Source organism: Chenopodium album, chromosome 7, assembly GCF_948465745.1.
Source record: "Chenopodium album chromosome 7, dcCheAlbu1.1, whole genome shotgun sequence".
Taxonomy (NCBI): domain Eukaryota; kingdom Viridiplantae; phylum Streptophyta; class Magnoliopsida; order Caryophyllales; family Amaranthaceae; genus Chenopodium; species Chenopodium album.
In genome coordinates this window covers 9,591,085-9,663,173 of record NC_137840.1, presented here as the reverse complement: position 1 = coordinate 9,663,173, position 72,089 = coordinate 9,591,085, and the positions used below count along the sequence as shown (strand labels likewise).

The 72,089-nt window shown below is 35.8% G+C and overlaps 2 protein-coding genes and 1 non-coding gene across 3 annotated transcripts in view; all 3 read right to left on the bottom strand.

Moving 5' to 3' along the window:
* Window positions 1–19,484, bottom strand: part of LOC145638896 (THO complex subunit 5A-like) — a 19,765-nt gene extending 281 nt beyond the window's left edge. The window contains exons 1-8 of the mRNA XM_081689955.1: window positions 19,033–19,484; window positions 13,686–13,976; window positions 6,377–6,713; window positions 5,073–5,410; window positions 4,667–4,923; window positions 3,792–4,374; window positions 3,578–3,712; window positions 1–127 (exon numbers count right to left, since the gene is read on the bottom strand). The exon at window positions 1–127 is cut by the window's left edge and continues 281 nt beyond it. Of these exons, the coding sequence (XP_081546081.1) occupies window positions 1–127; window positions 3,578–3,712; window positions 3,792–4,374; window positions 4,667–4,923; window positions 5,073–5,410; window positions 6,377–6,713; window positions 13,686–13,976; window positions 19,033–19,254 (2,290 nt within the window). The 5' untranslated portion in view covers window positions 19,255–19,484. The remainder of the gene's footprint in view (window positions 128–3,577; window positions 3,713–3,791; window positions 4,375–4,666; window positions 4,924–5,072; window positions 5,411–6,376; window positions 6,714–13,685; window positions 13,977–19,032) is intronic.
* Window positions 19,485–43,659: 24,175 nt separating this feature from the next.
* LOC145640891 (WD repeat-containing protein VIP3-like) lies at window positions 43,660–52,161 on the bottom strand. Its single transcript, XM_081692121.1, has 2 exons — window positions 51,695–52,161; window positions 43,660–44,491 (listed from the first exon to the last, which is right to left on the bottom strand). The coding sequence occupies exons 1-2, from the start codon at window positions 52,034–52,036 to the stop codon at window positions 43,865–43,867; spliced, it is 969 nt and encodes a 322-aa protein (XP_081548247.1). The 5' UTR covers window positions 52,037–52,161; the 3' UTR covers window positions 43,660–43,864.
* An 8,169-nt stretch (window positions 52,162–60,330) lies between these two features.
* On the bottom strand, window positions 60,331–60,436 carry LOC145641287 (small nucleolar RNA R71). Its single transcript, XR_014115336.1, has one exon. It is a non-coding gene; the product is annotated as a small nucleolar RNA R71 (small nucleolar RNA).
* Window positions 60,437–72,089: the final 11,653 nt, after the last annotated feature.

Sequence of the window (72,089 nt, the reverse complement as noted above, 5' to 3'; positions counted from 1 at the left end):
TTTCTTTCGAGGGTTGAGAGGCCTCATTTAAGTAGAGATCAAAGAGCATTGCAAGACAATGCACTTGATGTGACAAGATATAGTCTTCTTGATCATGAGGTAACATCTTCAGTATGTGAAGATTAACCTACAAGAAAAGAATCAACAGTTAATGACAATGTCACAAGAAACCAATTCCAGTGGCAATAAGTAACAGCCAGAGATCAATGTAAATGCTCCTTGACTGCTCCTACTAAACCTAAAAGAAATAGCTCATTTATCTTACAGCCTAACCATTAAAGGTTGGCGAGGTAGTATCTCAATCAATGCACAAGACTAGATCAGAAGACCTTAATTGACCACGACACAGCTTACCAAGTCATCAAAGTACAGATACAAAGGATGGGCCATTCTGTATTCTTTCTGACCAAAATAAAAGGCAAAGAATATAGGAGCCAATCCCCCCACCCCCCAGAAAATAAATCAATTGACAAACAGAGATTAGCATAAACATTAAAAATCCTCCCTTATTAGTATATTTTTAGGTCAGTTTCAGTACTTTATAGGTTTTTTTTTTTTTTTTCTTGGAAAAATTGCTCCCATTAATCTGAACTTTGCCTCGTCCGTCCAAATTAATCCATACTTTCGATTATTATTTATCACACCCAACAGGGGGTATTAATCTCTATTGCACCCACAGGTCATTCAACGGTCCAACCTAATGTAGCAGGTTACCTAGACATGTGTCAGCGTATGATTGGCTTAAATTTTTTATTAAAAAAAAAAAAAAAAAAAAACACAAACCACCCATGCCCAACGGCTGCCACCACACCACCCCCACCCCGTCGGAAAATCAGCCCCATCCCCGAAAACTCCTCCCCTGCTGCCGGAAACCGCCGCCCAGCACTCCCCCTCCCTCGAAACCCACCCCTTCCCATCCCCCACCCCCCAAAAACCCCTCCCTCGCTCCCGGAAACCGCTGCCAGCCCTTCCCTCGAAACTCAACCCTTCCCTTTCCCCACCCCCGAAAACCCCTTCCCCACCCCTATTTCCTCCGTCGCTCCCCTCTCCCCCGCCGTTTAAAGTCCCCTTCCCCTTCGCCTTCGTTTTCGCCATTTCCCCCTCCCCGCCATTTCTGCCCCCTTCCCCTTCGTTTTCGACCCAAATCTAGCCTCCCCTCCTTTATCCTCCCCGAATCTGGCTGCCATTAAGGGGTGGTTGCCGTTTTGGTTGGCTAGGTTTTTTTTTAAAAAAATTTTTTTTTTTATTTGACCATTCATGTAGTGACACGTGTGCAAAAAAATCTAACACACAAATGTTGACCGGATTAACCAATTGCAGGTAAGTTGGGTGCAATAGAAATTAATACCTCCTAAAGTTGGGAGTGATAAATAATAATCGAAAGTATGGATTAATTTGGACAGACGAGGCAAAGTTCAGATAAATGAGAGCAATTTTTCCTTTTTTTTTTCAATAGTAGCATTTTTAAGCACATGTTGACAAGGGACAAGGACTGAATTTTTTAAACACTTCGTCCTTTTTACATAAATTCTGGTTCTTAGGTATGAAGCTTCTAAATTTTCTATACTATAAGCTGCTAAGCTAAGAGTTGATCAGTCATATCATAGGCGCGACCGTGCGATCTAGCCATCTTTCCACCATATAAGCTGCTAAGCTAAGAGTTGGTCGGTCATATCATAGGCATGAGCTAGCCACCTTTCCACAAGCTTCCAAAGGTTAGCTGAGTTTTATAACAAGGCAAGTCACAAATTCACAATCCTCATTCTTTTCCTTGATTAACCAATTCCAATTCTTTACTCAGCCTCTTTCATTAGGAAGACGTCTACCAAATTCAATTCCCGTATATAATTTACCCAACACACTTTCTCATCTACCCTATTTGCAAGAATGGCACTATGTAAGATATAATGTTCTACTTACTACTTTTTAACGACGTAGTGACTTACTGTTATGATGTCATGCCATTGGATCAAAGTTCTCAGAGAGCAGTTTCTATGAAATGATAGGGATAAAAGCTAAATACTCTTTGTAAATGTGCTCAAGGAAGCATAACAAGAGCTTAGGTTGCACAAGGACAAGTACCAAATTGGATACAGACACGAAACGGGTATGTTATACGCTGGTTTAAAAAATAGAGGATACGGGTAAAACTAATTAAATATTACGGAATAAATAATATGCTCTTAAAAAGAGAATTTCATAAAAATTTCAATAATATTTGATTATTTTACTTTACATATTCAAGAATTATGCAAAAAAAATCATTAAATTTCATCAAAATGAATAAATTGAAAACAAAGTTTGTAAAATAAAAGTAACAAGTACATAAATTCAAATGACAAAGTGCCCGATACCCAAAAGGGTGCGGGTGCGTATTGTGTGTTTGGTAAAGGTACGATGATCAATTGAAGTACCATGCATTATAGACAAGAACAAACTTGAATTCAGTAATGATAACATTATCTTTTCACACAGATGATAGGATTTTGTATTAATTCATTATCAATAATTTTTAAATTACCACCCAAAAATGTAACTATTTTCAAACTAACCACCCGTTTAATTTTTTATTTTATATTACCACCCCTTAAATCAAATTAATGCTCAGATTACCACTCATTTAAAAAATCTGGTGGATTTTTCGTCTGTAGGCCCTACCTAACACTTTCTTTGACCCTTTTGACTGATTTTTTCCCCGATTTTTCTCTTTAAAAACGCTCTCTAAACTTTAATTCACATTTCCTTCACCAAATTCTACAAATTTCAAAGAGAAAAATGTGAATTGAAGTTAGGAGAGTGATTTTAAAGAGAAAAATGGGGGGAAAAAAATCAGTCAAAAGGGTCAAAGGTGGGGCCCACAGACGGAAAATCCACCGGATTTTTGAAATGGGTGGTAATCTGAGCATTATTTAATTTAGGGGGTGGTAATTTAAAATAAAAAATTAAACGGGTGGTTAGTTCAAAAATGGTTACCTTTTTGGGTGGTAATTTAAAAATTTTCCAATTACTATTCCATTTTTTAAAATTAGGACCCTGATGATTGGTTAATTTCAAAACATTTTATAAATAAGTAGATGACTTTGTAGGACATCTCGTAGTGAACACTATTTCCCTAAAAAAAATTAAATGGAGCAAGACCATTTAACACAATATATATAGAAATGATTCCACAGACAAGGGATACAAGGTCAAGCTTAGGGAACTACATATATGCCTATTAGGCTATATTGCCAAATAAGGAAAACTCATTTTAAGCAAAGGAGTCGAGACCTATGCTTTTGAGATTGATAAAAACAATTTATGCATAATTCAGTTTTAATCAGGGAAAATCAGTTATAAATAGTGCAAATCAATTTAAAACAATAATTGTGAAAAGTTAAATTAATATCAAACTTATCTAAAGTATTTAAAAATTGTCTATAAGAAATAATTGGGTTCATACAGCAAAATTAAAGAACTGAACATGACAAAAATACTAGTGAATCAGCATGATCAATTTTATATAGAACAAATACAAAAACTTAAATGAGTTTAGCTCAACTGAAGAAATCAAGGCTTTAGAAACTTTAATGCCTACCTCAGCTTCCATGGCACGAAGCTCGTTGTACCATATGGAGTGGTCGAAGGATGAACTGTTTCCATCAGAAGACTGAGCACGTAAACTCAATCTGAAAAGAGGAGGCCTGAGTGGATACTCCATGCTTATACAAATCTGACATTGCATACAATCAATCAACAAAGTGGCTGAAAAACAGCAGAATAAATAAGAACATCTGAAACTAAGTAATTACCTTGGCCTCTAGATCAACATCCCCCTCCACATCTCTTTTCCGGGTTAAAACAAGTTCAAACTCTTTAACTGCATAATCCACCCAAAAATTTCCCTCGTCAATAGTACTTTCATCTTCCCGGTCAGTTTGGGAAGTGTCATCTACTTCACTTTCACTATCCATCATAAGATCCATATCATCCTCATTTCGCCCAAAACTCTGGTTTCTGGCAGTTTTGACTGGGACTGTTTTATTTTTTGTTATCAATGTCATCCGTTTAGAATGTTTGGCAACTGATCCTTGATTTAGATTAGCAGTAGATTCCTCATCAGTCACAACAACTGCTGGAACCAAAGATGGAAGTTCTCCATCTTCTGTCACAATCCCCTCTTCTTTAGAGGACCCAGCTCTTCCTGCCATGTTTGTATCCAAAAAAATATGGCCTTGCTCCACATCAACTCTAGGTAAAGGAATACCTTGGTCAAGAGAAGATCCTAGGGGTGACCACCTATGCAGAAAACACAGGTGTTGATGTGCAGCCCACGGAACACTTTGACAGATCAGATGGGGCCATGTATGTTTTGTAAGTGAATCAAGCTGTTCCCTGTAATCCAAAGATAACACTCAACAAAACAGAATCAACATAGATAAGCATAAGTAAAGATAGTCTTAATTATATTCAATCCCAGCAATCAAAAAAAGCAGGCTTAAGATGTATTTGACTGATGGCATCCAGACACAAGAGAAAAAGTTAGCAACTGCAAGGGACTGCAACTAAACCAAAAATAAAAAAATAAAAGGATCGAAATCCAAAATTTGACATTCTGGTTTTCATATACAAGTTTTATATTCTATCCTATCACTTCAAAACCCAGACAAATACAGCAGTGACTCACACAAGTGCAAGCTGAGCCTTCTTCCTCAACCTAACTCTCTGCACCACCGTCTGCACTCGATTTTGCTGCCGATAGAGTGAAAGTCCTGAAATAACAGAGTCCTTCCCAGCTTCAAACTTAGCAGCTTCATTACTAGTGGATGAGGGTGATAACTCAGGCAGAAAATCAATTCCTGCCAAATGCTGGGCCCATTTATATGGGCGCATAGTACGTTTTTCATCAAATTCTGCTCCATCACCCAAGAGGAGCTTAGCAGACTGCGCCAATAACACATCAAGGTAAAATTTCATTGCAGGATTTCAGAAGAACCAAAATAATCAGTATTGAAATTTTTTTGCATATCCCCAAATTTTCAGGGCAATATTATATCAATCATCAAGAAGTCAACAAAGTGAGATGTTCATACTTGGTGAGGTAGCTCAAGGCCTGTGTCATCAGGGAATAGATTGCACAGAATATTATTTTCAGGCCCTTGATCAGACCCCTCAACACCCACACAAACAACATTCAGCTTAAACAGGTACTCAAACTTCAAAGTAACAAGTCTGGCAGGCTTTGGATCAGAAACTTCATCGTCATGGACATGGACAATAATTCTAAGTGGATGAGCTTGATATAATCCAGCTGCATCAGCATTTTCCTTGCCAGCCATTTTTTTGGGTCGCTTTCTCCTTCTTTGACCATCATCTTCCTCATCCACTACATCATCATCTATCCGTGAACTTTCCTGCATGGATGATGTGCCTAGATAAAAGACATTTGTCAGTCCATTCACCCAATGATAGATGAAAAATATTATATCTGCAAGGAAAATCGGCATCATGCTATAGCTACTGCCTATGTTACATTGACACGGGTACGGGTATCCGATATTGGTACGGATCCGAGTGTCCGATACGTCATTTTCAAAAATTTAGGACACGGGGACACCGTCTTTACTTTGGACTCGGGTACGGATACGACAATAAAAGAAAAAAAAAATAGGATAATCATAGCAAGTCCCCATAAAAAAATTTGCAATTTTTATTTTAAATTAGACTGTATAATATACTCTGTATAGTAATACTATTTTTTTTTTAACGAAAAGTAGTACTACTACTAGTCTACTACCTAAGTACCTAATATAATAGTCTAATACTGCCAAAACTCTTATTGATACTGCCAAATTTTAAAAGCATATGTTGAAATTTCTGTAAAAAGAGAGTGGAGTGTGGGTCCAATAAAAGACTCAACCATTCATTTTTTATTTCTCTCTCCTCTCTCCTCTCTCCTCTCTCCTCTGTTGAGTGTTACTGTTCGCCATTTTTGAAGCTCTTCCCTGCTATTTTTGAAGCTCTTCCCTGCTATTTTTGAAGCTCCAAGACAACTATGCCATACCCGAGAGCCAAACGGAGTGTCCGGAACGGATTTCATACCCGGGTCCGTGTCGGGTCGTACTGACCCGGGTATGAGGCCAAAAATGGCGTGTCCGAGTAACATAGGCTACTGCATGCACATTGCCTTTTGTTTCTTAACACTGAAGGAACAAGATTAACATGTAGAACATAAAAAATAAATTAATGAACAATGAAAAAGGGAAAAAAAAAAAAAAAAAAAAAAAAAAAAAAAAAAAAAACACATGAAGATATAGACTACAGAAAAAAGATTAGACAACATAATATGATCATCCATATTGAATAATTCTTATTTAAGAACAGGAATAGCAGATACCAGTATCTTTCTGTGTTTGCCGCCTAACAAAGGCTTGAGCATCCTTCAAGCTTCCATTTATTTCCAATTCAATGTTTTCCCCAAAAGCTTCCTTTTGGGCCATGAACTGAGAGTAAATTATATACAATGGCTGAGGAAGCAACTCTGCTGCATGCAGCTGTTTTTGTTTCTTCGTATGTAAAAGTCCTAGTTGGTTTTGTGCAGGCAATGACGCCTTCTTCAAAGCCTTGAGATGTGAGGGAAGACTTGACAAGAACTTCTTTCTGTTGGCGATAGTCTCCAAATAACTTTTCTTTTTCTGCTCCAGCGTCTCACGAAGCTTGCATAGCTCTTTTCTCTGTGAAAGCCATGTCAGTAGTTCTCAACCATCATACAAAGTTCATAATATTCAAGTCAAAGTGGAAACTAACTCCAACCATCTCATTTAGCAAACAAAAATAAACATAAAAAAAATAGTAGTGAATTATATTCAAGTCAAAGTGGAAACTAACTCCAACCATCTCATTTAGCAAACAAAAATAAACATAAAAAAAATAGTAGTGAACTATATGAATCAAAAGCACTAAGCTTGCAAGCCCCTTGTATCACTTTGTGAACCCCCTAAAGAAAGAAAGGAAAAACAGCAAAAATTAGGGTGTACAGGCTTAGTAATACATACATACTATCCCTGTCCCCTTAACAGTTTCAAACTTTCCTTCATTGAGCAAGACTCCCCTCTTAGATATAGGCTTTATGACTAATGAGTCCAGTTTCTCTCCTGAGAGTCCTACTTGGATTCTGTACCCACAACTGGGACGTGTCGTGTCGACACTAGTACAGAGGGATGGTGGACCAAGTCAGAGCATCACAGACATTAATAGCACTCAATTATCAAGACAATCATACTGATTCAACTCTTCTATTTAGTGAGGATCGCCTTTACAAAAAAGAATTTTGTAAAAGTGCATACATCTAAAAAGTGAGTACCTTTGGTTCTTTCATTTAGAAGATTTCAACAACAAATATATGTAGAAATGGAAGTATCTAAAAGTAGAAACTTAAGTTCTTTCACCAAGGAAGTTTCATGGACATGAACTACTCAGCCCTAGTGGCTTCATTGCACTATCATGTCTATCTAGCAGCTTGCTAGAAGAAATTCTGAAGAGATAGTGTTCAATAGCTTATGTAAACAGGCAGATCATGCTGTTGTTGGCTGAAACATTGTATTGTGGAATGGAACTGGTAAATGGTTGAGGCTTCTGTGTGCTATTACTGTTTCCTACTATTTTACAATCTCAGGTGGAAGAAAATAACATGTTAGAAGTCCTAACTGGGATATTTTCTCAACAACAGAGGTAATAATTTTTGTAATCAAAAACATCATGACATCATTGGATGACACTGGTGGCTTGATGGGAACAGAAGAAAGCAGACAGATGCAACCATCATTGTCTATCAGTGGAACAGCATTATAACAATTGAGATAAAATTAAACCCATCCAGCCCCACCATCTCACATAGCCTCATACCATTAATTCTACGAATCTAGGTAAGGAGGGTCACACATAAAGAAGTATCTGCAGCCAAAAATCAACAGGCCCCTACAAAGGCAACCATAACATGTATGCCTCATCAGGATAAGAAAGCTAAAAGGCATATCAACCCAAACAAATATCCCAACATTTCGCCAACCTCAACAATTCCACCCGAAAGAACTAAACAATCGTTATAATATAAATGGTTCACTTTATTGCAAGGCTCTTAATATGTATCCATCATGGTTCAGAAATACAGTTTTTGCCGCAATCGTGGAAACTATCAGGTTGTGGGAATGGAAATGACTTGTTGGTCGTGGACCATGTTGTGATTGTTGCAATATGAAATTGACTTCGAAGTCTTTTAGGATTCTATATCAATTGTACTTTGTTAGAGTAGTTAGAATAGACTATGGAGACATGGGGATTCTTTCAACATATCTTTGAATAGCAAGTAAATTTGGAGCACAGCACGACATGTAACGTTCAATTCGGAGCGATTCGGGGTTGGACCTTAGAGCGTCTAATTCGAAAAAGATCACAGGTTTTGAAACAACTCTTACTCAACCAGACAATCTCAGTTTGGTCAACTGAAAACCCCTTGCAATATGGCCCAATCTAAGCAATGCAGCTGTATTTTTGTACCATGGAATCAATACTCACATTTTTTTTTTTAGGATGAACAAATAAATATAATAAGAGCTAACATATCAATAACTATATACTAAAGGCGAAACCTGGAATGACACTTGTCATTTCCTGGTTAAAAATTTTCCCGTCTTTTTTTCTTTCCTTTTTTTTTTTTGGCCATATTTAAATAACATTCATTTTATAACCTATAATAATAGTAGTTATTTCCATTTTGACAACATATTCAATCCAATTATACTTACTTCCTCCATTTCTATTTAGTTGACGCATTTGATTTAGGCAAATATATTAAGGAGAGGAGAGAGAGTGAAAGAGAATGAAAAAGCAAGTGGGATAGCTTATAAATGCAAGGTAAAAAAGTTACCCTAAAAGGAAACGTGTAAACTAAGAAAAAACTTCCTAAAAAGGAATGCGTGTCAACAAAAAAGAAACAGAACATATATTTTACATACTAGAAAAATTTTAGTTACAAAAATACTTTTTTTTTTCCTAACATTTTTTTTTTTTTTTTTTTTTTGAAACCAAAATACTAACATAGATTAAAAATAAGGTATTGTAATATAATAATTTCCAAGATTATTATAATATTATCAATATCATTTTTTTTCTCCAACTTTTATCATTTGACAATAAAATTTATTTTAATTAAAAAAAGAAAATTCATTATGGTAGCATACTTTGTATAAATCTTAAAATTACATAACGTTTATAAGAACAAAATCATTTTGCTATAGTATATGTACATAGCATATGTAGGAAAATTAATCTAATTACTCCAAATTTTCTAAATTTAACCTTATAGCTTCTAAATTTAACCTTATAGCTTCCAAATTTCTATTATTATATTATTTTTTATACAATCTAATTCAATACTTTTTACGTATTTGGTATTGGTATAAACTAAAATTCAAGGTATTTTGTTACCAACAATTTTTTGAGATAAATTATTGTCGAATTAACACCATTATTTATAACTTATTTGTTATAAATTTTAATTATGACCGTGCATGGCACGGGACTTAACCTAGTACTTTGTATATAGTAAAATGTAAGAGGGCAAGTTCTTCTCCAATGGATAAAACTATTAAAATTCACCCAGAGTTCCTGAATCTCCAGAATTGAGCAACTCCTATGGGCCCTAGTAGTTGCTGGAATCCACAACGGATCACAAAGTGACACCTGAAAAGGTATGCAAAGTATGTCCTAACTGCACACACCATAACACTGCCATCAAAGCATTATGGTGACTATGTCAGCCACATCCACTTCTTCCCCTCAGCCTTTGCTAACTCCACAAATAGAATCTTCCAGAAATCCATAACAGAATGGGGTTATTGAGCCACATGGTATAATTTATAGCATGTGGGCAGGATTTACATTTTCTTTACCAGCCATATAGTAGGCATACCAAGATGTTGTTACAAATCCCAAGATTTTAATATTGCGAGGGATGAACAAAACTGCAGAGCTCTAATTCTGAATTCTCTTGATTTATCCCTCTGAGGAATTACCTAAACATTAAACTCTTAACACATATACATTTAAAGGATTAGTCAATCAATTAATAGATACCACTAATAACTCCGCAAATTATACAAATATCAAGTGAGACAACATAAATAGCATAGATCATGTCCAATGCTAGTATCCAAAACAAAAGGCATTCATCTAAAGCAGATCCTTGGCTTTCCAAAGGAATAACTGGAAAATTGGGTAGGTGGGTAGCACATAGGCAAATATTGACAGTACATGAAAGATTTGCAAACAAAGTTACATAACAAATCTCCCATCCACACACTGAAATCTTGCCCCTCGGATAACTAAATGAGAAACCAAATTGCACCCTGAAATTGCACCTCGGATAACAAGTTTTGTGATTTGGTTCCTCATTCAGTTATCAAGTCCAATTTGGGTGCAAGTTTTTGGTTTAGATTAGTAAATGAAGTCATAACAAGTCTCCCTACTCTCACCAATACAACACATTGAGCATCCCACCAATTTTGACAGAGCTTTGTTTAAGGATTGAAGAGAGTTGTTAAGAACATACAAGTGGTCTTACTCTTAAATAAATTAGTCTTATACCAAGTAAATGAACACCTCTTCTCTTTTTTTTTCTTTTTTTTTTTTTAACCGCACGGCAAATTAATACTTCCTCCATTCTTTTTTTATTGCACCATAGGGGTTTGACACAAATTTTTTGGTAGTGGAAAAAAGGATGAGAGAGAGAGGTTAAAATACAAGATTGACCATGTGATGGTATACATAAACTAGAAAATCAAGGGTTGAAAAGTAAGGGTATATTTGGAATTTGTAATGTGAACACAAATATTTCTTTCCCTAAAACAGAAATGGTGCAATATTTGTGATACTTCCTTAAAAGGCAAGTTGTGCAATATTAAAAAAACGGAGGAAGTATACAAGTTTGACAAAGTTTGAAATGTTGCTTTAAGTTTGTATGGATGATTGAAGAGGGGGGAGAATCATTGTTAGATATGATAATGATGATGATACTAGGGACAATACCTTAATTCTCAATAGCTCAAGAATTGAGAAAGTAGTTGGAGAGAACTATAAATGACACTGCAATACCCTTATGGTGTGTTTGATGAAAGAATTTCATTTAAAACTTTGTAATTGGGTGGAATGAGGTGTTTAGAACCCAATAATTTGAATTATGGAATTGGCCCATATCCTTAAATGGTGTTAAAGGCCCATGTATAAGTGTACTTCAAAGTTCAAACACTGTTTATTGTCATTTCAAATTCAGTCAGCCCATTTTTCCTATGATCTCCTTTCTTTTTCATACAATTTATTAGATCTTTAATCACAATTCTACTTCTCTTTCACTCCTAAATTTTCCTCTCTCTCTTAAACTTACACCAAGGCACCAATGTCCCAACCAACACCACCATTACCCTCTCCCCTCTTGAAAATAGCTATCTTTTATGCCACTGCCACCTTCTTGACACCACTTTTTCGCTGACCCTTAAAATGGCTTAGGTTAATTCATACTTGTAATTGTTCAAGACTCCTTTGTTCCCGGGATCGGTACTTGTAAATTTGTTCTCAGTATTTTTTTTTTAGAGGTATTTGTCTCACCGTTGGATTTAATTCTTCTTTGCTTTGGAAATCAAATATAAGAATATCCAATGTTCTAAAATAAAAAATAAATAAATAAAAATAATCATTTTTTATTATTGAATTTTTCTTTGATGATTGTATTCAAATTATGTTGTAATTTTTATTTTGGGAATACTAATAAATTCTAGTCCATCAATCCAGATTTCGAATTCAATTCTTCTGCTTACTACTTCAGCGTAAATTAAGTTGAAATATTGAATCCTACCTTCTCCGTAAGTTATTTCTTCAGCTGAATATTGACTATTCTAAACTGAAATTCTACTCAATTCCAAACTCAAAGTGGAATTGAAATTCTAGATTTCATATTGTCGTTATTAACAAAACACTAAATTTGCAACTGAATTTCAACATGTCAATTCCAACATTTAAAATGAACAAATTCATATTCCAATTTTACAAACACGACTGCCATTTAAAATGGAAAAATTCAAATGAAATCCAGTTAATCCAATTTTCCAAACACTACTACATGTCAATTGTGCTTGAACTACATGTCAATTGTGCTTGAGGAGACAATGCTCAATGTGAAAACTACAGAGTATCATAGATTAGAGCTGGTGATATGGGATTAGATCCATTAGGGAAGGCTGGATCGTGAATGAAACCCCCCTATCAGTTTTGACAATTATCACGGGACATAGTTTTAGGTGATTAATAATTATTTGATCATCAATTTTTATTTTATGATATAGCTGATATTTTGGACAATATGTAAATATGATCCAGTGGGGGTATCATTTTTATTGAAAAGTTGGATGTGAAAAAATATAATGGGGTACTTTTATTACATGTGTGATGGTGTAGGGCCCTTATACAGGGAAGAGAAATGCAAAAACCATTTTCCCATCAACAGTATTGTTAGACATCAATCTCTTAAATCCCAAATATCCTTCCACTTATTTAAGCACACCATATTCCACTTCATAAGATGGTCGTTCCTATTACCACTAACTCCAAACACCACCAAAACTTCATCAACCTCTCAGCTTTATGTTGTTGCAGCGACTGCAATCTTAAGAAAAGAAAGATCAAACACTATTTAAACTACCTTTGCTACCAAAAGAAAGTACACATTCTTCCAGCCATCCAATTTCCTTGAAATTTTCATAATCACAGGATTCCAAAAAACCCTATGAAGAGGGAATAAGGGATCCCTCCAAGAACCCCAATAAAACTGAGAGGATAAGCCTGAACTGGACAACCTGCTAGTTCAACAAATTCTGCTGATAAACATGTTCTTTTTTACCACCTGAAATATGTTTTTCTTTTAGTATCTTTAAGTATTACCTATCAACTCAAAAAATATCAGATATCCTTCACTCAAGTAATCATAAGAATAGGAGACTGAAGATTCCTAATTCACGGCAATTACCTGAATCCTTAGCGAATGACCTCTATTTGCGGAAAATGAAATGTATGTGCCCATTTGTCCCCCTCCCAAAAAAAAAAAAAAAAAAAAAAGTGAAATAAAATAAAATAAAACCATCAAGTTGGCATTACCCTAAATTAGAGTTACAAACTTTAACTTTTGTAAGAGTTGTATTGAGTGAGTAGTCGCTTTGTCCTTATGCGTACAGGGTAGGATAGGCCCTGTTGACATATAATGAAATAAGGCAATCTTTTAGAGGAACAACCTAACTGAAAAGGAAAATGAGCAATTTTTGGGTTGGAGATTCAATAACACTGCCTTAAGAAGACAATGTCCAGGTAATAATTTGATATATAACTGGATGACAGCCTTGGTTACAGAGACTGCAACTAAATCCCTAGATAACTAGCATCCAATTAGGTAAATCATAGCAAGATTACCAATGAATGAATGATGAGCTCCATATAAACTTACACAACATTGTAAAATATAAAATGTGAATCTGTCACTCAGGTCACATTATTAAGTTTCTTATACACATGTAGAAGAGATCAGGAGATGAAAAGCCAAATAAATGACTACCACAATATGCATACCACTCTGCAACAGCATAGAGATACAAATAAGTAGTTACCTGGAAAAGCTCATAATTAAGCCTTTTAAGCATCAAGTTGTGAGCAGTTTCATTTGATACAGCAGTTCCTTTAAACTCTTCAGGAGCTTGACTAAAAAACTCAGCCTCAGTAACAAGTTGAATGTCAGGATACTTGGATTTGAAGTCTTTGCATGCCTTAATAGCTTTCAGGTAGTGGCTCTTCTCATACATCAAATTATGAAGTTGCAAACTCGTGGAGTCCACAGGTGCTTTTGCATGTTCAGTCTCAGCTTTCACGCGATCTTCTTCAAGCAAGATCTTACGGTTTGCCTGCATCAAACATCCTCTATTATGACAATGCAAAGGAATTCTTACTACTAGGTTATAGATCATATCCATTAAACATATTAAAGAGTTAAAAAAAAAAAACTATAGATTAGCAAGATTATATTCAAGTGACATACAGACAACTTTCTCTATTTAATCTATACATAGCCATAGCATCCTTTTAGAAGATGAAAATACATATTGGAAGTCCAAGAAGGAAGGGAAGGTAAAATAATAAATCGAACAATTTCATTAAATTATACTATTTGATGACCATGGATACATAAATTCAATCATAAACTTATGATATCTAGATATAATAGACCTAAGCTGTTCAATAGGATGACTAACACCTTTAGGATATTATGTGCCAAAAAAAAAAATTAAAATTTTTTTTAAAAAATAAAATAAAGGAAATTTTAGAAAATAACACCACAAAAAAACACAAATTTTGATAATAACACCTAAAAAAAAAAAACTTTTATTATAACACCACAAAAAAAACCAAAAAATTGATTTCACCACCACTTAACGGACTTTTGGATGGAATCCGTTAGTGGGCCCATAACAGACACGTGTCACTATCCTATTGGTTTTAAAAAAATTAATATAAAAAAAAAAAAAGAAAAAACCCTCAACAACCAAACCCAGCCCAACCCCACCACTGGCACCACCTGTCCACCACCACCGACAGGCTAACCCAAGCCGTCGGTACCCCTGCCCCACCAAAACCGGCGAAACCACGAACCCCTGCCCCAGCTCGGCCTTGCCCCACCATCAACCACGTTATTCGCATCGAAAAACCCTCGCAACCACCACCTCCGCCACCATACACAACAAATTCCCATCCCTTACACCACTTCCGACACCCCTCCAGCCACCGAAAACCCCATGCGACACCCCTTGAACCACTTCCGACACCCCTCCAGCAACCAAAACCACGAAATTCGCACTGAACAACCCCCGCAACCACCTCCTTTTCCCACTGAAAACCGACAACCACCACCATTTTTCTTCCATTTCACAACAAAATTAGCAACTAGTGGTCAAGATCGGCCAATTTAGGGTCGAATTTGACCACTCAGGCCCTAACTTGGCCGATTTCAACCACTAGTCGCCATTTTTGTGGTGGCTAGGGTTTATGGAGTTGCGAGCTAGGGTCTCAATCGCTGCGTCTGGTGGTCTATAGGGATTTTCGGGGTTGGTTAAGGAGGGTGGGGGTGGCTGGGTGGACACTGGTGTGGCTTGGCGGCAGTGGGGGGTAGTGCCGGTGGTGGGATGTAGGGCTGCCGGTGGTGAGCTTCGTGGCTGGGCTAAGGGTTTAGGTTTTTTTTTTTTAAAAAAAAAAATTAACCAATATATAACTGACACGTGTATTTAGTGGGTCCACAAACGGTTTTTTTGACGGCATCCTCTATGCGGTGGTGAAATCAAATTTTTGAGATTTTTGGAGGTGTTATAATCAAAACTTTTTTTTATATGGTGTTATTATCAAAATCGTGGCTTTTTTGTGGTGTTATTTTCTAATTTAAATTAAAATAAAATAAAATAAAAATAAAAAAAAAAACCTAAACTAAGAGAGAGAAAGACATGACTATCCACACTAATAGATATCAAATCTTAGGCGTAGTTTATTGGAGCATAGATACATACCTAACCTTTTTTTTCACTATATCTCAGAAGGATGTATCAAGTTCTACCTATACAAACAAGAACGTGGAAATCTTAGATGATAACATTATATTCTAAAATTAACAACTCTTGACATACCTTATTATAATGATACATTACTCCCTTTAGAGGAAAAAAATAAATAAATAAAAAATAAACTATACTCTTAACCTTATTCATTTTTTTTCACCAAATCTTAGAAGGATGATTCAGATTCTACCAATAGAAACAAGAATGTACAAATATTAGATGATAGTTATATACTCTAAAAGTTACCTCATTAAAATTTTACAACCTTTAACAATCCTTATTATGAAAGATTAATTAACCCTCTAAATAAAATTAAAATGAAAATAATCCTCCCTCTGTTCACAAATAAATGTCTCATTTGACCCCAAAAATCATGTCTCTAAATAAAAAAACTCATTTCACCACTATCTATTTTACTATTCACCTTTAATCAATCAAACCCTGCTATTTTGTTTTCTTTATTCACTTGACAAACCCCCACAATCTCTTTCTATATTCACCTTTAAACTACAAACCCCAAATTCTTCTTTTTCTATTCACATGTAATCAATCAAAACCCCACACTTCCTTAATTCACTTTTAGAAAATAATTTTGCAAAAGGGCAAAGGGATTTTCATTTGGAGACGGGGTATAAACAAGTTTAAGTCACAATTTCTTAAAGTTTTCTTTCGGCAACTATTACTCCCTAAACTCCTTAAAGGTTGAATTCAACATTGAAGACAAAAGTTTGAATAATAAAATCAACATCAAATCAAATGATGAAATGAATTTCCAAGACTTCCTTCAAAAATTTCATTTGTATACATTTGTTATTAATTCGTCAATAGCACATAAATAAACCACATGAAGATGGATCAATCTAAAGTAATTGTATACATTTGTTATTAATTCGTCAATAGCAAATCTAAAGTAAGTATGGTCGATTTGGTCACCAATAAATCCAAAATGCTCACATCAAAGATTAAACAACATAAGATAACTCTAATAAACCTCATCACAATAAATTGCCATAAGCAGGCAAAAAATTATTCATCTTTTAATACTAGAATCTTTGGGTTTGAAGTTAGAACTCACAAAAGATCAATAGAGTTCAACCTATTATCGAAACCTACCTGTAAATCTTATTTTGATAAATCAAGAGCCATATAAGGAAAATAATAGAATTAAAGACTTAATCATAATTGATTTTAATGTAGAAGGATGAATCTCAAATATCTCAATCAAAACAATATTTGGTACACTTGGCTTAAAAACTGAACATTTGATTTATTTGTGTGAGGGGGATGAAAAGTAAGAGCTCCTCTTTTCATTTTTCATCCAACAAGCTGTTATCAATAGATCTATGAAGTCCTTAAAGATGATTATTTTAACATGTGGCCTTTATGCCTACAACAACAATCTATATAGATTCATAAAATAATTGATATATTGCTTTGAAAGAATAACTAGATAAACTGCTATTGCTAAATCAAGAAAGAATTTGTTGAAAAAGCCTGATCCATGCTCAAACTTCATTTGTCTTCCTAAATAATTTGATAAATATCAAAGATAAGATCTAGATGTACTTTTAATAATACAGATAAGTCAATAATAAGCGGACAAACTTTTAATGTACTTCATTCTCTGCTAGAACTTAGGGGCCAATCCGTCAAGTGGTTAACATAAGAGAAAGGTGAAGGGTAAAAAATATCTAAAAAATCCAATATTATTGGTTGGTATGGTGTAGGAACTGAATATTCTATAATGAAGTTTATTGACCTATGAATATACAGAGAGAGAGATGATATTTTAATTATCATTTCAACCACAATAGCTCTTTTTCTTCAAGGAACTTCCATTCTACCCCTTGCCCTCTTCCTTTTCGCAGCCTGCAACCTCCACTTCTTTCTTGTATTCAATCTTTAACCATCACCAACAACATAGTCTCTGACAATAGTGTTGACAGGCCCGATTCAGATTCTAGACTGGAAAATCCAAGGCCCCAAATTACATCTATGAAGCCAAATGTGCCCAAGCTTAGTCATGGAAATCAAAATTATGGCTTGTCTGGCATAATCGATTAACTCTGATCAAATCTCTCTCTTTCTTCCTCAATTGAACAATTTGAATCTTGGGATATCAGTGGTTGATAAGATATGTATAGCTGGATAATTGCTTTTGTAGACGCTGTGACTTACCAGCCAGCATCACCTTGAAAATTTGTCAGCAGGTTGCAACTTAAAAGTAGGTAATTAGAGCTGAATAGTTATCGTGAGGTGATGGGATGCTGGGGGAAGAGTTTGACATGGCTAGTTGACAAAAGGTGATTGGGAGAAGAGGGCATGTATGATTGACTTTATTTAGCAGAGTTGAATATGTAATTGACCATGAAATTATCTACTTTAATACAGTCTAGCTGTTTTGCAGTACAAAATGTTACACTGACCTCTTCCGTAGTTCATTGACCTAAAGTTTCCAAAGCTACACTATTACTTCAGATCTACATTTCGGTAAAGGCCCTTAATTCCAGTTGCCTGATTGCAGCACTAATCCGTAATCACAAACTATTCTAAATCACAATGTCAGCATAAAGGGTGTCCATTGCAAACAGCCTGACCCCTAGCATTACCTCAATAAATCAATAATAACATAGAAGCCATTTCCAATAATACAGTGAAAAAACACATCTTGAGAGTCAAATCAGATAAAGTCTAATTCAAGGTAGAAACATAGCAAGGTGCTAAATCGGATTGAATTTAGCTCAATCAACAATACCAAACACATACCCACCCTCAATTGTCATTTTAGCTCCAATTCAATACACTGCCGGAAAAATTAGTAGATACAAATTCAGGATGGCCTTCAAAACAGTTTCAGTTCACCCATTAATTAAACAACTCCTCCCACTCCTTCATACTCCGGGATTTACACATTCACAATATCACAATAACTAAGATTGCACCAAAATGAATGCTAGAACCATGGAATTAGCAAGTACAAAATCAGGAAACCCTTAGAACGATTTCAGAATCACCCATTAGTTCAACAAATCCTCTCACTGCTTCATATTCCCGAATTTACACATTCACTATAACGCGATAATTATATTGCACCAATATGAATGCTAAAACAACAAATTATTATAATAAACATCCATTATTATATTACCAATTAACAACAAATTATTCTAATCTTCAAACATCCATTACTATAATTCTAATAACATAGAATTCTAATTTCAAAACATCCATTATAATAAGAAAAACACAACACGAATAATACAATTAACAACAAATCACTCAAGCAACCAAAAAAAATTTATCCAGCATAAAAATTCAATGCAACAAACCCTAGAAAGTGAGAGAGTTAGAAAGTAACCTGACGAAGAGAGACGAAATTGAGGAACATCTGAGTGACAAGCTCGCGAAGCTCAGGTTTAGGTTTATCATCCTTTTTGAGAGAGAGCATCTTAGCAACTATTTCTTCCACAGAAAGCTTGCTTTCTTTAAGCAAATCATAGGGAGATTTCTCTACCGCCATTGGAGGAACAACATTAGCTTCCGACGTTGACGCCGCCGCATCTTCCATCTTAACATCCATGGCTGCTGAGCTCTGTCACCTCGATGTGGTTATTGCTTGTCAATTCAACTGTGGACTACTAATCTAGCGGTGTCAAAACTCTAAAAGCAGGCAGGAGTGCAGGAACCGGACCACACCAACCTGGACTAGACTGTAGATCGGTAAGTTAAAATTCAAGATCCGGATTACCGAAGCCCAGACCGAACCGAACCGGTTTAGACTTTTTTTTTTGAAAGCATGGTTTAGATTGATTTTAGAATTTTTTTTATAAAAGATTTTTAAAAATTTAATGATATTAGCCATGTTTGGTAAATGATTTTGGCTGGCTTTTTTAGTAATGATTTCCCTCAAAATTGTTTAAATCAAAATTACTTCCTACTCTACTCTACGTCGATTTAAAAACTTATTCCCTAAATAGTGTACACGTAGGATCAGGTATTAGCTTTGTAATTTTTTTTTTAAGTGTAATACCGCAACTGGTGATAGCGGTTATATATATACTTCGTAGCACTTTACCACCTCTTCCCAGTCTTCCACTCTTCCCAATTCTATCTCCTCGGGTTTCAATGTTGTTTTTTTTACAATTTCAAACCTCTTTTTTCTTCTTAGATCTTCTCTCTTCTTTCTCTCTGTAAAACACCAGTTTTTAATTGTAACTTTATTTTAATTTTCTAGGTAATTTCTTACAATTATGATTTTTGGGTAATTTTTTATATATATATAATCTCACTATTTGGGTAATTTTGTTTTGATATAATCATACTATTTGAAATACAAGTTTATTAAAGTATAAAAACATTGAAACCTAATGGCCTGTTTGTAAACCAAAATTTCATTTGAAATTCTGGGCATTCTGAATTTGAAATTCTGGGCATTCTGAATTTGGCCCAATTACATTGTTTGGATTTACTCTAAATTTGGGAATTGTAATTGGCCCAATTCCAAGGTTTTAAAACAGAAGTTAACTTTGATTGAATTAAAATTCCAACTTAAAAAGTGTCATTCGAAATTCCAACAGTTAAAAAAAAGCCCAATTCTCTCTCCTAATTTCTTAATTTCTCTCTCCTATGGATGGGTTTCCTATTTTCACTCTCCTCCATTGAAGAAGATCGTGAGTTCTCTACTATAAAACAGCATGTACTTCTCCATTAAAGGAACTACTGAGCTTTCTCGATCTCCTCTGTCGATGTGTTTGTCGATTAATCCTCCATTGAAGTGGCTTTTATGCTCTCTTTGCCATTGAAGCTTGCCTTGAATCCTCCATTAAAACGCACCTTAATCCTCCCTTGAATTAGCTTTTGAATTTATGTACTCTTCAAACCTCCTCTCTTTTTAATTTGTTAGATAAGCTTTCGTTTTTCCCCTAATTTTTGGTTGTTTAATTTTGTCAATTTGATGAAATTAGGGTTTCTCGAGCGATTTCCGTAAATAATGCTAAAATAAAAAATAATTTCGTGTGTGCGTTGCTTTAAAAAATATTTCCCACCATACCGTCCACGTAGGGTCGGATTTTTGGTTCGTTTTTTGGCTATTAATAAACAGCTAATAAAGATTGTGGTTCTATTAGAGGTTCTTCAAATAGAACCTCTAATACCATTAGCGGCTCTATTTGAAGAACCTGTAATGTTTAGAGGTTCTTTAAATAGAACCTCTTATGGTATTAGCAGTTCTATTTGAAGAACCTCTAATACCATTAGTGGTTCTATTTGAAGAACCTGTAATGGTTAGAGGATCTTTAAATAGAACCTCTAATGGTATTAGCGGTTCTATTTGAAGAACCTCTAATACCATTAGCGGTTCTATTTGAAGAACCTAAACATTAAGCCTAGTAAGTTATTGAGTATTTTAAGTATAAACCGCTAATGACATTAGCGGTTTTAATAAATAAACCGCTAATGACATTAGTCGTTCTTTTTTAAAATCCGCTAATGTTATTAGCGGTTTATAGCCTTAGATTTTACAACCCTACACTAATCCTACGTGTATGGTATCACGGGAAATAGTTTTAAAACTAACATATATATGGAATTATTTTTTATTTTAGCATTATTTACGAAAATCGCTCGTGTTTCTCTATTGTTAAGTTTTCCCCAAATTCATGCTTCAATTTTGTTGTAGTTTCAATTTGTTTGATTTGTGCGGCAGATTTCTTGTTCTTCTTTATTTCTTAGTTTTTTTCTTTAATTTTTTTAATTCTCTGAGTTGATTAAATTCATGTGCAAAAGTTTATATTTTGTGAAAAAAGCGAAAATCAAAAACAAATTCTGAAATTTGGTGGCAAAAGAAATTAATTTTGTTGCTGATGAAGTGTATTATCGTTTTAGCATGAATCTAGGATTTGAAATTTTTTGTTTTCCCAAAAAGTTTTTGGAATTTGAATTTCCAAATTTGAAATTCTTAATTTGCCAAACATGAAACTTTGAATTGAATTCTAGAAATTGAAATTCTGGAATTGAAATCAATGATTTCAAATGAAATGTGAGTATCCAAACGCAACCTAAGCTGATTTATGATGAAATCAAAGATGAAGATGAAGATGATGTCGAACTTAAGTAGAGTAGAAGACAACGGAATCCATGGATGAAGTTGAGAGCTTGGATGCCTTTGAAATTGCTGCAAATTAATCACTATGTTCTAGGCAACATGCAATTATGAATTCCCATGTTTTTTATTTTAGGGGAATATCTCAACATCAACCTCAAAAACTTTGAACAATTATGCTGAAAAACTGGTTCTGTAAATGTAAAATCGCTGCCAACAATTGCGGTTTTGTAAATGTAAAACTGTTATCACCATTTGCGGCTTTACATTGAACCAAAAAAAAAATACAAAGTTAATACCCGATCCTACGTGGACACTATTTAGGGAATAAGTTTTTAAAATGACACAAAGTAGGAATTAATTTTGATTTAAACAATTTCTAGGGAAATCGTTCCCTTATTATTGGCTTTTGGCTTTATCTTTTGGTCAAACAGTAAAAAAAAAAAGGATGATTTACAAAAATATAGCTTTTAAAAAACTTATTTACGGTTTTGCATTGGAATGAAACTTATTTACGAAAATACAGTTCACGTAGCTCGGTAATACATTTGGGGCAATTTTTTCTTTAGCGACAAACCGCTACTTAGGTCTAAAACCGGTACTTAAGGTAGCGGTTTGTCTTTAGTACTCCAAGTAAAGATATGGAGAAGCAATTTGTAAAGGGTAAAATATAAACCACTAAAACGCTACTTGAGGTAGCGATTTTCCTCTGAAAAATAAATAATAAAAATAAAACTTATCCCAACCCTTTGTTTTTCACGAGAAGAAAAAAGGATTTCATTAATGAAAAATAGTCAAACGTCACTTACAAATAATTCCTAGGAAATCTAATATTCCAACACAAGTACAAATCACGTTAGAACTAGTTACATCGCAGATTTGATCAACAATTGCCTTAATAAAAAACTTCATCCGAAGCAATACAATCTATGAGTTAGCACTAATTAAGCTTGAGATCCATGGATGAGTAGTTGGTTGGGTGAAAAATCTCATATGGCCTTCTAGATACTTTCGGAAACGATGAAAACCTAAATCTTCAAACTTTAGCACACGAACAAACAAAGAAAATAACCCTAATTAAATAGACACCATCATAAATATGGGATCTATTTATTAAAAGCAATTAAAAAGTTTTTTGGGGCTTACCACCGGTAAAAACACCGGTGGAAGCCCCTACAAAAATTTACAATTGAGATCAGAAAAAAAGAGATGAAAGAGAAAGAAAGAAAAGGAATAGAGTGAAGGAAAAACTTCAAAAAAGCAGAAAAAATCTAGCAGTGGAGGCTAGAAAAACCCTCCCAAGAGAAAACCCAAGAGGGAACCAAAAAAATTAAAAACCCTCCCAAGAAGAAAACCTAGAAGGAACTTATCCGAGCCTATTTGGACAGTAGTTTCGTAATTAAGTTTCATTCCAACACAAAAATGTAAATAAGTTTTAAAGTAACCATACTTTTGTATATCATCTCATAAACACATGTTTGGTAAAGCTGAAAAGACAGCTTTTCTGCCAAAAATAAAATTCTAGTTTTACTACCTTTTTAGTTTTGGCTTTTGGCTTTTCATTAAATAAATTACTTCTTTATCCATAATTAATAATTAATACAGTATTTAATAATTAATCATTGATGATGAATAATAAATAATTATTATAGTAATTAGTGATTATTACTTAATAATAATTTATTAATTCTTAATAAATAATAGTTAGCAATTAAAAATTTGTAATTAGTAATATATAATTAATAATCAATAATTAGTAGTAACTATTACTTAATAACTAACGACTGAATAATTAATAGTTAGTAATTTATAATAGTAATTAAAAATTAAAAATTGCTAGTAACTAATAATTAGTATTTCATAATATTGATAATAAATGAATAAGAACACATAATCATGTCATTTAAGGTCATTGTGCTTCATTACAACAAAAAGCTAATATATGATTTTACCAAACATACTTACATACAATAAATGGTCAAACAGCCAATATTAATAGCCAGTCAATTAAGCCAAGTTAAACAATCAGCAGCCGACATCCAAAAGCCAATTGTCAAACAAGACCATGTGAGAATACGATTAAAAAAAGAAAGGAAAACAACTTTTGTATGTTTTTTTTTGTAAGTTTAAAACAAAAAACTCATAAAATTAAAGTTTTTCTAACTTATTAAGAATAATTTTAATTATTTTATGGATTTTATGCATAATTTAAGCATTAATTGATTTGGTTCAAGATCAGGTTTTAAAGGGTTTTGGACTAGACTAGATCGAAGACCGAAATATTATTTTCACGACCTGGAGATCGGACTGATTAATTCTGTCAAGTCCATTTTTCTGGTTCGGTTAGTTTTTGAATTGTATGTACACAATAATTTTACAGGATTCAACTTTAAAATAGACTCGTCCGATTGGACCTCATTAAACTCGAACCGAGTATCCGAATTAACACCTCCAACATATTTAAAGATTCATGCAGGGGCAAAATACAATTTTGAGGAATTTTATCTCTTTTATTTATTTAAAAAGTTAGGCACACATATTATTATAAATCAAGATACAACAAAGACATAGTGCGACCTTTTTTTTTTTAACAAGAAAGACATAGGCTTTGGGGGAAAGAATTCATACAAATTAACTTTGAATTACCACATGTGTCACATCTCGCTGTGAGATGTGCAACCATATTGCATACCCTCTTGGTATGAGAAAAAGAGATAACATTAAACAATTTAGCTATTTTAGAATTAAGGTTGCCATACATTGTTGGAGGTCGCTTTTCCCACCTGAACAACCAACTTAGGACATGTTCTCTTCAGTTCAGTTCAGTTCAGTTAATTCCTAATTTCCTTCTCTCATAAACAATTCAGTTCAGTTCAGTTCAGTAAATAAGAACAAACCCTTACCCTCCATCGTTTTGATAGTAAATTATAATAAAGAGTCTTTTTTATTATGAGCCACCACAACTAAACTAGCGTATGAAGTAGTAATGTGTGCATCGACGTTTATCTCTGTTACCCCAACATGGGAGAGAGAGAAAGGAGGAGAGAGATAGGTATATGGGACCACTTTTAAATATACCATTGAAAATTTATATAATACCATTAGTTATTTAGTGATACTATATATGCACTTAGTTAGTACCACTGAATGCATACATAGTACCACTGAAATATTCAACGATACTATTTGATCACCCAATGATACTATTGATCACTCAATGGTACTACTCTAAAATCAAAATATACATTACGTGCAATTACACTCTTACCCCTGGTTATGCATTTGTTCTTGCATAATGGGACTCCCTTTAAACAAGCTCCAAACCATAGCAACTTCTCCATGATGAAGTGGCAGAGGCTTCACTAATCAGAGACTTAAAGTAGTTGCTCGCCCAAACCTAATGCCTTCACATAATATAAAAAAAGTACATGATTAATATATAGACTCCACATTCACGCCGCAACACCCATGTTCAGGGTCAAAATTAGAGCCTTGAGACGAGGCAACATTATTGGCGTGTAAATCAAAGTTGATATCGAATATCAACGTCCTTTGTTAATATCAGGGTACCGTTGTCATTTCACATGGTTTAGTTAGGGGCAAAAATGTAAAGAAAATAAAACAAGCCGTTTTGTAAGCTATTCTCGTTTTTGTATTCCCGTTTTGAAATGGAAGCCAGGTTATCTGGTATCCGCTCTAACCACTTTGTCACTTTGATGTCTGCCTTTTGTCCTTTTCCTTATTCTGAAACCCCAATACAAGTTCAATGGTTGAATCGAATCTGATGACTGTTGCTGAAAGTTAGATAACTCCTAATTATTGGTTGGCCAGAAAAGTCGATCTTGATTTCCGGCAATGCATTTGCTGGCTAGTCGAGGAGTTGTTGAATAGCCGCGGGCTAATCGCAGTTGATGACCATTTGTTCGAAGTTGGTGGAGGAGTTGTTCAATATTCAAGTTACCAACAAATTTGTTACAAAATTAACCACTAAATCAAACACCATACCTCGAAATTTCGGCTAACAGGATCTAATTTAGGGCTTCAAAATCAAAAAGTTGCAATACATTTACCCCGAATTAACCAATCGTAGTGCCGTACATAATTCACGACGGAATAACCAAGACGGAGTTAGAAGTTATGTGTGGATTGTTTATGTGATGGTTGTGGTGGTAGTGGATTATCCACCGTCGACCATCATCGTTTCCTCTACTTAAAATTTTTGTTTCTCTCTCCTAGTTTTTTATTCTTTTTCCTCCTCACCAAGTTGTTGGGTTTCGATGAGTCCGAATCACCGTGGAAATAAAACCCGAGCCCAAGGAATTTTCACAATAAATACAACTAAAAGACATAAATAACAATATTAAGGAAAAGACTAAATTACCCTTGATGTGTACTTCGCTCGACCAACAGAGCTCTTACTTGAGAAAGCCAAGTCTCACAAAGGGCGACGACACGACCGGTATCCACCCAGAACTCGACCCGACCGGTCTCTTACTTGGAGGTTAGCCAAGTCGGACCAAAATAACTACCCGAGTAATTAGTGAGCTTAAAGGTTCTCTCAAGTAGAGCTGCCTTTATGAGCTCTTACTCAAGTGAACAAGCACAAGGTATGCCTTGGCTATTTATAAGGAGTGCTTACTTGTGAATTCCTCTAATCTTTCAATGTGGGACTTTTTCATAAAAGGATCCCACATGGAAAGAATGTTGAATTCAATTCCTAGTTAAATAAACCAAGGAATAACTAAATAACAAAGGTCACATGGTTAGGTGAGGACCACTTCCTCACTTGCTCCCCAAGGCAACTCACATCCATTGTGAGCTAACCATGTGGCACCCAACCTTGAGCCCCAAGATAAGTTTGGTTGGGCCGCCACCTTTTGGCCCGTGTCCATGACCCGTCACCTGGGTTCGCGACCCTTGCCACATGGCGCTGCCAACGTGGCCCACTGCCACGTGGCACGCGGCCACCGTGGCACGATGCTACTTGGCGCGCTGCCAACGTGGCACGCTGCCACTTGGTGGCTTCCAACGTGGCTGCCACATGGCGCTGCCATGTGGCACACTTCTATTTAGCGCGATTCCCTAACCTTTTGCGTGGCTAGGGTTTTTACTTATTACTTGAAGTATTTTCCCGTCTCACCAATTCCTAAATTTTTGATCGACTTTTAAAATTCGGTTCCGACGCTCTGAGCTCGGAATCCGACGTCTTTGTTCACAGTACTCGAGTGACTCATTAATTCCTTTTGGATTAATTCGTTGTGTCGGATCGTTAGTTGCTTGGGTGTGACCTGAAGGGTTCAGTCAAGATTAAGCTGTAATATTAATTATACATTAATATTACTGATCGGAAGCGGCCTCCACCTAGGCATTCCGATCACTTGAACTTACTGAATAATTAGCTTTCAAATAACTCTGAACCCTCTATCGGAATAATACACTTGTTTGAAGGACACCATTCCTTTCAATCTCCCACTTGTCCTTCCAGACAAGTGTGCTTTTAATGTACTGCCTTTATCCTATGTCACTTAATGTGTCTTCATGAACTATAAGGTAAGATTGTTCGTCATCCTTATTACGTCCAGAAGTGTTTCTCGATATCCGAGTTTGACTCTTAATAAATAGATGATTTCTAAAAATCCATCCGAGCACGGCTGTAGACACCCATTTGTGTCTCCCCAAAACCAAACCTAGTGATGAGTACCTTTCATGTCGAATCATAATCGAATGAAGCAAAAGTGTGGAAAGTCTAGTGTTGCGGATAGTTTTTAATTCTTTTCTCTTCTCTCTGTTTTTGAAAACTTATTTTAAGAAAACAGCCAATCCAGTTTGGTTGGTCTATGATATGGGTCCAATAATAGTGTAGTTGGATGGGTTTTGAAAAGACCTTTCCAGTGATATATTATAAGCCCAATTCCGATGAATATCGAGGAAGTTATGACCAAAATACTAAACTGGGCCCGATTTGGTTTTTATATGCGGCCCAATGATCTAGAGGAGGGCCTATTATTAATTATCATTCCTAAATCTATTAGGATTGATTATAGTCTTTTAGAATACTCTAGAAGGTTCTTTTAAATCCTAATGGAGTTAGGATTGATAATTATGTTTTAAAGAGTTTGAAATTGAATAAAACTACTCCTTTTAAGAATCCTTGTTTTGTACGAAGTGGAATATATTCAGATTTTATTTTCGTGCCTCATAATATTTATCCAAATTTTATATGTTTGGATAGATTTTGAAATTATCTTTCCAATGATATATTATAATATTAAATCCGAGTTATAACGAAAAAGATATGAATGAGACATGAAACTTTATCCAAAACTGACACCCTTCCACTATTTTGGCCATATCTTTTTATATACAAAATATTTTAATCTGATTCTAATTGGGTTGGAAAGTAGACTTTAATAGCTTTCTAACGACATATTATATGCCCTATTTGGACTTTTGGATCAAAAGATATAATAAAAACAAAAGCGCGTGAATTTCTGAAATCAGCGCCTGTCGCCAGCCATTGGCGCCTGGTGCTAGCCATTGGCGCCTGACGCCAATAAGCTGGTGTTGGCGCCAGCTCTGTTTTGCGTGCGCCAATCTTGTTTTGCGTGTGCCAAGTGCTCTGTTTTGATATTTTATCTTTTTGGTTGATTTCTCTATAAATAACGTATTAAAAACTCCGTTTTCATTGACCAATTCTCACGAATTAACCAACTCTCATCAAGATTTTCTTGATTATTCTCTCTCTCTCTCTTTTTCTAAACTAGCCTTTTCTCTAATACAAAATTCCGCATTCGCAAGATCTAGAAACACCTAGCCATATTCGAAGTTGCCTTCGCCCTAGACGTGAAAGGTTTTAATTTCTGAGGGTTTGGTCCCAAATCTCTATTTAAATTATTTAATTTAATTGTTGTTTTATTATTTTCCTTGAAGTTACTAACGTGTGTATTTTGTTATTAAAAAGAGGTACGAGGCATCATAGTAAGTGCTTTAATGGTTTTAATTGATGTTATGATGTAGAAATCATGTTTAAATTGTTGTTATGATATTCCTAGTATCATGTTTAGGGAAAAGGTTATAATATCAAATATATTAAATATGATTGTTGCGATGCTTCCTATGTTATTCCTAATACTTATGATTGTTAGTATCATGTTAGGGGTAAAGATTTGATTTTTATTGCTTAGTGACATGCTAGGGTTTGTTATTAATCTTGTTAGTATCATGTCTAGGATCTTGCTATTATTATTATGCTTTAACATGATCATGATTATGATTATCATTGTTATAATTTTATGATTATTATTATGTTGCTTGATATTTATTGTTATTGCTTGATCACACCTTTTATGCATGTTTAAAGGGAATTTGGTACTTGTAATCACGCTTAATAAGATATTTAATAATCTTGTTAGGGTTAATTTGATTATAATTTCAAGTGATCGCCAATAATAGTTTATTTGTGCATTAAAATTCAACCAACATAGTTTAAGCATGTTTAGGGTTAATCCTATTGATTGCATGTTAATCAGAAAGCGCACATGAATACGATCAGAATAAAGTAGAGGCCTATTATTAGGGCAGGTTCAATCTCTTTTAGGTTGAATTTGTACCTTCATCCCCAAACCCTTATTTGGTTCTAGACCTTATGGAGTTGACGATCTCTTGGATCGTTAAGGGGTGTAACCTTCATCCTATGAACGGTTTACAAGTTCCTTAAAAATTTGTTGGCGACTCTTTTGCTCTATCTTCTTCCCTTTTGGATGCCACCGTACTTTAGTGTATGATCACAGTGGGGTTCAAGCTAGTGGGATTTAAGGCTTGAAATTATTCCCTACAACGACCATGCATTTTTACAGTCTCGCTCTTCGAGAGGCCTTGTAAACAACAATGACATGTTCCCTATTGTTAGTAGGGGGATATTCTCAGTCTTGTAATGTCAGCTTCTCTTATTAAGAAGACCTAGCCGCCCGATTGTTATTGTTATAATCCCCATGTATTGCAGATGTTTGACCAACATCAAAATGAACTAGTGCTAAAAAAAGAGAACTCACAATACTCATGGTTGAGGAAATAGGTTCCGATAGTTATAATGAGAAATATACTTATGACGATTTTTAAATCTCTTAAAGTATTCTCATAGGTCAATTGGGTATGGTTCTAAACAAATACCTGTGCAAATTATTTATGACAATCATGTCCTTGTAACACAAGAAACAGTGCTATAAATCATACTACACACTAATCTCAAGTGGTCATTAATCGTCCACCATTTAAATGACCTTGATTTAGGGATAATTTTCGATTAAAATATTCAATGTTCACTTAATAGATGTTTCTTTATCCAAGACATTGTCTTGATACCCTATTTATTTTGAATATTCTCACAATTGAATATACTCAATATTTAATTCTAAACCACAATTAAATAGTTTTTTGGAATATTTAGAAAAAATTTATTCCTCTATGAAACTTTACAACATTTCATCTTATGATAAGTGGTTTTCCCAAATGTTTTAAGAGTAGTACTCTTCATAAAACATTAATAGAAATCACACCCATATTTGATATGCTTGATTTCTTTTACGCAATTTGTGAATGTTGTCGTTCACTTATTGCATAGGTTTAGTCATGATTACTTTGCTAATCTTAGCATCTTCATTATTTCATAATAAGATGATAAATTTTTTAGAGTATTCATGGATTATATGTGATTTAGGATTTATTGTCCAAGTGACGGCTCCCACTCATTTTCATGATTTGATATTTTCAACTTGACAACCTACAATCATCAACGTTCAATAACGAAGTTTCCATTTAACATCTTGCTTATTATTGCCTTTAAGGAAACACTATTCTCAACATATATTTTAGTATACTCCCTGATGATGCCTTGTTTGGGTTTCACTCCAAACGGCTCACAACGATTTGGGATACCCTAATCACTTGTGATAATGGAAATTTACCTTAAATTCCCACACATTACACACGGATGCACATCCATGTTACCATTGTCAAGCCACGACGCTTCCACCTCGCGCGTTCTTACAAATGGCTTCCTTGTTAAGGATTTCATCCTTGTTAAGGTTTGTACTTGCAACATCAATTCACAAATTACATTTGTTTCCATGCGTCAAGAACTCATCCTCTTACTTATCCAAGTACTTTGGATGTCTTTGATCATAATCTAACGATCTATTACTTAGATTCATGTTGATTGGTATTATATACATACTTCACATGTTCTACGCAAGTAAGCCATGTGGCGATTTCATATCGTAGCGTACATGATGGATTTAATTGTAGAATAATTCTCAATCTTATTCCATCCATGTGACATTTTAGCTCATCCAGTTTCACTGAGTCTTGCTAAACTATTTGCTATATGATACGGTTGAAAGTCTCTACTAGAGTCTTTCATGTTTGACTTAATATTTAGCCTAGATTAAGCTTAGTTCAAACATTTACTTAGTTTTATACATATAGGTCGAAATCCTTAGCTTTCAAAGTCCTTTATGTTAAACATGGTAAATTTCTTTACTCATTTAAACATTTAATTAAGTCTATATTATACCATAGATCTTAATTTCCAATATGTACTAAGTATCTCCTTTAGCTTGGTCCATTGTCGAAAATACTTTCAAATCTAAGCATTTAGCATTTGAGAGTTATTTCACAATAGAGTTCGTAATCTTCTTGTTGGACCTTACAAGATTAATTCTTGCTCCCAATAAACTTCTTATCCATAAGTATTTCTATGTTTCTCCATAAGCCAATTCTTAACTTTATGAGAAAACATGTTCCAATTCCTATATGCAATGTTTCCTTCAATCCCATAAAGGATTTCCTGAGCTTGCTTCCAAATCAAGCTTTGTTTAGTTTTTCAAAAAACCCTTAGACTATTTTCATAGTCACTTTCAAAAACCTATTTTTAGGAAGGCGGTTTTGGTATCTATTTTTCCATATTTCATATACTTAATTTTGCTAGAATAATCACGAAATGACATAAGCATTCCGATTGGTGATTAGGTTTTTATTAAAATCAACTCTGGAATTTAGTTATATCCTTTTCAACCAATCTAGTTATGTATGCATATACATTTTCACATGTATTAGTTTTCTCCTTGAAAACTTATTTGCGATTGATGGGTCTTTCACCCTTCATGCAAATCAATCAAGTTTCAAACATGATTTTCAAACATGGAGTCTATTTCGGATTTTTTATGGCCTCTAACCATTATTCGGAATTTGGATTTGTCGTAGCTATCTTACAAGACATTATTCCCTTACTATCTAATAGTAAATAGTATGCTTGTAAGTATTAGGTTTATTTCTAACTAAATAGAAATTTATAGGATTCAATCCAAGCCTTTGGTGAATTCTATACCTATATGGGGTAATTACATCAAACACTAAGTTTCAAGGCGCTTTCAAAGTCCTTTGATTATTTTGATCTTACTACAACATTTTTGATGTACTGTGAGTAATGAATTCTCTTTAAGGCACTTGTAAAGTCCTTTTGAGTATTCTTGATCAAGCATTCTCATGAAGCCCTTTTAAGGTCTTCCGAGATTCTCAATTCTAGTTTGTTGCTAATCTCGATGGTCATCGAGTTCATTTTCCTCCCACTTGTCGTTTTAGAAATGTGTTACTTTCCAGAAAGACACCACTTAGAGAAACAAACATTATGTTCTCAATTAGGTTGTGGAGGTAATGCCCGTAGTCTCACTTGTATGCTTACAAAGAGATATGTATATTGTCTTTGGGTAAAAGTTCGCTGTGAAACAAAAAGTTAGCTCCCACTTGAGCTATATTAGCCTTTAATGAGCCATTAATCTCCCACTGAGCCACCTAGCTTTCACTGAGCCGATGAACTCCCACTGAGCCACTTAGCTCCCACTGAGCCAGTGAGCTCCCACTAAGGGTAAGAGCCTTAGACATATACTTGAAAAGACGTTTAGAAGTTATCTATCCATAACTGAATATGGCGTCCTTTTTTAGCTTTGACATTTTGTTTAGTGTAACATTAGTCATTTGTGCAAATCTTTTAAGAACTTTATAGGAAGGGATATGATCCATCATTGTTCGAGTCATTTTCAAATGGCTTTGAGGTCTCCGTGAAAACATACTATGTTCTTTGTGGAGTTTGTTTATGAAAATTTCCATTTCATAACTTTGAGATGGTCATACTTGGCTCAAGCAAACATCGCTCAATCTAATCAAGACGTTTTGATATCATGTCAAGTCGATTTTATACTTCACTGAACTCTTGAGCTACTCAAAGTCAAGTTTTTTCACATTTGATGAATATAGCCATATTCTTTCAAATTATTTGTGAAACATTGAAGTAATTGAATCCTATTTAGCTTTCGGAGTCATTTGTCTATACCAAGAACAATAGCTCTTTCTTTTATCGGTTTCAACAAGTAAGACTTGCTTGCCTTAGAACGATTCTGAATCGATTAACTATAAAGAGCCTATCTAATAGAACCTTGAGTACGTTCTTGTCAATATGACATTGCTAAAGATGTTCGAAACACAAATCATGTCCATGACTTGGACTTTGTGATTTAATCATGTTAGGGAAATGTTTGTTTATAATCAAGTATTCTTGACTCGTGGCTTAGATAACCATGCCATCCAAATAAATTCGCAACTATTGCTATTTACTTTGAATGTGAGTTTTTCTGTGTGTAAAAGAATCATTTGATGATTATGGAACATAATAATAACCATTATTCGTTCCAGCCTTAGCTTAAAAGGTCTTTAAACAAAGTATGTGACCTTACAACGGATGTAGCTTTCCTCGCTTCATTTTAAGCTTGTAAGTCAATAACTTAGCTTATCTTCAATGGTTTGAAGTCACTTTCAAAGTGGAACCCTCAAGCAGTATTCGATACTTGTGAAGATAACGAGTTGCTTAGTTCACCATAACAAAATGAACTCTTTAGTAGAAATGGAATCTTATTCCTTTTCTTTGTTCCTCGTTTCCTATATTTCTTATCATACTTCATCTCATAATCTTTAAGAACAATTTCTTTAAGAATTTTGACTTTTATACTTTGTTAGGCATAATTAAGCATCTAGTGCGCCGTAAAACAAAGTTCCATATTTTCCTTTAGTTCATGCTTGAATTACTACATCAATGAGCCTTACTCATCTATGTATGTAGCGGAAAGATATGTTGGTTGTCAAAATTGACAATTTGAGTTTTCAACTTAATACTTCATGTTTATCAAAACTACCTAGCTAGTATTTTGAATACATGATTTCCAACCGTCCTTTCGGTCTTAGTTATAAAAGTCATTTATGAGAATTTTATTTTAGAAATGCTTTTCCTTTCTTTGAGAACCACCCTTAAAGATTTCCTTTACCAATCATGAAAACAATATAATTTGATTTAGAATACTACAAATATAAGTGCAAAGTATAATCATTTATCAAGATATTAAAACAATAAGTTCGAAATTAAAGCATTCATGCAAATTTCAAGCTTATTTAACGTCTTATTCACGCATTAAATTTGTTCCCATTTGGGGAGAATAAGGCGATTCCAAGATCCAAAGAATCAATAAGTAGTTAGGCAAGCTTTGTCTTGTCCGAACACTTATTACTCTAAGGTAAGCAACTCTTTGCTAATGGCTCCAAGCCATTCTTGGTTAGATAATCGTCGGATCTAATGCTCTCGTGATGATTTATCTCTTTTGCCACGACATGTTAGGACTCCATCACTCATATCATTGAGTTCAACCAAAACCAATATGTATATGATGTTTTGCTTTTGGAAAACCCATCAACATACCTTACGTTCCTTGGAGTAGTAATTATGCCTCGCTTTGGCGTAGCCCATCACCACTCTCGTTCGATTGGTAAGTGTTGTTTTGGAATGGCGTGTTTTACTCAATATTTTAGGGACCTAGGGTTTCTATGTTGGTTGATTTAAGTGAACTTAATTAATCATCGCAACATTTGAAATCCCTAAACATGAATCCAACATATCATTCACATATATAAGCACAAGCATAAATATATATGGAAAGCATAAGTAAATGATGCATTTGACAACTAGTATGAACCCTTGAGTCTTCAAGGGTCTTCTCTTGCAACTTCATGGCTTCGTCTTTATGACTTAACCAAAATTATACAACTATTAGTATCTACGATTAGGACTAATCTAAATATTAAGGTACAAAAATACTCAACGGTTCGTAAACCGTATTTAGATTTACAAAAATACATAACGGAGCGTAGTCCGTATTTTCTATCCTAATCGGGCCCCACTAGTTGCATTTCATAAAACCTGTGAGAGAATAAACATTTCATTCATTCATTCACTATTTTTTAATGGCCTATGCATTTTACAACGATAAACAAGTAACAATGCACAAACACACGTAAACTAGTAACTTAGGTGGTTAATCCTATTGACGTGCCTAATTAAAACTAGTCAAAGTTGTTTAACCGATTATGTAATTAAGCGCAATTAAATAGCTCAAATAATGAAGCTCCCACTAAATTCCGCATCCAACTTAATTAATCCAATTAATTAAGCTGGTAAACCCTAAATTTTTCCAAAATAAAAATTTGCAAGTGCCTCTAAAAAACCGAGGCCTGGCCTAAAAAATAATTAAATTAAGTAAAATAATTAAAATGGAAAAAACACAAAACATAGCCCATCACTTTCGTGTGCCTAGCACCAAGCAACAAGGCTTGGTTTGCTAGGCACCAAGCCATGGCAGGGGGTGCGAGGATGCTGCTTGCACTAGCCTTACTGTTGTGCTAGGCTCGTGCTGCCTAGCAACCACGCCCGTATAGCCTTCGCACATCCCTGCCTATACGCATACAAGCATCGCACCACTCTCGCACACACAGCACACTGGTTGCAGCATCAAGCTGCACCCCCCCAGTGCTCACCTCGCACGCACACATCACGAGCCTCGGCAACCTCATGTGGGCTGCACTAGCAGCCCGGCTGGCCGAGAGCTTGCTTGGGGCTCTTAGGCCTCGAGTTATGTGCTCGGGCCTCGGGAAAAACTACCGATTTTTCGTGTGACATTTTTAATCAATTCTAAATTAATTTTAGAATCAATTTATTGAGCAAAATAAATGAAAATAACAAGTCTAACTTAATAAATTCATTCAAGTGCACAAAACCAAAATTAATTTCAAGAACTATTCTTTAATAAAATTGGTTCAACTTGATGCAACAAAAAAATGAAGGGCTACTATCACTATTAATTTAACCAACATAAATTAATCATGAGATTTGACATTTAAAAGGGGGAGTTGGAATTATGAACATAAACATTCAACTAAAGATTCCAACTTTAACTTGTGAATCGTTGAAAAATTACATCTTCCAATATGAAGATTAATGAAATTTCTATCACAAGTTTGAAACTTTATGACTTTAATCAACTTGAAATGATTCAATCAAGAAAGTTCAACAAAAATCATGGAATTTAATAACTCAAAGTTCCAACCACTTAAAATAATTAAATTGGATCTTTAGTACTTAAGAGCCTCAAAACATAAACTTTTCACACTTAAAGCAATGGATTTGCAATTATGTGAAAATTGAGTCAATCTTTCAAGAACTAATTACTACAAAGTAACCATGCTTAAAGAGTTCCAAAAATGCAGAAACTTTAAGGAAAGAACCAAATACATAATCACCGTAAATATGCCATTAAGATTCAAGGTTAAAAGACTTAATTTTTTCTGTCAAAAACGAAAAACCTTCAAAAAAAGGCATTTCTGGTCGGATTTTGGCTTTTTTACAATTCTTAAAGGTTCCAGAATACTGTTTCCACCCAAAATTCACAATTTTTGGGCGAAAATCTGGGTTCGGGGTCAAAATCTCATAAAAACGGGATGAAAATTAATAAAATCGGGCTACTAATCTAATTAGCAACACAAAACCAGAAAAATAAAGCCGTAAAAACACCTTGAAAATTGTTGGTTATAAAAATAAATAAGCAAGGCTCCGATACCGTTGTTGGGTTTCGATAAGTCTGACTCACCGCGGAAATAAAACCCGAGCCCAAGGAATACTCACAATAAATATAACTAAAAGACATAAATAACAAGATTAAAGAAAAGACTAAATTACCTTTGATGCGTGCTTCACTCGACTAACGAAGCTCTTACTTGAGGAAGCCAAGACTCACAAAGGGAAATGACCTCCGACGATATCAACCCAGAACTCGACCTAACCGGTCTCTTATTGTAGACACCTAAAAATGTCTCCCCAAAACCAAACCCGATGATGAACAACCTTTCACCGCCATTATTGGTCGGGTTGAGTATTTAATCTTGGAGTGCTTAAATCCATAATTCCATTTCATAAAACCAACCCAATACTAGCCCATTTTCCCAAACCATAACTTAATTTCCACTTTTCGTGCCTTTAAACCCAAAATAATTCATTTTGTGTCCTTTAAAATCATTCATTTCGTGTCCTTTTTATAAAAACGTTTATTCCAGTTTATTTTGGTCCATAATCTGGATTAAATGATTGAATAGTTGGATGGGTTTTGAAAAGAGCTTTCCAACGATATATTATAAGCCCAAATCCGAGTTATAACGAATAAGTTATGGCCAAAATATTAAACTGAGCCCAAACCGAACCTAAGCCCACCTTACCTACGACCCAATGATCATGTGGAGGGTCCAAATGATTTAGTCCCATCCCTAAACCAATTAGGATTAATTAGAAGCTTCTATAAGTTTCTAAAAGATCCTGATTATCCTTTTTGAAAAGATAAGATTAAAGAGTTTGAAATTGAATAAAACTCCCTTTTTTAAAACTCCTAATTTTATTCGAATTGAAAGACGTTCAAAGATAGACAGATATTATTTTTTTGCCTCATATTTTTTATCCAAATTTTATATGGTTGGATAACCTTGAAATTATCTTTCCAATGATATATTATAATATCAATTTCGAGTTATAACGAAAAAGATATGAATAAAATGTCAAACTCTATCCAAAACTGACACCGTCTCACTATTTCAGTCATATCTTTTATTATATAAAATATTTTAATATTATTTTAATTGGATTAGAAATTAGACTTCAAGATCTTTCCAACGATATCTTATTCGTCTTATTCCAATTTCTGGATCAAAAGATATGATAAAAACAAAAACTGCAAAAACTGCTGTCTATCGCAAGAGTTTTATCCGATTCGAATTCTTATCTTTTCTTGATTCTTCGACCCTCTTTTTTCCTTATAAATAGAGGTCATATCTCCCCTTTTTCAATCATCAACAAGATTGATCATCAAATAATTCTCTTCTCCCTCTTTAGCCTAAACACTAGCCACCCTATTCTCTCAAAATACTTCCCCTAAGCACTCCAAGGAGTTCATACTTTACCTGAAGTTCTATACTTAAAACCAAGGCGTGAAAAGGTAGAATTAACTGAGGGTTTGGACCAAATCAACTCTACTTCTTAATTTAATTATTTCAATTTGATTTATACTTGAAGTTACTAACAGTTTAGGAATGTGAGTAATTAATTAATTTAATTACTCTTATTTTATTTTTATGTTGCTAGTATCATGATTAGGTTTATTATTTGATTTGACTAACGCTATTATTGTTGAATTGCTTCCAATATTAATGTTGATTCTATTATTATTTATGATCACTATATTGCATGTTAAAGGGAATATGTAATTGAAAATCACGCCTAATAAGATAATTTGGACAACCGGTTTAGGTTCCTTTTTAATCTTGTTGTTTAATTCAAGTGATCACAATATATTAGAATTATATGTTGAATTAATATTAAACCAATTTAGCTTAATAATAGTTTGGAGCAAATTGAATCTATGTTTGTATGCCTTTGAGATCGGAGGAATTATTTTTCACTAAAAGAATCGAGTAGAGGCCAATACGGGCGAATGTGTCTCCATGACTCACTTAGTACCATCATCCCCGATCCTCCTTTCGTGGTTCCGAACCATATGGAGTTAGTAATCTCATGGATTATGAATGGGGTGTAACCTTCGCGGGTCAATCGTTGTTGCCTATCGTTGTCCCTTTATCGTGGTTGCCTTTTATGATCCGTGAACGGTTTACAAGTTCCTTAAAAACTTGTTGGCGGCTCCCTACTTTCCTAGTCCCTAATCGTATACGTCAATTCCCACTTTCTAAGAGTGCCAAGCATATTCACACATGCTTTTAATGTAGGCGCACTTCGAGCGACGCCTACACTTACTTGGAGGTTAGCCAAGTCGGACCAAAATAACTACCCGGGTAATTAATGAGCTTAAAGGTTTTCTTTTAAGTGGAGATGTCTTTTTGAGCTCTTACTCAAGTTAACATCCCAAGGTATGCCTTAGCTATTTATAAGGAGTGCTTCCTTGTGAATTCCTCTCATCTTATGTTGGACTTTTCACAAAAAGATCTCACATGGAAAAAACGTTGAATTCAATTCCTAGTTAAATAAACAAAGGAATAACTAAGTAACAAGTGTCACATGGTTAGGTGAGGACCACTTCCTCACTTGCTCCCCAAGGCAACTCACATCCATTGTGAGCTAGCCATGTGGCACCCAACCTTGAGCCCCAAGATGGGTTTGGTTGGGCCACCACCTTTCGGCCCACGTCCATGACCCGTCACCCGGGTCCGAGGCCCTTGCCACGTGGCGCGCTGCCACTTGGTGGCTACCAACGTGGCTGCCACGTGTGCTGCTACATGGCGCTGTTGTAAGGAGGGTGATCCCATCGTAAGGGGTACTCTCCTTAAATGCCCATGGCCGCTTAAAAGCCTAGGACTTTACACTTGTTAGGGTGTAGTAGGATTTGAATTCCTGACTGTTTGGGGGACCTTGAATTAGAATTGGTTCTATCTTTACGCTTTTTTTATGAAACAAGTAGGGAGTCGCCAATGAGTTTTAGGAAAAACTCATAAACCTCGTTCATGCCTTTCTTCCATGTAGAGTTCATGGAATAATTAGCACGAATCATAAGTTTACCCATGCCCAAATTGGTCTATAAACCAGAAATGAGTTCTGGAGCGAGGGTACTAAAATAACGTTCCTTTTAGAGGGGAGTCGTTTTCCTATCCCTAGTGCGGCCTCTACTAGCTCTTCCTTTTTTACAATTTCATCACCAAACAATATATGCAACGCGATACCTAAAACTATGTTAGTTGATTTTATTTACAAGCATTAATTCACGTAGGAATTACATCGTGATGTTGTTATTCTTATTTAATCAAATTCGTGAAAAGGACAAGAAAATAAACAATATTCGCCTTGGCTTAAGTGATCAACCAACAATTATTTATTTCAATTCTAATATTTATTTAACGCAAGATACTATGTGGAATTGATTAATTAATTATTTTAAAGGTGATCAAACAACACTAATTAATTAATTAATTAATTAAGGTCCTTTTAAATAAGAGAAATAAATGTGATTTAACTAAGTGCTCGGAAATTTACCACTTCACTTTGCTAGATCTCCGTTTAGAACACTTATGGACTCCTTCTTGTTGGGGAACCTCCACCGTAGTAACAAAATATAAAAAGAGTGAGTGTTTAGGACAAGAGGGGCTAGGTTGCACAAGTTCACAAGTATTTCACCAGAGTTTTAGGTTATTTTCTGTGTCTTTAAGCCTCGGTTTAAGCTCTTATTTATAGGGAATGATTAGGTTTAGGGTTTCAAGCATTCCGCCGCAGCAGGTGTCGCGCGCAACAGATGGAGTTGTGCGCGGCATCCCAGCGCAAGTGATTTGGTTGCGTTGCTATGGGCAGCGCAACTAATTTTCTTGCGCGCGGCTTTATGGTAAGATTCGATTTTATATTTTTCATATAATGTTGAATCTTCCGCAGCGCAACTCTGGAGGTTGCGCTAGGTGTCGCGCGCAACTGGATTAGTTGCGCACGGCAGCCCAGCGCGACTGTTTGAGATGCGCGTGGCTTTTTTCTGCGGCAGCACTAAGATTTAACCTAGGCGCTCCTACATCTGTCATTATTAGGTTTTAAGCACGGGCTTAAGCCTAATTATGATCGTGTTTAGTTAATTGGACCTTTTTTTTGGCTTTTATTTTTAATTTGGGCTAGTCTTTTGTGTTTTGTGGCTTAACCAGTTATCCATAAGTATTCTTCACTTTGATCCAACACGAAGATAGTTTTATTTATCGTCATTGCACTTCCTGTCGGGACAAGAGGCCAAAAGTAGATTTCTACAGCTGCCACGCGGTGCACTTCTCTTTGGCGCGCTTCCCTAGCCTTTCGCGCGGCTAGGGTTTTTACTTGTTACTTGCAAGCATTTTCCCGTCTCGCCACTTCCTAAATTTCGGCTCGACTTTTAAGATTTGGTTCCGACGCTCTAAGCTTAGAATTTGACGTCTTTGTTCACAATACTCGAGTGACTCATTAATTCCTTTCGGATTTATTCGTCGTGGCGGATTGTTAGTTGCTTGGGTGTGACCCGAAGAGTTCAGTCAAGGTTCAGTTGTAATATTAATTGTACATTAATATTATTGATCGAAAGCAGCCTCCACCTAGGCAGTCCAATCACTTGACCTTACTGAATAATTAGCTTTTTAATAACTCTGAACCCTCTATTAGAATAATACACTTGTTGGAAGGACACCATTCCTTTCACAAGTTTACCCAAATTTCATTAGAATGAAGAAGACGACGAAAAATTTGTCGTCCATTTAAAATCCGTTACACTTTTGCAATAAAAATATTGCAGCTACGGAGTCCTAGTCAGCATTCCACTACTTTACAAACACATGTCGGAAAAAGTTCCAATTATATACGATAAAGCCATGATATCAACATGGCTTGTTGATATATGATATTAATGGGGACTAGCTCATTATTGGCAGCCCATATAACCATCAATCCAGCCACACGCGAATATTTGTGCCATTACCAACACTCCATCTTATTAAATCGTCAGTCAATAGAAACTTCAAACCCTATAAACTTCACCATGAATAACTTATATTATAGCCTCAATATGCCTCTAACATTGAGTTGTTCTCAAAATAGTGAGCTTTTAGAATAGAGTGTAAAAACAAGATTTGATCATTGTAGAGACGTCACATTAAGACCTTATTCATTTCACCTTAAATAAATATTATTCAATAAAAATAATTTCAACTCAATATATAAAAATAAGTTCAATTCAGTAAAATTAATTTCAATTCAGTAAAAATTAGTAATTGTAAAGAAGAAATATAATAGATAATCAGTAAAAAATAATTTCAGTTCAGTAAAAATAATATGTCACCTACTATTACCAATGATCAATGTTTCCACAGAAAAAAATTATAATTTGTTAGCAATAGTATTTGAACCCTCATGACCACATATTCCTTAAAGTTAAACTTTAACCATCACTCCAATAATAACAAATCTTATGATAATAAAGTTGTATTAAAAATAGTTATTCATGTTCATAAATTCAAAATTTTAAATTGCTAACTTATATGTGTATATTTTAACAACAATATGATTATAAAATTAATTTCATTTCTTTCAGTTACTCAACCTTAATTTATATAGGTTATAGTTCAGTATTTAAAATATGTATCCCAAATTTAAATTAAAGTTTTTTTCTTATAACCATGAAATATTTTACTAAAAGGAATTTTTTATAGCTAGAAAAAGAAATATCTTTAACAAGTGAAACAAATTGATACGATAACACATTTACCTTAACCACAAAATATATTACTTGAAAGAGCTTTTTTTATGATATACAGCTCGAAAAAACATCTCTTTAACATATAAAACAAACTGATATAATATAACATTTAGGTTACTTCATATTAAATAATTAATTTTGGTGTTTAATTATATTTACAAAAATTAACAAATGATATATTGTTTTTAGGAAATTTTAGAAAATAACACAAAAAAAACCCAAATTTTGATTATAACAACACAAAATTTAAAAGCTTTATTATAACACCACAAAAAAAAAAAAAAAAAAAAAAAAAAAAAAAAGAAGGAAAAAAAAAAAAACTCACAAATTTTATTTCACCACTTAACAAATTCTTGGATGGAATTCGTTAGAGGGGCCCATAATTTGACACGTGTCAATAGCCTATAGGTTTAAAAAATTTCCTTAATAAAAAGAAAAAAAAATTTAGAAAAAAAAGAAAATCCCTTAACCCAACTAGCCCCACCACCGGCGCCACCTTGCTTCAGCCGCCGACACCATAACCCAGGTTGCCGACACCTATCCCTCCCACCAAAAACTGGCAGAACCACTCCACGACGCCGGATTTTGCCTTCCCCCTCCTCGAAAACCACTCACGCCGCTAAACTCCTACCACCAAACGTCCAACCTGAAAACCACCCCACGCCGCAGAACTCCTACACCACGCCACCACCTTTTAGCTCATCCACTTAGAATTATTTTAGTTAAGTTCCCTCACGTTTTCCTTAGCTTCCCAGACGCCTAATTCAGATTATTAAACTTAACAAAAATATCCTAAAAACTTACCAAAAATAACTTTAAAGAAACTTAATGCTTAAACCAAGAATTATCCTTTCAAGTGAAAGGTAAAACCTAAAAGCAAAATCTAAGAAAGCAAATTAAAGAATCTTCCAAGAATCTTCAAAAACCCTCAAGAGTCTTCTAAGTTCCTCAAGAAGAGATAAAGAACACTCAAGTGTGTTCAAGAACACCAAGAAGAGTCACCTTACAAGCCGTGGACTTGTCTTGATGTCCAAGGTAGTGTGAGTTGCTAGCCATGGACACATCAATGTTTAGGTACAAGCTTTGTTGCTTTTTGATCAAATCTTCAAAGTCATCACCATTGATACTCGTATCAAAGTATATCACAATTTCCAATATAAGGATTTGAATAGTACAACCTATCAGACATTGTTGCAATGGGACACAACTGTAAAACAAGGCCGCACTGAACCATATTACAACAACTTTAAGTATGCAAAGCAAAATACAATACAATAAACCCAGAAATAATTGTCAAATCCACAGCTCTAATAAACATGTTGATCGATACATTTGATAAACACTGTCAGAAGGCTGTGAGGTCAGAAAATCCTAAACCAAAAATCTGAATTGTCAATATGCTACAAGAATAAAAACTAAGAATAATCATACAGTGAAATACTTTTGTCATCTGACACACTGGCCAGTCGACAAGCCCGGACACCGGCCCCACCAGGTGGCCGAAACGCTACCCCCCATACCATGTCAGAGTGGTTGGTCATGCTCTGAACAGCTGCCCGCATGCTGAGATCCCAAAGCTTCACCGTTTTATCACTTGATCCACTTGCAATGGCACCACCATCTGGGCTTGCATCAATACTCAGAACCCAGCTTGAGTGACCTGACATTGACCCAATTAAGCTCTTTCCTTCGGCATCATACATGTGTATATGGGCATCGTCAGATCCCGAAAAGAGAACTCTAGGGTCATTGGGAGAGTAGATAAGGGATCGAACAGGCATGAGGTGGCCCTCAAGGTGGTGTAAGAACTTAGCGCGTGCAACGTCAAAAACAGAGATTGTTCCATCCATTGAGCCGCAGGCCAAACGTCTCCCGTCAGGAGACCAAGCAACCGAGAGGACAAACTTCTTGGTGGCAATTTTATCGTTTGGTTTGCTACTTTCAGGACGGGGGATTTGTAGTGATGCAGCAAGTTGCCATGTGGCAGTGTCCCAAACCTTGATTGAAGTGCTGCTTCCTCCAGCAACTGCAAGCATGGTACCCTGATGACAAAAGATGCATAGGATTAATACAAACATCAGAAGTTGAGAGCAGATCTCAAGTTGTTTGATACCCTCGTTTCTTTTAACAAGGCACGTTGACCATTTTACCGTGCATTAAGAGTTAGTAAAAAATGCAGTGGTGATTCAGATTGACATTAATACTGAATTCAGAATATAAGTAAACCAGCACATCAGACAGACCAGACTAACACACTATGTGCAGTAAATAGATGGTTAACCAGTATGGTGACATTGCCCAAGCAACTGGAGTCCAACTTAAATAACTACCCCCGGGAAAACTGTGAATTCAATCACAGAAGTTATATCATTTAGGTGATTTAACTTGGCTGACCACCTAAAAGGGAATCCAAGATGGGATATATATATATATATATATATATATATATATATATATATATATATATATAGTTCCATATATTTGATACTATTTACATAGATAAGATAGCAACAAAAGCTCATGTAAGGGCAACAAAAAATCATAAATGAGCAAGAAGCACCCAAAATGGATAAAAATGCAAATTTATATAGTAGTGTGTGGCTGTCCCTCCAACAAAAGAAGTCAAAAAAGTTTTCCTTATTACAAAAAAAAGCAATGAGGAAAGGTTGAGGGAGTGATGGTCATTCCAGTTGTCTTGGTCCTATTACGGGGATAAGACTACAATTGTCATCAAGAAGAAAACGGAACATGCAGGTAAACTACAACAGATTCAGTATCATCCTAGAGTAAATCATCAAGTCATGAGCGCTGTGGTTCCAAGGAAAAGGCTAAAGGAGAGCCAGGAGCAGAGGCATGTGGAATCCCATATGAATCAGCAAGGACCCCCGAATTTCCATGAATATCAATATCAGAAAAAGATCTTTTCCAAGACCAACAACATACAGTACTGGACATGAAATGGCATAGATTGATATACAACCAAACAACTCAAAATAATAACATGGCAGGATGATAAGATATTCTAGCAAAGTAACCACAAGTAAACGTGAATAAGCAATTGCAAGCACAAAACAGGGCAACAAGTTCACTTATAACATGTAAGTGTATGCAAAATAGGTTAAAAATGCTGTTACAAAATATCATAATATATTGAAAGTAGCATCTCCAGAGTACAGAACCACGTGAGCATAATAACACAATTACATATAACCCTAGTACAAGCTCACAACTCACAAGCCACCCAGAAGGGCAAGCACTTGTCTAATCCTGCTTTGGCAATGAATTTAAAAGGGAAAAACCATCTTGCACCTTTCTGGTAAGGACAGACCAGTGACCAAAGACCTGGTGCAGAAATATATAGGAGCTAACCAATTACCAAAAAATGAAAACTTCCATTCCAGTTTCTTTCTTCTTATTAATTTTTTTTTTAAAAATAATAAAATCATATGATCATTGCGGACATCAGGGTACATCTTTATTTGGCCTCGTATAATTTACTACATGCTGCAGAAAACATTTACTGCACAGTCCACATGAATTCTGATACTTGTAAAAGTATATGATTGATGATAAGATCTTTGATGCTACCAACTCATATTTCATTATAAGGTTGTTCGTTAATACGAAACACAACCAGAGCATCCAAAAAGGTAAGAATTTGGCATGCCTTGTAATCAAACTTATTCAATTCCTACATTACTCAAATTTGACGAAAGGAATACTAAAATTTTTGTCGTGCATACACAACATGCTGCATGCAGATATGGACTCTCCTAGCAATGAAATACACAGCACAAACCCTAAGATGAGTAGAAAAACACATAAAACAAATTTAAAACATAAATTTCTTCAAATTTAACATTATTCTGTCATATATCCATTTACGTAGCAAGTTTTCTAAAAATACTACACTCAATCCCTATTTCGACTTCTCCAAACAAGAAAAGGAAACTGGATTCCTGCTTGCTTTCCATTCTCTGCCTACTCTATGGTCTTGTAGTCTTTCACTTACAGAAAAGAAATATGTATTCGAGAAATTCATCTGCAAGAAAAGAGAAGTGCTAACGAGCAATAAAAGAAGAAGACTTTCTCATTGCATTTGTTGGCCTATCCCTATCTGTCGACCTTAGTCCTCTGCGAGCAATCTCATACCTTTTAAAGCAAGCAATTGAATACCTATCCCTATGGCTGCTATTTGCTTCTAGCTTCTATCCTTGAAGGAGAAATTACGAATTAGTTCAAACAACAGGAAAGGTCAAAAAACGGCTCATCTGGCAACCGGACGATACCCAGCAAAAAATTGACAACAATGCTAGGAACCATCCGAAAAATAATTCATATACACACTCACTACAATGACTACACACTATAACGGTCAAACATTGCATCAGCAAACTGATGACTAATTCAATATCGAGTATTGATACCATATCCTAATGCTTTTACCAACTAAACTAGTTGACATCCGCAATCAACTTAAATATCTCAAATAAATGCACTCAAAACTCAAAAACATTCATCACAAAAACACAAATTGAGTAAAATTACTCATCTGGGTATTAAAATTAAAAAAAAAAAGTTAAGAGTGTTAACACACTCACTACAATGACTACACATTGTAACAGTTAAACATTAGAGTTCGAAAATTCTCCAAAATTAGCTCATATTTATTTGGAATTGGGATAGTCTGTTAGGGCCTATAATTAGTGTTTATATTGTATAGTTAACGGGCCTATTTCTTGAGCCCTAATCACTTGTATAAATACTCTACTCTACACTCTAATGAAACTACGGAAAATATTTCGTGACATGGTATCGGAGCCAATCAAATTCTAATCCCTAAACTTCTACATTCTAATCCCTAATTTTCTGAATTTTTAATCCGAATTTCTACTGTAAATTGCTGAATTTCTGATTATTTTGTTTTTAATCTGAAATTTCGACTCCAAATTTCTGAAATTTCGACTCCAAATTTCTGAAAGTTCTACCAATTCTCCTCTAAATTTCTGCTATTTTACTCTAAATTCCTATTCTAAATTGCTACTCTACATTGTCAAATTGCTCAATTGCTACTCTATCTTGCTGAATTTCGGACCTCTTACTCTGAATTTCTACTCTAACATTCTGTTATCAACAATGGTGAATGCTAAGTCACAATTGTTCTGTACCCACTGCAATCGATCGGGCCACGATTATGGTGCTTGCTTCCTTGTCCATGGGCTGCCCGATTGGTGGCTGGAAAAATACGGGCATAAAGGTCGTCGACCTTCCCTGACGTCCATTGATGCTTCTCTGTCGCACGCTCTGCCAGCCGCGGGTGCTGCACCTTCGTCTGCTGAGCTTCTGCCGCACGTTCAGCCAGGTCGAGGTGCCAACCCGCGAGCCTGTCCCGCGGGGTCTGCTTCAGTCCCACAGATTCTGCCAGCCCGCAGGTTTATCCCGCGACCACAGGCCGCGGCTTCCAATACTGCTGCTCCTTTGAACGCCTCTTCACCTACTGCATCTACTGTTATTCCTCAGTCTGCCTTTGCCGCTGCTTCCTCTATGTTGCCGATGACCTCTATTTCCACCCCTACTCCTAGTTTGGGTGGTGTATTTGCTCTTTCTACAGATTCTATTAATGATGCTTATTTATCATCGTCGTGGATTATTGACACCGGTGCATCCCATCATGTTACCGGCGATGAGAGATTTCTCCAAGATGCTCACTTCATTACTTCTTGTCCCGTTGGTCTTCCCGATGGTGCTAAGGCCATGGCTACTAAGGAGGGTCGTGTTGTTTTGACAGATGACATTACTCTTCAACATGTTCTATTTGTTCCGCAATTGAATTGCAATTTAATTTCGGTGTCTAAGTTGATTGATGACTCTAATTGCTTTGTCCGATTCACTAATTCTCTTTGTGCTATACAGGATCAATCCTCGGGGAGCTTAATTGGAGGCGGTGAACAGATAGATGGATTATATTATTTCCGGCGTCTCCCAAAAGTGTGTGCTCTCACAGGTCCGGACATTTCTACGTTCGAGTTGTGGCATCGTCGTCTAGGGCATAATTGCTTCCTTCTATTCGAGGTAGTTCTGCTCCTAAGTGTTTACATAAAGCATGTGAAATTTGTCCTCTAGCAAAACAAACCCGAGCCAGTTTTCTTGATAGTGATAGTCGTGCTAGTCGTATTCTTGAAATGATACATTGTGATTTGTGGGGACCATATAACACGGCTTCTACTTGTGGTGCTCATTATTTCTTGACGATTGTTGATGATTTTTCACGTGGTGTTTGGGTTTATTTATTGAATGACAAAACCGAAGTTTATTCTTCTTTTTGCTCTTTCTTTGCTATGGTTAAGTGTCAATTTGATGTCAATGTTAAGTGTGTGCGGAGTGACAATGACACAGAATTTAAACCCATGATCCCATATTTTACTGAAAATGGCATTCTTTTCCAAACCTCTTGTGTTGGCGCACCTCAACAAAATGGTCGGGTAGAGCGTAAACACCAACATATATTGAATGTGAGTCGTGCTTTGATGTTTCAAGGTAATTTGCCGATTACTTTTTGGGGTGAGTGTGTCCTTGGGGTGGTTTATTTGATTAATCGTACTCTTTCTACTTTGCTAGCCAATAAAACCCCATATGAAATTCTCTTTGACAAAGAACCCGATTTTGATGCTTTGAGGGTGTTTGGTTGTCTTTGTTTTGCTCATAACCAAAAAGCTAAGGGTGACAAGTTTGCACCTAGGAGTAGAAAGTGTGTGTTTGTGGGTTATCCTCATGGCAAGAAGGGTTGGAAGTTGTATGATTTGGAAACCGGTGATATTTTTGTTTCCCGTGATGTTAAATTCCATGAGAATGAATTCCCGTTTGTGAAAGATGGTGATTCGGTTTCTTCTACTGTGGGTGCCGAGGGTGTGCCTAATGACTATGTTGGTGTTGATCACGATTTTGATGATTTGGAATATGTAATAGAGGTTGGTGAGGGTTCTCTTGTGCCTGAAAACTCTTCACAACCTCGTGCTACTGCTTCTACCCCCCACGGGTCACCTGAGGCTGTTGTCCATGACCACGGCAGTCCCGTGGTGTCCCCTGCCCCCTCTGCTACCTCCTCGGCCACTGGTACGGGCAGTCTTGATGTGGTTGTTCCGGACCCCTCTTCTACCTCTCCTATTGCGTTGGACCGTGCTCAACGTCCAAGGCAACCCCCGGGGTGGCACCGGGATTATGTTGCACACACTATATCTCTACCTAGTTCATCTATCTCGCAATGTTCATCGCCTACTCCATGCTCCTCAGGTACTCCTTACCCCTTAGCACACTTTTTGTGAATTGTGATAAATTTTCTGTGCAACACCGTGTTTTTATTGCAGCTGTTGATACGGTAGTTGAGCCTCGTAATTTCAAGGAGGCAATGCAAGATGAGGGGTAGAAAGCGGCTATGCAAACGGAAATTGATGCTTTAGAAAAAAATGGCACATAGGTAATGGAAAAATTGCCTCCGGGTAAGAAAGCTCTTGGGTATCGATGGGTTTACAAGGTCAAACTTAATTCTGATGGCACACTCGAGAGATTGAAGGCTCGTCTTGATATCTTTGGTAATCATCAGGTTGATGGTATTGATTTCAATGAGACTTTTGCTCCCGTTGCTAAAATGGTCACTGTTCGTGCTTTTCTTGTTGTCGCTGCTGCAAAGAATTGGGAATTGCATCAGATGAATGTTCACAATGCATTTCTTCATGGTGATCTTGATGAGGAAGTTTATATGAAGCTTCCCCCTGGGTTTCATGGCTCTCAACCTGGTATGGTGTGTCGTCTTCTGAAGTCGTTGTATGGTCTTCGACAAGCACCTCGTTGTTGGTATTCTAAATTGGCCGCCTCTCTGAAAAGGTACGGATTTGTGCAATCGTACTCTGACTATTCTTTTTTTACTCTGCAATCTGGGTCTATACAACTTAGTGTTCTGGTGTATGTTGATGATTTGATAATTTCTGGTAATGATTCTTCTGCGATTTCAACATTCAAGTCATAATTGAGTGACTGTTTTCATATGAAAGATTTGGGTGTTTTGAAGTATTTTCTTGGTGTAGAGGTTGCTCGTAGTCCGGAAGGCATATTTTTATGTCAACGGAAATATACACTTGACATTATTGCAGAGTCTGGTTTGCTAGGTGCTCCTCCGGCAGGAACTCCTATTGAGCGGCGAAATCAGAGTCCTCTTTCTTTTCTGATCCAGAGCAGTATCGACGACTTGTGGGTCGTCTGATTTATTTGTCTTTTACTAGACCGGATTTGGCATACGTGGTGCATATTTTGTCTCAATTCATGCAACAACCGCGACAGGACCATTGGAAAGCGGCTCTTCGTACAGTGCGGTACTCGAAGGGATGTCCGGGTCAGGGAATCCTTTTGAGTTCAGATTGTGATTTACATATTACTGGTTGGTGTGATTCAGATTGGGCAAGTTGTCCCTTGTCGCGCCGTTCTATCTCTGGCTGGTTGGTGTTTCATGGTGCTTCTCCTATATCTTGGAAGACTAAGAAACAGGACACTGTGGCCAAGTCTTCTTCAGAGGCCGAATTCCGCTCAATGTCTAAAACTACTCATGAGTTGAAATAGTTAAAGGCCCTTCTTCTGAGTTTGGGTGTCTCGCATCCCCGTGCTATGAGTTTGTTTTGTGATAATCAATCTACTTTGTATATTGCGAAGAATCCGGTTTTCCATGAGCGTACCAAGCACATTGAGGTTGATTGTTATTATCTTCGTGATGCGATTCAGGATGGTATCATTAGTCCGTCTTATGTGAAGACAACGGACCAATTAGCGGATATTTTCACCTAAGGCTTTGAGTAAAAGTCAATTCATGTATTTACTTGGCAAGTTGGGCATTTGTGATTTGCATGCTCCAACTTGAGGGGGGGTGTTAGGGCCTATAATTAGTGTTTATATTGTATAGTTAACAGGCCTATTTCTTGAGCCCTAATCACTTGTATAAATACTCTACTCTACACTCTAATGAAACTACGGAAAATATTTCGTGACATAGTCAGTAAACCGATGACTAATTCAATACCCAGTATTACCATATCCTAATACGTTAACCAACTAAATTAGTTGACATCCGCAATTTAACTTAAATATCTCAAATCAATGCACTCACCACTCTAAAACATTCATTAAAAAAAAAAAAAAAAACAAATTAAGCCAAATTACTTATCTGGGTACTAATATTAAAAAAAGTTAATGTGTTATACCTTAGGGTGGAACTGCATTTGCCAAGATTCAGAAGGTGGAGCCTCAAGGGTGGCAATAGTAGAATTGGAATCAACATCAAAAACCCTAACAAAGCTATCAAGGGAAGCCGAAGCGGCGATAACCCCGGAAGGATGAGCAGCAACAGAGACAACGCCGAGGCTGTGGCCGGTATTAGTGCGGTCTAACACAACATCATCGTCGGCCTTCCAAAGGCGAACAGTTTCGTCAAGGGAGCCTGTTAGGAGGAGAGAAGGACGGGTTTCAGTCGCCGGAACCCATGTTGTCGCCCATATTGAATCGTCGTGAGCTGATTCTAAGGATTTTAAGCCGGCTAATTTCATTGCAACAACAATTATGGGGTTTTGGTTAAATTGTTGATGTAATTTTGTAGGCTTGGGTTTTTGGTTTTCTTGGGATTTTGGAAGAGGTGGGTGGAATGTAGATTTCGAACTGCAGTAGGATTTTATGATTTGGTTTTTACAGTCGAATGGAAATGAAGGCCGGTTTACTTAACCTGGAGTCCTTGAAAAAACAAGGTTTAGGGCCTGTTCTCATTTACTGAAATCAGCTGAATTAAACTGAACTTAGTGATCTTTGATTATTTATTACTATACATATGTACATATTAAAATATTTATGAAAAATATACTTTATAATTATAATATTTATGGAAAATATATTATAAACATGATACCCCAAAACATTTTAACCACATATACTATATAATTTAAAAATAAAATAGTATTATGACAAAAGAACACAAAACACTTTTTAAAATAAAATAAAAGTTTAAATTTTTTGTTGTTATTATTATTATTATTATTACTAGATGTAAGCCCGTGCGATGCACGGTTCTAATAAATTATTTTATTTAATTTAAAATTTTGTATATTTATGAAGATCATTCATTAAATATATAGATAAAGTTTCTAATATCATAAGATAAATTTTTAATTTTAACACTAAAGTTATCTTTTGTTGTTTTATTAATTTTATGTGACGCTTGAATTTAAAATCTCAAACCTTATTCACTAATTTTGCTTATGTGACAATTTAAATTTTTAATTCATAAAATAAATGACAAATCTAGTTTTTTAATTGATCAAAATAAGTCTTTTGGCTATGTGTTTATATAATATACTCGTTCTATTTCAAATGGTAGTCTCATTTATAATTGTTTAACTATTAAAATTTATGGGAAATTAGTCATATGAGATTTAGTTTTATTCGTCTTAGTCTTTTGTCTGTGCATTTATTTAATATACCCGTTCTGTTTAGAATGTTAGTCTCATTTATAATCGTTTGACTATTAAAAATTATGGGAAATTAGTCATATGAGATTTAGTTTTATAATATTTGCTAGGAAAAGATTAAAAATATTTGCGATAAAAAATTTGCATTCATATAGATAAATATTTTTTTTTTTAATTTTTAAGAGAAGATAATTATTGGTTTTTAAAAATAATTTAAATTTTAATTATTCTTGTCAAAAAAAAAAATTATTCTCTATTCATTTTTTTTACATATCTGTCAAAATTCTTAAATATTATTCGTCACTTTTGATTAGGTTGCGAGTAAATTTTTTAATTCTAAAATAAATTATTAATCTAATTTTTCATTGGACAAAATAATACCTTTTCTTATGTGGCGCGCCAAATACTCCCGAAAAATGCCTACTTTATTTATATATATTAGATTATTATTATTATTATTATTATTATTATTATTATTATTATTATTATTATTATTATTATTATTATTATTATTATTATTATTATTATTATTATTATTATCGTCGTTGTAATAAGAGCTTAAAATAATGAAATTTGGCTTTATATCATTAGCAATATCATTAGACATAAACTAAACTGAACTGAACTGAACTGAACTGAGCTGAACCGAACTGAATTGAACTGAACTGAATTTCAACGTATGAGAACAGGCCCTTAGACTAGGCTATTGTATAAGAACTAGAGTGTACCCGTGCAAAATGCACAGGATATATATCTAGACTTGGAAAATGGGTCATTCGGGTTGGGTATGGGTCGGGTCAAGCTCTGGTCAAAAGGTTACCGGGTCAAGTTTGGGTTGGATCGGGTCATTTGGGTTTCGGGTTGATTTCGAGTCCACTGATAATTGAGTCGGGTCGGGTATCGAGTCAATACTTCGGGTCGGGTCAGTTCGGGTCGGGTCAATTTTCGGGTCAGGTCAGTTCAGGTCGGGTTAATTTTCGGGTCGATGCATTAGGTTAAAATCAACTATATATATATATATATATAAGACCATGTGAGAACCAAGGGGAATAATAGGAACTAGGAACTAATCTCAGCCATTGATCGCACTCCATCTAATGGCTCACATTGCACCCGCTCTCATTAATGGCATTCTCGTAATTTCGCTGTTTTCAAGCTTTTTTCCAGTTTTTAAAACTTTCAAGACAATTTCATTTACTTTAAGACTGCTTTTATTTACTTTTACTAAATTTTCATTTACTTTTGAGAAATGAAACTGGAAACTACTTTATAAAGTTAAAATATTACAAAAATGCCATTAATGATACGGGAAGCATGTAAGCCATCTGATTAGGGGTGAACATGGTCTGGTTTGGTGCGGTTTGCGTCTAAACCAAACCAAACCGCAAAATACGTTTGGTCAATTTTCCAAACCAAACCAAACCATGTTAGTATTGAAACCAAACCAAACCAAACCGTAATAATGCGGTTTGGTGCGGTTTGGTTTGCGGTTTATGATGAGACGACATTTTTTCCTAAAAAATTGTCAAATATTAATAAATTTATAATAAAGTTAAAATATAGCCCAAAGGGATTAATTTTTACTACAAAGTTTTAATAAAAATAACAACCAACTAATCAAGTGCTAAGTGCTAACACAATAAGAGCAATATGAGTTATATGACCTATTGAACTTTAAGTATTGATATTTGAGAATGAGCATAGAGTATAGTAGTATACTGACCGTATTGTCTTCTAATGATTTTTCATTTTTTTTTTTTTTTTGTTTTTTCAATTTTTTATAACATATAATAAATATTTTAATTTAATTAAAATGCGGTTTACTGGTTTACGGTTTGGTTTGGTTTATAATTTTCGAAAAACCAAACCAAACCGCAAACCATATTTCCCAAAAAATCGAAACCAAACCATATTTTTTCAAACCGTAAACCAAACCAAACCGCTAAAATGCGGTTTGGTCTGGTTTGGTTACGGTCCAGACCAAATTATGTACAGCCTTACATCTGATTAACATGATCTAAGGGCCTAGATTAGTTCCTAGTTCTTATTTTAGCCTTGTATATATGTACATATATATATATATATATATATATATATATATATTATTTATTTGACGAAAAACTCACTCTATATATATATTTATTAAGGCTACTTTTTCATGGAACTTTTAATTTTTTTACGAATTTTTAATAACTTATAGAGATAGAAGGCCGAAGAAATCGAGAAAAGTAATACTCAAAATATGTAAATTACTTACAATGTTACACATTACAAATTAATAAAAAAAAAAATTAAGTCAATTTGATTGCGGTTTTTTTCTATTTCGGTTTGCTAAGGTCAAGTCTTTAGCTTAAATAGATTTTGGACATTTTAGGTATAAGATAATTTGGTTCGGGTCACTTTGGGTTTCGAGTCTATTTGGGTCAATTAATTCAAGTTAAAGGTCGGGTCAACTTCGGGTCGGATCAACTTTGGGTCTCGGGTCAACTTCGGGTCTGGACGTTTCGGGTCAACTTCGGGTCGGGTCTTTTCGGGTTGGGTCATTTCGAGTTTCGGGTCAAGGTCGGGTCAGTTCCACTTCGGGTCGGGTATGGGTCGGGTTGATTTGGGTTTTGGGTTAATTTCGGGTCATTGGTTTCAGGTCAATTTCGGGTCATGGGTTGGGTCATTCGGGTCGGGTCATTGGGTCTGGGTCAGGATTGCCAGGTCTATATATATCACATAGTAAGATACTCCCTCCGTTTTTAAATACTTGCTCCATTTTTCTTAGACACGCATGGTGATGCTAATCTTTGATCACTAATATCTTTAATTATCAATTAGTATAAATTCTAACAATTGAAAATTAATAATCTATTCATTGAGATGATTCCAACAAGTACCCAAAAGACTATATTTTTTCTTATGTATAAATCACAAACATTAGCCAAAGTAGGACAAATGAATAGTGCAAAAATAGAAATGGAGCAAGTATTTAAAAACGGATGGAGTATTAAAATAAATACAATGTAGAAAATTTTTTTAAAAGGAAAATTGTGGAACTTATGCTAGCATGTTAGTTTTCTGTGCGCAGCAACACCGTAGGGTTACTAGTAGAAAAATGGAGTAACCTGTATTATATTGAAATTTTTAAACCTTATTATACTTTTTGCGTAACCCTGAAAACTGCATAACCCCTATATTATTAACTAAGTAAGCTCTATATCCGTAACGGAGTAACCATTATTAACACTAATCGAGTAATTTCATAAAGTAAGCAGCTAAAAGGTAGAGAACTTATGGGGGGGGGGGGGGGGCTATATTATTTTCAAAAATAAATAAAATGCCTATAAATTTAAGATTGAAGTTTTCAAGAGTTGGGATTATACAAAATTAAAAAAATGAAATGTACAATTATAATATAAATTTCTTCCATTATCGTGTTATAAAAAATTAGTGTGTATATTTGTAATATTAAGTAAAGTGGCTAGTTCCCTCAAAAATTAAAAAGTAAAGTGGGTAGTTTATATATTAACTTTTTTATAAGATGAAAAAACATAAAAATTCCTTCCAATATTGTGTTATAAAAAAATAGTGTGTATATTTGTAATATTAAGTAAAGTGGGTAGTTCCCTCAAAAATTAAAAAGTAAAGTGGGTAGTTTATATATTAACTATTTTATAAGATGAAAAAACATAATAAATATGCTTGTAGTTAAATATTGTTAAAAAATGTGTAATTATATATGGAGATATATATTGTATTGTAAAATAATAAAAGTGAAAGTGATTTATTTATTTTATCTAAAATTTAGAGAAATGAAAGTTATTGACAACCAAAAAAAAAAAGAAAAAGAAAATGAAAAGATAGGTAGTTATTTTCCAAAAAAAAAAAAAGTAAAAAAAAAAAATTACACCAAATTGTAGGATTGGGGTTTTGGAGTGATGTGGTTAAGTGTTGCAAAAATGACTCTACAATTGTATATTAGATTTATTATTTTACTCATAATATTACAATTATATATTTGTTCAAAAATCATATTTACATATAATTATAAATTACTAACTTATAAGTTAGTAAGTAAAATAAGTACAACTACACAAGTTAAATAAATAAAGACCAATCTTGAAATGCTCTCCCTCGCAAGATAGGGTTTCCTCCTCGAAAGATAGTCGACCTCCGTCTCGAACGGGAATCTCCGGTCCCATGGCCGATGACCTTATCTCCAAGTGTTCCAATCTTGATGCGGGGATTGTGGATTTACGGGGCACAGATTCGACAAAACCAAAGGAAAATCTGGAATTACTCCTAGTTGGAAAGCTATGTACTGAAAGAAATTACAATGCTGATGCATTCAAACGAACTATGCAAAAGGTGTGGGCGTTGTAAGGAAGGAGATCCCATCGTAAGGGGGTCCTTCCTTAGATGCCCATTTCCATTTAAAAGCCTAGGACTTTACACTTGTTAAGGTGGGTCCTTCCTTAGATGCCCATTTCCATTTAAAAGCCTAGGACTTTACACTTGTTAAGGTGGGTTAGGATTTGAATTTCTGACTGTTTGGGGGACCTTGAATTAGAATTGATTTTTTCATCACGCTTTTTTTATAAGAAACAAGTAGGGAGTCGCCAATGAGTTTTAGGAAAACTCATAAACCTCGTTCATGTCTTTCTCCCATGTGGAGTTCATGGGATAATTAGCACGAATCGTAAGTTTACCCATGCCCAAATTGATCTACATATATAAACCAGAAATGAGTTTGGGAGAGAGGGTACTAAAATAACGTTCCCTTTAGAGGGTAATCGCTATTCTAGCCCTAGTGCGGCCTCTACTAGCTCTTCCTTTTTCACAATTTCATCACCAAACAATATATGCAACGTGATACCTAAAGACTAAGTTAGTTGATTTTATTTACACGCATTAATCATGTAGGAATTACATTGCAAAAGTCGTTATTCTTATTTAATCAATATTCGTGAAAGAACAATAAATAAACAATATTCGCCTTGTCTTAAGTGATAAAATAACAATTAATTATTCAAATTCTAGTCTTGATTAACGAAAGAGTACTATGTGAATTAATTAATTAATTAAATTTTTTTTTAAAGTGATCAAATAACACTATTTATTCAATTAAAGTTATTTAAACAATAAAGGAAAAGTGATTTATCTAAGTGCTCAGGAAACTAACCGTTCTTCTTTTATGTTAAATCTCCGTTTAATGTGTTTATTGACGAGTGTCATTTATGGCACTCATTTGGCCTCTTTTAGGATGATATTCATGCTATTTTATAGCCCTTTTCCTTAGCTTTTCCTTAATTTTGTTCTTTATTTCGTTAGTTTGTGCTTTCCGTAGTTAGTTTCCTTGTTTTGTGCATTTCTTCGTTTATTTGTTCTTTTTCCCTTTTATTTGTTTGTTTTCATTTGTTTTTAGGTTATGATCGTGTTTCCAAGGAATCCCGAGCCTTCCTCTTATCTTTCTCATCAACTTTGATGCCTCATGTTCTCCTTTTGGAACTTCAAGTTTAAAGGAACGCAAGAGCAAGTCAAGAGATCAGTGCACGTATGCGGTGGGGGCGTCATCTTTGCCATGAACCCACCAAAATGGCCCTCTCAAGATTGCCCACCTTGGTGTTCATCATCATCATAAAGTCGAGCCCACGAGGATGAGCTTGGAAGAAGAAGAGGGGGGCTCCCCTGCTTCTAGGTGCGGGCGCACACGAGGGTAGTGCGGCCGCGCACCTGGGTGGCGCGGGCGCGCCTAGTATATTTCCTTTTTCCCGCGACCTTTTTCCCGCGGCCGCGCCTCTCCTTTGTTGCGACCGTGCCTTCCGGGGTTTCTTTTGGGACGATCTAACTAACTTTTCTTTTGTATCTTTCCTATATAGATAGTTTTTCCTTCTATTTTTAGGAGAGGAGAATTAGAATAGAATTAGAGTTAGTTTTAGATTTTTAGAGAGAGAAACTCTAGATTTTTAGATAGAGAATTTCATGGTGGATTGTTATTGATTGAAGATTTCTCCATTTCCTTTGATCTTTGATCAAGTTTGTAAGGATTCCTTTTCTTTAATTCAATCTTTAGTTTGATCTTTAGTTTGATTTCAATTGTTTTGTTGAAAGTTCAAGTTTAATTGAAGTTTGATTGATTTGTGATTTGATTTTAGCTTGTTTAATTTGATCATGATGAATTTGTTGTTTAGCCTTGTTTTGATCTTAATTTCAATGGCTAGTGAGTAGTTTGCTTGCTAGGGTAATGGTGAAGCATGTATGAGTAATGGATTGATGTTAATTTGGGGAAATTGATGGAGTTGATGATGTGATTAAATTGGTTAATTGATTATGTGCATGTGTGTGTTTGATTTAGGCTTGATCCCCCTAGTTATTCACACTAGATTGCATTGTAGGTTCACATTGATACGGACCATTGATTTGTGGCTTGCATTTAACGATTGAGGTGTCTTGTGACGTTCCTAGCTAGAGTTTATCGTAGTTGACACTAGTTAGACCTCTAGGAAAATAGCTTGATATGCTCTTTTGGTTGCATGATTGGTTTTCCTTTGCATCACTCGATTTAGTCAATTCTTTCCCAATTAGCGGAAACCGTTACAAGTATATGTGGATCCCGAGCCCTAGTATTCATTACATTTGTCCAAACTTAGCTTGACTAGTTGTTTAGCATTCACACCCTTACTTAACCTTTCCGGAATAGCATGACTTGGCAATATAAGATCACTCTCCATTCCTTAGTGGTTCGACCCTCGACTTACCATTATACTTGTATAAGGGTGTGTTGAGAGATTACAAATTTTGTTTGGCCTTGGGTAGGGGTTAGTTTCAACGACCTAGCCTCGACCCGCGTCAAAATGGCGCCGTGGCCGGGGAATGGCGTTGTGATTTTGTATTGTTGTTGAGTCTATTCCATCTTATTCAAAAATACAAAAAGATTTTTCTTCTTTCTTTTAGGCTACATTTGTAGCCGTGTTACTAATAATTTTGTTTGAGATTGTGTGTGCAAGTGAACACGGAAGAAGCTCATAGAGTGACATTGAAGGAGTTAGGCACTCCGGGTGCTTACAAGTATGAGAGTGGGATTGTTCCATTGTTGGTTCCGGATAACGATTTTGAAATCAAACCGGCTATGATTACCTTGATCGAGAGGAAACAATTCGGTGGTGAAAAAAGTGAAAATCCTCTCAAGCATCTCAAAGATTTTGAGAAGTATTGTAATACAATTGTGGTAGCCGGAGTTGCTCAAGAGTATATTAGGCTCAAGTTGTTTCCCTTTTCTCTTATTGGAAGAGCTTTAGAGTGGTTGGACAAGGAGGTCAAACCAAGGTCCCTAAGGACATGGGATGAAGTTACCAAGTCTTTCTTATCTCGCTTTTTCCCACAAAAGAAAACGACGGAATCTAGGGCTTTGATCCAAAATTTCAAGCAAGGGCCTAATGAGAGTCTCTATGAATCATGGGAGAGGTATAAGGAGTATCAACGAGAGTTTCCACATCATGGAATTCCTACCTACCAAATTATACAAATCTTCTATGGTGGGTTGAGTTCTCAAAGAAGAGCAAGCTTAAACGCCGGAGCTGGAGGCCCGATAATGAACAAAACGGAAGAAGAAGTGGTGGATGCAATAGATGAAGTGGTGAGACATTATATGAATTGGCAAGAGGTGGAAAAGGATCCAACTAGCAAGGGGTGCTCGATCGAACAATTCAATGCCATCAATGATTTGACCACTCTAATTTCGGATTTAGGGAAAGAAGTCGTATCCCTCAAGGCCAAGCTTGAGAGTCCTCCTTCGCAAGCTCCGATTCTTCCCTCCCAAAATAAGGGGAGAGGTACACATTCTTATTCTAACACTTTTCCTTCTTCTTGTTGCATGATTAGAGAATGTCGGCCTTGTGATTTATGTGGAATGAATGATCATGATGCCTTTATGTGCCCCAAATGTTCCTTGTGAAGAATATGATGGAATTGAAAATGAGCATGTGAATTATGTTGGTTATCATAATTTTGAACCTAGATTTGAAGTTCAAAGAAATGTTGGAAATAGGAATTATCACAACCAAGCAAACTATGATAATTATAATCAAAGTGGTGGTTGTAGAAATCATGTAGTCCAAGAGATTCATGGTGGCTATAACAATCATGGTTATAATGGTCAAAGTCACGGCCGAGGGCATGGGGATCATAACCGAGGTTATGGTAACCATAGTCAACATCATGGCCAAAATCAAGCTAGGGGTAATTGGAATAATCAAAGTAGGGGAAATTTTCAACCTAATGTTCAAAGGGGGACCCCACTTGGATCCATTCCAAATACTCAAGGCCCAAGTGATAATTTCCATGATCAACCATTTTCTTCTAGGAGTTTCTTGGAAGAGGTTTTTGAGAAACAAGCCAATTTGCTAGAATCTTACATGGTCGTGAATGATGAGAAGTTTAATGACATGTTGATTCAAAATAAGGAATTAGGAAACCAACTTTCTCAATTGACTAGTGACTTTAAGGAATTTAAGAATTCTCCTTCTTCTTTGACTTCATTGAACTTAAATTCTAAGAACCCTATGGATGCAATTGTCACTAGGAGTGGTAAGGTCCTTGAGAGTGGAGTACCTAAGAAGAGTGATGCTAGAGAGAGTACTAGCAAGAGCCCTATTGAGATTGAGGGAGATGAGGGTCCTATAATTGAGAAAATTGAGGAGGAACAAGTAGAAAGAGTGAAAGAGAAAGAGAAAGAACTTTACAAGCCCAAACTCCCTTATCCCCAAAAGTATAATAGGCACAAATTGGATGAGCAATTTGGAAAATTCATAGAGATGCTTAAGCAACTTCATCTTACTCTTCCTTTCACCGATGTGGTAGAACAAATGCCAAACTATGCTAAGTTCCTTAAAGAAATTTTGAGCGGAAAGAGGACATGTGATATGGCGGAGACGGTTACCCTAACCGAGAATTGTAGTGCAATCCTAATGAATAAGATGCCACCTAAGTTGAAGGATCCCGGAAATTTCTCTATCCCTTGTGCTATTAATATGATGTAATTTGATAATGCCTTATGTGACTTAGGAGCTAGTGTTAGCCTTATGCCATATTCGGTCTATCAAAGACTAGAGCTAGGGGAACTTTTACCTTCCAAGATTACATTGCAATTAGCCGATAGGTCGATCAAGATCCTAAAAGGTAAGATAAAAGATGTTCCCTTGAGGGTGGGGAAATTTGTCATTCCGGTAGATTTTGTTGTGTTGGATATGGATGAAGATGCTAATATCCCTATCATCTTAGGTAGACCATTCCTTGCTACATCGGGGGCTATGATTGACGTCAAGAGTGCTAAGATAACTCTTAAGATAGGAGAGGAGGTAGTTGAGTTTGATTTGAATGAAGGTATGAAATATCCATCTTCTTCCTTTGAAAATTGCATGAGTGTTGAAGTTCTTGATAATATTGTGCAATCCATGCATGAGCAATTGCTCACATCTAATGATCCTCTTGAGTGTGTTTTATTAAACAACGAAAAGATAGGTGCTCCTAGCAAGGAAGTAAAATTGTATGAAGATTTGTTTGATGGAAGCATTGAAGGAAGCGATGAACAAATTTGCATGGGGATTTCAAATCAAGATGCTTTACAAGTAGCCTCGACCAAAGAAGGTAAAGGTGTGCCTATGGTAGAGCTCAAACCTCTACCATCACACCTTAGGTATGAATTCCTAGGCCCAAATTCTACTTATCCTGTAATTGTTAGTGCATCCTTGAGTGAGAGCCAAGCTCAAGCGCTATGTGATGTTTTGAGAAAGCATTAAGGTGCTTTGGGCTATACCATTGATGATCTCAAAGGTATAAACCCCGCTTTGTGTACGCATCATATAACGCTTGAGGAAGGCACCCTTCCCTCTATTGAACGACAACGTAAGCTACATCCTCAAATGGGGGAGGTAGTAAAAAAGGAGATCACCAAGCTTTTGGATGCGGGAATCATATTCCCCATCTTAAGCTCTAGGTGGGTCTCTCCCATTCATGTCGTTCCAAAGAAGGGGAGTATGACCGTAGTCAAGAATGAGAAAGGTGAGCTCATTCCGACTAGAACGGTCACCGGTTGGCGTATGTGTATAGACTATAGACGTCTAAACACATCCACCAAGAAGGATCACTTTCCCCTTCCATTAATTGATCAAATGCTTGAGAGACTAACAAGGCACAAGTTTTATTGCTTCCTTGAAGGTTACTCGGGATTCTTTCAAATCCCGATTCACCCCGATGATCAAGAGAAGACAACGTTCACATGCCCTTATGGAACCTTCGCCTATAGGATAATGTCGTTTGGTCTTTGCAATGCTCCCTTAACTTTCCAAAGATGTATGATGAGCATTTTTGGAGATATGTTGGAGGAAGAAATGGAGGTTTTTATGGATGATTTCTCCGTAGGGGGGTTTTTTTTGAGGATTGCCTTGAGAATCTTGGAAAATGCTTAGTCAGGTGTGAGAAAGTGAACTTAGTGTTGAATTGGGAAAAATGCCACTTCATGGTGGAGGAAGGAATAATGCTTTGACACAAAATCTCTCATAAAGGAATAGAAGTGGATAAGGCCAAGATCGGGGTTATTGAAAAGCTTCCTCCCCCGGTGAATGTAAAGGGAGTGAGATCATTTTTGGGGCATGCGGGGTTCTATAGGAGATTCATCAAGGATTTCTCACTTATTGCCAAGCCCCTCAATGACCTTCTCCAAAAAGATGTTGATTTTGTGTTTGATGATAATTGTTTGGAGGCGTTCAACAAATTGAAGAAAGCTTTGACTTCCACTCCCATTGTACAAGCCCCTAGGTGGGATTTGCCTTTCGAGCTTATGTGTGATGCTAGTGATACGGCTATTGGGGGAGTGTTGGTTCAAAGGGTTGATAAGAAGCTCCATGTCATCTATTACATGTCAAAGACCCTTAATGATGCTCAAAGGAATTACACAACAACGGAAAAGGAGTTCTTAGCAATTGTTCATTCCTTCGAAAATTTCGTTGTTACTTGTTGGAGTCCAAGACTATTGTGTTCACCGATCATGCGGCTTTGAAATATCTCTTTGGGAAAAAGGAATCTAAGCCACGGTTAATTCGTTGGGTTCTTGAACTTCAATATTTTGATCTTGAGATTCGAGATAAGAAAGGAGCGGAAAATGTGGTTGCGGACCATTTATCTAGACTTGATGATTTTCAAGTCCAAGATGATGGGTCCCCTATTGAAGATAGAATGTTGGACGACTTCTTGTAATCGATAAATGTTAAGGAACTCCCATGGTTTGCCGATTTGGTTAATTACCTTGCTTGTGAGGAGTTTCCTCCTTCTTTTTCCAAGAATCGTAGAAAGAAGCTTAAGAGAGAAGCTAGGAACTATTTTTGGGATGAGCCAATTTTGTATAAGAGAGGTGTTGATGGTTTGTTACGTCGATGTGTGCTAAATGAGGAAATACCAAATGTGTTGAAGATGTGTCACTCGGATCCTAGTGGTGGACATATGGGTGTTTCTAGAACGACTTCTAAGGTGATTCAATGCGGATTATGGTGGCCAAACCTCTTTAAGAACACTTGGGAATTTGTAAAAAGTTGTGACCAATGTCAAAGAACCGGGAACATTTCAAGGAGAAATGAGATGCCCCAACAACCCATCCTCGAGTTGAAAATTTTCGATGTTTGGGGAATAGATTTCATGGGTCCTTTTCCTTCTTCATATGGGAATCAATTCATTCTTGTTGCCGTCGATTATGTGTCAAAATGGGTTGAAGCCATTGCTTCTCCAACAAATGACCATAAGGTGGTAATGAAGTTGTTTAAAAATATAATCTTCCCAAGGTTTGGCATTCCCAAGGCGGTTATACGCGACAACGGGTCTCATTTTGTGCATTGTGCTTTCCGGAAAATGTTGAAGAAACATGGGGTAAACCAACGTTTTGGGCTCCCTTACCATCCTCAAACTAACGGGCAAATTGAGGTGTCCAATCGTCAAATCAAGTTGATACTTGAGAAGACGGTTGCAAGAAATAGGAAGGATTGGTCGAATAAGCTTGATGATGCCTTGTGGGCATATAGAACGGCCTTTAAAACTCCTATTGGTACCACTCCTTACCGCTTGGTTTATGGTAAATCTTGCCATCTCCCGGTTGAGCTTGAGCATCGTACTCATTGGGCTATAAAGAAGATCAATTTTGATTTGACAAGTGCGGGTGAGTAACGTTGGTTAGATCTCCATGAGTTGGAAGAGCTTTGTTAGGATGCTTATGATTGTGCTAGTTTATATAAAGCTAGAGCCAAGGAGGTGCATGATAAGCTAATTGAGAAGAAGGAGTTCAATCCCGAAGATAAGGTGCTCCTTTACAATTCAAGAATGAGACTTTTTCCCGGAAAGTTGATGTCCTGCTAGACCGATCCATTTGTTGTTCAAGAGGTCTTCCCAAATGGTGCTATTGAAATTTCTCCTCTGGATCTCTCAAGAACTTTCAAGGTCAACGGTCATAGGCTTAAGCGTTACTATGAGGGAGTTTTTGTCGGGGTCATTCATGATATGACTCTCTATGATCCACCTTGAAGGGTGGAGAACGTCAAGCTAATGACGTTAAACAAGCGCTTACCAGGAGGCAACCCGAGTTTTTAACCCTTTTCTCATTTTTCTTTGATTTTCCTTTGATGCCTTTATTCTTTTTTTTTTTTAATCTTGTTTTCTTTTGTGTTGTAGGTGGTTTTTATTTGATATCCAACCATCTTGGTGCCAATTTTGAGGTAGAAATGTCCTAATTCATGAGTTGGAAAATGTGTAAGTATGGAGATTTGTGGGTTCTTATTGTGGGTTCATGAAATTCTAGTTTTGAACCCATTAAAATGGAGTTTTGTTACTGCCTATGTTGGTGTTTATCATCATCATAAATTGTGTGCCCACCGTTGTGCTCATTTAAAAAGGAAAAGAGAATGGTAAGGTTTAATTCCCAGGGAGGTGCGGGCGCGCACGAGCCAGGTGCGGCCGCGCCCCTACTCGTCTTCCCCCCTTAAACCCCACCGATTCTCTTTCCTTCTCTCTCTCTCTTACCTTATTTCTCACTCATGTTTTTTTTTTGTCTTTACTCAAGCATCATTTTCACCTCCATCATCATATAGTCATTAAAATTTCATCAAAATTCATAATCATCTAGTTTATTATTGCTCTTAGTCTCAACTTTTGCACTTTCATGGTGATTTTCTCTCTCCTAAATTGAGATTTTTGGTATTCTTTTATTGAAGTTTTGAGGTTTGCAATTTGGGGTTGCTAGTGTGTAATAGTGCTCCTTGTTCCATTTCTTTGTGATTTCTCATCAATTGAAGGTATGATTTCTTTATTCTCATGATAAATTTTCTACCTTTATTGTTCATGGAAATTTGATTTGGTTTGGTACTACCCTTATTAGCATACCCATATTGCTTACTACTTGCTTCATTTGATTGTGTTGATGATGAATTGTTGATAAATATATGATTTGGTGTTGTTGATTTTGTTTGAGTTTATTGAAAATTTTGGCACTACCATTGTTGGATTCATTATTTGGTGTTGTTGATTTGGTGATGATGATGTCCATAAGGGTTTGGATGGTGACATGAAATGTTGTTGCTCACTATGCATGATTATGGTTTATAATTGTGGTTTTCTAAGTGCATTTCTCACTTGATTGTGAATTCTTGCCTATTCCTTTGATTATTGTGGTCCTTATGGGATTTGCTATTATCATGCATTGTCTTTGCATACAATTTTCCCGTGTTATTGAACCTTTATTTTGCTTGTGGTGTGTAGATGGAGTCCCTTCGTCGTGCTAAAAGGGCGAAATGCTCTACTCATAGGAAGGTGGTTTCTCCTCCATCTTACATCACGGAGACATATGGCATCGAGTTTACCAAACGAGAGCATTGGGACAACTTCTACAACTTGTCACCTCGACAACTCTTTTCCACAAGATTCTATGATAGGGAGACAACAACTTTGCTTGGAATTGATGAGGACGTTAGGATGTTGGCTCGGAACTTAGGGCTTGAGGCTTTCATTGATCTTAATGCACCAACATTTTCCCGCATTACATTTGAGTTCCTCGCTTCTCTTGAGGTTTATGAGGATGAGCATGGTGATTCGCCTCCAACCCTATCTCTCCAAGTCTTTAACAATGATCACTCAATTCCACTTTCTTTTCTCAATGAGGCATTTCATTTTTCGAAGCCATTTGATGGGACATCGTATATCTATCCGACCTTCGACACTTTGCAAAAAGATCATAAGTATTGTGAGGATGCTTGGTGGAATCACATAGCTGATGAAGAAGCTTATCGACCGCAATACTCAAAGTCGGCCTCGATTATTCACGCGGCTATGAGGTATTTTAGTCGTACCCTCACCTATGCTTTATTCTCTAAGAAATCCCTCGCTGCCATATCCCAAGAAGAGTTAATTTGGCTTTGGCTTGCGGATAAGCCATGGGAAGAAGGATGGGAAGTCATAGATTTTGCCTCTCATTTGCTTGATCGGTTTACCGATATTCGTGATTGGGTTTTCCTCTCGGGTAGCATTCAAATAGGCGGCATGATCACCATCTTAGTGCTTTCACTTGACAAGAAATATGGGCCTATGCTTAACTGCCTTGAGCCCATTCATGATAAGAGGGAGAAGACCCCTTCCCATCTTCTAAGCATCTATGCTTTGATTAATCAAAATTTTTTGGAACACACTACTAAAAAGGATTTGTTTGTTTGGAAAGTGTGTCGGACTACGGATTGGTGTCTCATTCCTCATCCCGAAGCTATGGTCCGTGATTTGAAATCAAAATTGCCTTGGCGGCCAAACAAGATGGCTATTGATCGTTCTATTCGTAAGGTTCCTTTGCCTAACCTTCGTCTCAAGCGTCGTGTTCCCCCAAGTTCTCGGGGAGGTACTTCTAACTCTTCTCCTCCTTCTTTTTCTCATTCTATTGATTTGTCTAGCTTGCATGATAATATTGATGCTATTTCCCTTTCCTTGTCTTCCCCTTCTTTGGGTAATGATTTTGATGGGGGTTATGATTACCATGCTAGGAGAATCTATGATTTGTATGTTTCTAAAGGAGAGATTGAACCATATTTGAACTACCCCTACCTTCCGGTCCAAGAGGGACCAATTCCTCAATGGGAACCGTACGATGAGACCATAGGACCTCGCCTTTGTTATCCCTATTGGGAGGGGCCCCATGTGGCACCTAGTGCTATCCGCGGGACTACCCGAGGGGACTATGATTATAAGAGGCCGAGGGGGGGGGGGTGTGTGTGATTTTGCATACGATCCGGGCAACCCTAAACCTTTTCCTTCGCCTGAGACCGATGGGAGGTGGGGACTCTCGGGTCCACCTGTTTTGGATGATTGGTCGCATTTCTATGCTTTAGATTTGCTTAGGAATAAGTTTAGGACAAAAGGGAAGAGTGTTTTAGCTACGGACGATGTGGTTCGTCGTGTTGTTCCTGATAATGGTGAAGGGAGCTCTTAGTCTACCCCTTACTATAGTGCCGAGTGAGACCGACTTGGCTACCCCCCCCCCCCCCCTTATTGCTTGATTTTCTCCAGTCCTGCTTTTTCATGCTTTATTGTTGGTTTAGCTTAGGGGGGTAGCTCATGGTAAGATTGGGGGTGCTTTTTATACTTGTTTGTGCTTTACATGATTCCCCCTTGCTTTGATGGTTCTCTATGGCTTTGTGTTCGAACTTCCTTTCTGCTGCTATCTATTGATGATGATATTCTTCTTCTGATGATTTTCTAACGATTTCTGCTGTGATTCTGCCGATGATGTATGATATCTGTTTGTCTTATCGATGATTTTCTGATGTTTTGCTGATGATATATCTCTATCTCTGATTCTTCGCCTTTATTTTGATTTCTTTTCTTTTCTTATCTTTTGGTTTTGTTTGGAAGTTACTAACAATTTTCTTTGTATATAGTTTTCTTTATTTCTTTTGCTCTCTTCCGGCTATGATTGTCCTGCTTCTATTTTGGAGTTTTATTCGGTAACTCTTATATTCACTATTTATTCTCGGCTAAGCACGAATTATCCGGTGAGATCTTTCCTTTTATTTCTTTCATTTTCTTGGTTGCTTAGATTAAGATTAGTATAGGGGAGATGAATGGTTCGAGGATGTATGTGTTTAACACCTTGCGTGTTTGGGATCTTTTGTTGTTGTTGCCATTAGATCACTTGTATTACGATTGGGATTTATGTGTTACATGTGCATTCTTGTTCTTTTCTTCATTTCTCGCTTCTCTTATTTCTTTGTTCTTCCCTTTTCCTTTATTTTTCTTTTCTTTATCTTCCTCTTGCTTTGTTTATAGTTTTGAGGCTTTTTCTTTTATTCTCTTTTATGATTTGGACTCCATATCACTTAACTTTTGCCTTTGAATGATTCACTTCCTAAATAATAGAGGTTTGCACATTTTGAGATTATGTTCGGTTGATTTAAGAAATAATTCATACTAAGGTAGTTGGTTAGAACTAAGAGGATCATGAAGCCGGATTCTACTTATTTGTGGCTTGTTGGTAGTTGCTCCCTATGGTTGATTTGATGCTAATAGTGAGTTTTTGCTACATCCGTGTGAGGTTCATTGTTTTTCAAGCCTTCTACATATATTTGCATGAGCGGCATGGATCCTTGACTTTTGCAAACCTAATCTTGAAACTTGACTCATAGTTCTTGAATCCGAGACCGAACCATTTAGGGAGGACAAAGGCATCTTTTCGGGGTGGTATATTTTGTTTTTCTAGGAAGTGTTCTTTTCAATTTTTGTTCCTTTTGGGTTTACATTTGCCTTCTTGCTAACCATTTGAGCCTTTTCCCTTCTTTTCAAGCCACATCTTTAGATTCTTGAGCCTTTTGTTTCTTTTTGTTCCATTTTTGGTTTTTGTGAATCAAATGGTCATATTTTGGAGATTGTGGTGTATGAGTTTGGTTATTGGTTCGACAATGAAAGCAAGTTCGTGTTTTGTGTATATTTTGTGAATAATGGCAAGTGAATAAATGAAAGAGCCGTCCAATATAAAAAGGCAAGGACAAAGGAAGTGCAAAGTTCAAAAGCCGTCCAAAGTTAGAAGAGGCAAGGACAAAGCATTACAATAAGAAAAAAATTAAGAAATGAAAATCCAAAAATATTTTGTTGTTTTCTTTTCTCCTTCTATGCATTGAGGACAATGTTTCCTTTTAGCTTGGAGGAGGAGAGTTTACGCCTTTTGTGTATATGTTTGTGAATGTAGCTTTCAATAAGCTTGGGGGTATAAGGTGTATGTATTTTTGTTTGGTTTGGTGACTACTTGATTGTGATCCTAAGAATTGGCCATTCTTTTGCTTCATTGATTAGGAAAATCACCAATTTCAAATTTTTAGCCTACCTACACCCTTTCTCGCCCTTGCATTACAACCTTTGGGAAAGCCCTTTTGACCTAAGTGGTTGAGTCATTCTTCGGAGGAGAGGAATGTGAGTTTTAGCCTAAGGAGAGGGGATGCAAAGTCAAGATGTCGAGTAGCTTAAATTTTTCTTTTTCCGGTTCCTTCGAGGAATCATTGTGATGCTCACTAGAGGTTGATATGAAGCTAGTAGGGAGAACGCGGTAAGATAGAACGGGATGAAAGTGTAGTGTGATACTTAGTTCTCTATGCTTAGCATGATTTATTATTTTATCAACCTTGGATATCTTGAAATGTGCACACCTCTATTTATTTGAGAAAGTTTTTCATTCATTTGAATCGTAGTCATGATGAAAAAGCCCAACTCGTAGAGTTTTCTATCTTTCTCTTTTCTTTTCTTTTGATTTTGCCTAGTTGTTTTGCCTCATATTCTCTTTATGAGAGTTATAGGTAAGCTCTTAGAAAACCTTTACGAGACCTCACTCGTCCTCATAGGCAACTTTGGGGTTTAAAGGGCTTTTTGTAGCTAAAAACGACCATGATTCCTACGACAGTGAGTCTTAGTGTATATTCTCATCTTGAGTCTTTCTTTTTCTTTTTGAATAAGTTTTTCATCCTTATTCTTTATTGCTTTGTTTTGCTCGAGGACGAGCAAAAGTTTAGCTTGGGGGAATTTGATGAGTGTCATTTATGGCACTCATTTGGCCTCTTTTAGGATGATATTCATGCTATTTTATAGCCCTTTTCCTTAGCTTTTCCTTAATTTTGTTCTTTATTTCGTTAGTTTGTGCTTTCCGTAATTAGTTTCCTTGTTTTGTGCATTTATTTGTTGTAGGGAATAATTTCAAGCCTTTAAAATCCCACTAGCTTGAATCCCACTGTGATCATACACTAAAGTACGGTGGCGTCCAAAAGGGAAGAAGATAGAGCAAAAGAGTCGCCAACAAGTTTTTAAGGAACTTGTAAACCGTTCACGAGGTGAAGGTTACACCCCTTAACGATCCAAGAGATCGTCAACTCCATAAGGTCATGAACCAAATAAGGGTTCGGGGATGATGGTACAAATCCAACCTAAAAGAGATTGAACCTGCCCTAATAATAGGCCTCTACTTTATTCTGCTCGTATTCATGTGCGCTTTCTGACTAACATACAATCAATAGGATTAACCCTAAACCCGTTTAATCTATGTTGGTTGAACATTAATGCACAAATAAATCTATTATTGGCGATCACTTGAATTATAATCACAATTAACCTAACAAGATTATTAATTATCTTATTAAGCGTGATTGCAAATACCAATTCCCTTTAAACATACATAAAAGGTGATCAAGCAATAAAGAATATATAATATATATCAAGCAACATAATAAATAATCAACATCATTAATAATAATATTACTAATCATAATCATCATAATCATGTTAAAGCACAGCAAGATCCTAGGCATGATACTAACAAGATTAATAACAAACCCTAGCATGTCACTAAGCAATAAAAATCAAATCTTTAGCCCTAACATGATACTAACATGAATTAATATTAGGAAGAACATAGGAAGCATCATAGCAATCATATTTGATATTAAAATTAACCTAGACATGATACTAGGAATATCATAATAACAATATAGACATGATATCTACATCATAATATCAATTAATCAATTAAAGTACTTACTTGGATGCCTCGTACCTCTTTCTAATTACAAAATACACACGTTAGTAACTTCAAGGAAAATAATAA

Excerpts from the sequence above, each read along its gene's own strand:
- LOC145640891 (XM_081692121.1), bottom strand. The coding sequence starts at position 52,036 with ATGAAATTAGCCGGCTTAAAATCCTTAGAATCAGCTCACGACGATTCA. Across the intron at positions 44,492-51,694 it reads AAATGCAGTTCCACCCTAAG|GGTACCATGCTTGCAGTTGC; the intron begins GTATAACACATT and ends TTTTGTCATCAG.